This window comes from Mustela nigripes, chromosome 1, assembly GCF_022355385.1.
Source record: "Mustela nigripes isolate SB6536 chromosome 1, MUSNIG.SB6536, whole genome shotgun sequence".
NCBI classification, from domain to species: domain Eukaryota; kingdom Metazoa; phylum Chordata; class Mammalia; order Carnivora; family Mustelidae; genus Mustela; species Mustela nigripes.
The window spans coordinates 256,782,572-256,854,660 of record NC_081557.1 but is presented as its reverse complement, the minus strand read 5'-3'; positions in this window follow the sequence as shown (position 1 = coordinate 256,854,660).

The following is a 72,089-nucleotide window of genomic DNA, read 5'->3' as shown; positions in this document are numbered from 1 at the left end:
TCAACATTATAATGCATACATCTATTTCATGAGGCAAAACTTTTAATTCTTTTTTTTTTCTTTCTTTTCTTTTTTTTAAATATCTTATTTGACAGAAAGAGATCAGAAGTAGGCAGAGCAGCAGGCAGAGAGAGAGAGGGAAGCTGGCTCCCCACTGAGCAGAGAGCCCAATGTGGGGATGTATCGCAGGACCCTGAGATCATGACCTGAGCCGAAGGCAGAGGCAGCCAGGTGCCCCAAAACTTCCAATTCTTGACAGCAATTGAGCATTTGTTTTATCATAATTTTCTAGAACACAAATTCAGTCTCTAGCCAGTTGGGGGTATTGACATTAATGCTCATAATTTAGTTTATGGATTTAATTAACTTCAACTCCTTGGAAGGAAATTACTGATTGTGTAGTTATCTGTTTCCTATACATAGAAGGTCCCAAGTCAAGCACCAAAAATTATCATTCCTAGAGCATATTTTCAAGGAAACACTTCCCATAATTACTGTGAAATAGTAAATAATCAGGCTTCAGAAAAACCAGAGTATCCTTAGGCCACAAGAAAGAGAAAGTCTTTGAAGTTAGTTAAACAAAACTGAGAAATAGATCTTATTTTTTAAAATTTTTTTAAATTTTTTTATTTTTTAAAGATTTTATTTATTTATATGACAGAGATCACAAGTAGACAGAGAGGCAGGCAGAGAGAGAGAGAGGAAGAGAAGCAAGCTCCCTACTGAGCAGAGAGCCTGATGTGGGTCTCAGTCCCAGGACCCTGGGATCATGACCTGAGCCGAAGGCAGAAGCTTTAATAGACTGAACCACCCAGGCACCCTGATAGATCTTATTCTTAAAATATATCTATATATATTTTAAGGTGTCCAGTTCTCTATTATCCTTTGACCTCATCAGTATTTAAAAACTTTTATATGTTCCATCATGATACATAATTGTGTTTCTGCATCTGCTGTGTTTGAATAGGTGACCTGGTATATAGATTGGAGGAGGAATGAAGGAAAAGACAGAGGATCTGGGCCCTATGTGGTTTTCACTCTTTCTGTGGCCTAGATAATGCATAGCTCAGGTACCCACTGCGGCTTTCCTTTTCTTCATTTAACATTTATACTAATTCCCTTCATTTAAACAGCAGTGATACTAATGAGTTCAATGATATCAATATGTACATGAATATAAATACAAATACTAGGGGTGCCTTGGTGGTTCAGTTGGTTGAGTGTCTGGCTTTGGCTCAGGTCATGATCCTAGGTCCCAGGACCAAGCCCCCCTGCTGGATTCCTACTCAGCGGGGAGTCTGCTTCTCCTTCTACCCCCCTCCCCATTAATGCTCTCCCTCACTCTCTTGCTTTCTCTCAAATGAGTAAATAAAATCTTTAAAAAATTATAAAAAGAAATACGAGCTACAGTTTAGGGATCTCTGTTTTCTGGACAGAATTTTAAGTATATTAGACATAATACCTTGCTTAATTTTCACTGCATCTTTATGAGGTAGGCGCCATTATTATCCATATTTTATTACTGAGGAAATGGAGGGTTTTGGAGAACTAAGGCATGTGTCCCAGGCATATGCCAATACCATCTTTAGAGAATATATTTCTACTTGAATATTCAGGAAGATAGACTTATTTTATTCTAAACTTTTCCCTCCCTTTGCTTTGTGTATCATCAAAATTTCTTTCTAGTATGTTGGAGCAGGGCTTCATGGGAGCACAGGACATTTGAGAATGCGCTCAAGAGAGAACTATTCAGATTCTTCCTGGTTGGGAATTTCCCCAATCTGTGAAATGGGTGAAAAAAGATAATAACATTCTTTTAAATTAGTAGAAGAAGGTGTGGTGTCTATAGTCATTTTCCTACCAAAGCATATAGAAGTAGTTAAATTGGTTCGCATACACGCATACAGACATGTGAATCTTTTAAATATTTCCCCCCTTGTTTTAACTCTTTTTGTGCTCTAAATTGACAACTGAAACATGATTTTCACTTTTCCCTTGCCTCCTCCCTTCATTGATATTTGTAAAGCCCCAGATTTTAAGCAATTTGTAAGCACCAGTTCTTAGTTTTGCAAACATGCCAGGATAATTCCAGATGTTAACCATGACAAACCAAGTGAAAAATATATAGGGAATGTATGGACTATCTTTGGAAGATCTTCTGTAAGTCTCAAATTATTCCTAAATATAAAGTTCATTTAAAGAAAAGAATGCTTCTTACTAAGACCAAGCATATTAGGCAATCTGTCAGAGGGCTTTCCTTTCATAAGAAACATTTTTTTGGTGACCTTCATGTTCCTGGTCCCATGGACACTGCTTGTTATCTTGGCCTGCTGTTCAGTTATCAACATGGCATTTCCCTCCCTCCATCATCCGGGGGGTACTCTTTACCTCTCTATTAAAACAGAACCATTATTTTCTGCCTACTATGTCCTTTTTTTTGTTATGTCTCCAGCCAACCATTTTTGGAATAGCTTATGGTACAAGAGAGTTACATTTTTGGGTATTTGTTTAAAAAATTTCTTTATTCAACCTGACCACTTAACTAATAATTTTGGAAGAAATTTTAGGACAAAATAACTTCTGAAAAAAATCTACACCCACCTTCTTCCTGTATTTTTGCTTGTCACTTTGTTTATCCCTCCTTCTCATCCTCATCATCATCACGAGGGGCATTTAGGATATCTTTATCTCCAGAGCTCAGAAACTTCATGTTTATGTGCCTTGGTGGATGTCACTTTTCATTAGTTATGGTGATAACTATTGTATGTCTTGCAGTTTAAAGAAATGTTATCTTGGTTTTTTGAAAAAATTCCTCCTTTCCATTTTCTTTTTACCTTTTTCTCTAGAACTTGTTTTGGGCAGCCGTTGGTCTCCTTAGATGAATTGTTTAATTGTTTTTCTCTATTTTTTCCTATTGTACTGTTTTTTGAAAGCTTTCTGAGTTTTGTTTTCCAAAACCTGAACTGGAGGTTTGTCATATTTATGTATTCAAAAGTTCTTTCTTTTTCTCTGTCCTTTAAAAAAAAAACAGCACCCTGTTGTTTTCTTCACTGACCAGTATCTTTAAGAATATGAATCATATACACTTTTCAAAGTTGACTTTTATACCCCTGCATTATACCTATTTCTTTGCATTGGCTTGTTTTTATGTTTTATTGTCATTGTTGTTTATTTCTAACATTTATGGTGAAGGTTTTCCTCATGTGTTGGGAGATCTTCGACCATCTGTTTATATTTAAGATCAAAACACTTAAAACCCAGAAGATCTGGTATTTAGGCAGAATTTGTTGGCTATTGGACTTCACTGTTGAGTGTTCAAGCAGAACCACCAATTTGTTGGGGATGTCCAAATTTCACTATCTGTATACCTTTTTTTTGGGGGGGGGGCTGATTGTTTCCCCAGGAAAGAGTCTCCAGTTAGAAGCTGGAGCATTACAACCAGGCTCCCGGAGTCCTGGACAATGGAGGAGAAATCATAAATTTATATGTGTAATACTGTTTTCAGTATTAAATTGCTGTCCTACTCTCAGTTGTTACTGATGTGTCCATCCTGTGTCCAGAGTCTGATTCATTTAAGACCTCTAAATATACCAAAGTTGAGAGAAGTCTTGTGAATGGTTTGGGTTGGAAAGGAAATTAGGAGGTCTAACTGCTCCTTGAAATTGATTTTTAAATACTCCTATTTTTAGTCTCACCATGATTTCCACATTCTGAAATAGCTGGTGCTGGCAATCTTAAAGCCTTGCTGGGATTCTGCTACATAAATGGCTGCTTCATGGCTCCTTTCCTGCCTGGGTTTCAACTTCATCTTTTCTAGGTTTTCAGTTTCTCCTGCTTTAATAACTATTTACCTCTCATCCACTTGGTTTTCATGCTCCAAAAACTTGTTGACATCTGTTGGCTACCTGTTTCTCTTCCTCCTGAGTCCTGGGGTTATTCCTTCCTCCTTCTTCTTCCTCCTCCTCCTTTTTCTCTTCCTTTTCCTTCTTCTTTTTCCTTCTTCTTCTTCCTCTCCTTCTTCTTCCCTGTCCTCTTCCTCTTCTTTTTCCCTTTCTGTATTTTAGTGAGCTTACAGGAGAGAGCAGAGAGTGATGCATGCATGTAACATACACTATTTAGCACACATCCTCCTTCATTTTTTATCTAGAAACTTCACAAGTTTAGCTCCAACAGAATCTGTGGTAATGACAAAGTGTTGACAAATTAATTAACGTGGGGCTTGTTCATAGTTTTTTGACTGTCTGAATCATGAAGAGGAGGCAACCAGTACCAAGCTATTTTATTTATGTAAATAAATATTTTACTGAAAAATGCCAAGACTTAGTTTGTCTCCAATTTGAAAGGAAAAATATTTATTTCAAATTGCTTGGTCTTTCGGAAAAGGCTTGCCTGTACTGGAAATGAATTTGATTAGGCTAAGTGTGTGATTTGTACTGACATTTCTGAGATGCTCAGATTCTTGAATGTGAACTATTCAGCAGGGGTGTGAGGCTAACACATTTCAGCCAATTAGTTTGTTTACAAAAAGTCTATGGATTAAAAATAATTTTGGATAGTTCTAGTGCCAGATGACTTAAGTTCTCATTGTCTTGAATCTTAAACTCAGAAGCATACTGTAATAAAAAATTTCAAATTACCCCTGGAACTTCCACAAGAAGTCTTATAGAAATGGGAATGAAAACACACAGTGGTTTTGGAGGCCCTCTGGCATCAGATTATGGCCTAGTACTCAGTTAGAAATGACTGTCCATATGGAGTATACATTCAAGGAAAATGGGTGGAGTCCAGAACAGCGATGGCATTGGTAATTCTAGGCAGGGCCATCAAACTTGCTTCCATCTTTTAAAGCACTGTAGGTAAGTACTATTATATGCAAAGGGCCAAAACACCTTCATATCTTTGAAAGGCGTTCTCTTTCTCTCTTTCTCTCTCTCTCTCTCTTTTTTTTTTTTTTTTGGTCCTTCTCTTCCTATGTCAGGTGGGACTTGGTCATGCAGGCATCCCTATGTTTTCCAAGCCACACAGAGGATAAGTCATCCTGAGTTTCTTCTTTAAGGCATACCACACTTCAGGTTTCTATTGTGATTGGAGAAAACAATAAAGAAGTGGGTAAAGAAGGCTTCATTCATTTGTAATAAAACAAAAATGGTAGGGAGTTTCCCATCGTCAAACTGACATTTGAAATAATACTTTCTAAGTCAACCAAGTTGTTTATATATGCTCTAGGGTTGTATTATACTCCATTCTGCAAATCTGGCTTTGGAAGAATATTAGCTTATAATGCTTTCTAAAGATTAGTCTTGTATCATATATCCCAGTTAGAGTATTTTAATGAGATTCCAATGTATATCTTTTGGCAAAGTTAGTAGTGTATTTCACAAATGAAAAATATAGAAATATTATTTTATTTTCTTTATCCTCAGTAGACCTCGGATATTACATGTGTCAACAAGACTCTTTAGATGACAGTATTTAAGCCTAGGAGTAGGTATAAATAATTCCTCTGTGGCCATATGTAGCTCAAATCACCATTACTAGATTTTGCCTGTGTTAATAGAGTATACAGGTTTTTAAACATTTTAACATTTTAGTTTGATCCTGACAAAAGCATATTCTCTCATTTCACTTTAGGACTACTAAGAATCATCACACGGGATCTGTCTCCAGCAAACTAAAAATATAAAGGAAAAGAATTTCAGGTAAGAAAAATATTTAAAATATATGCTACTTGGGTATACATTTTTAAATGACACTCATTAAAATTTTCTCTGAAAATTGCTGGTTTTATGGCTAAATACATGAAAGATATCAGTCAATCTTTCCTTATTAATTCTGTATTGATGCAGTGTATTTTAGATTTGGTGGTATTCTTTATGTCAATTTGAATTTATAGTAATTTTTCATCAATGCATTATATTACAGCTTGGGCACTCTGGTGACCTCACTGATGGATCAAACCAGAATATTTAGATGGAAAGAGTAGTCAAGGAAGTACAGTCATTACTAATGTCATTCAGTTTGGGGATAAATGTCCTTTATATGGTTCAAGAGAATCTCAGGCCAAAACCTTTTTTGAAAGTGCTATTGTTTATTTTTCTCTGGGGCACAAAATCAATGTGCTATTTCTCCATTTCAGACTGCTACATTAAAATGTCATGGCATATGTGTTTAAAATGTAAAATCTATAAAAAAGAAAAAAATCCACTTAATGTTGATGATATTTTACTTTTACCCTTTCTTCATGGTATAAAAATTTGTCCTTTTTCTTTTATTCATGACTAAGTTTATATGTAATTTATTTACAGATGCATATGGAGAATGCCCTCCTTTCTACTTGGGTGGGGAGTGGACAGAGTAATTCTTTAGCAGGCAGTCTTGTTTGTAGATTCTTAAAGTTGATTTTTCTTCCTCTACTTCCTGTGAGAAACTGCTTGATTTTATGCTTGATTGTTTGGTTGTTAGATTTTCAGATGTTTGAGGATATCTGTGTACAAAAATGTAAGAGGTCTACATGTTATATAATATTGTATGTGTGTGTATATATATATATAGAGAGAGAGAGAGAGAGAGACTGATTCAAATTGATGTATCTAAATAGCCACACTGAAACTAGTATGTATTTTCTGTTCCTTTTTCAACTGGTGCCAGTCAAATAAAATGAGATAATATTTGTCCTTTCCATAAATGTGCCTTCTGATGGCTCATAAACAGTCTATAGCTGCAATGTCTTTCATACCATCCCTGTATTTCTTTCACGTTTGGAAGGCTGAGCTTTTAGTTTAATTTCCTTGAATTTAGTTCATGCATTTAAGAGCACACAATGGATTATTGGGACAACATCATTAAATGTCTGGGCTGGAACAGGTCTAACATCTAAAGCTCAATTTTGGTTAACAAAACTTGTGAGGGTTCAGGTCTTTTCTTAGATATCCAAAATTGGTCACAAACATTTGGTAGATTTTTGTTTGAAAATATATGTCTGTAGGTTTAAAAGTTCTTTAACTCAAATTTTGATTTTTAGGCTAGCTATTCTTATGACATCATCTTCTAGGGATCCATCGCTATATTTATAAATATAATATACAATTTGAGAGTTTAAAAATATACTTTGGTGCTAAGTTTTCTTTAATAAATTTTCTGAGTCCCAGGAGGATTTTAATACAGAGTGGCTCTAGGATAAGTGAACCTGGGGTTGGCCATGGTAGTGGTACCAACTCTTACAATTTGTCCATTATATCCATGAGCTGATCAACAGTAGTTGTCTATAAAGAGGTCATCTGAACTTCCTGTTGTCCTAGCTCAGGGAGATCAGTCCTATCTCAATGACTCAGAAGGACTTAGAATACAATAATTCTGTATTACCAATTTGCTTGTTTGTTCAACACCATGGAGATAGGTATAAAATGTCCCATATTGTTTTCAGACTATTAAGCCCTTTGTAATTGTTAAATAGCTCTTCAATGTTCCTAATAAAATGAACAGTGGCTAAAGTTGAAGAGGTTTTTTTTTTTTTTTAAATGACAGTGTAGAGCAACATAATCAGTTCAAATGAAATCACTGGCTGACTGCTAAGGTGAGAGAAAAAGAGGAAGAAATAAGTTTTTAAGATGAGCTCAGCATGGAAAGCTCAACAGCGATTCCAATATAGGTTAAAAATACAGAGAAGATTAAAAAATATCTGTGGGTGAGGGTGGGTTTCTCTAAGTGCTGAAATACAAAATAGAATTGTACAGGAAATGGAAAAGAGGGGAGATTGAAAGGAATAGATATAAGCTAGCCATCAAGAAATGCAGGCATACAATAAGAGAGTCAAGAAAGCAAAATGAAATAATGTAGCTAAGGGACTCAAAGGAAATAAGAAAAGTTTCTATAAATACATCCAAGAGAAAGAACAAAACACAGAGAAAAACACTGTAAAGCAAAAATGTTAAGCATGCAGACTCAAGAAATGACCACAAGCCTATCACATCTTTTATACTTCTTAGTTGTTGGCAAAATCTAGATGAGGAAAAAAAAAAAGAATAAAGAAAGAGAGTTTTTAAAAAATTTATTTTGCATGTTTATGAAGATGAAGGAAGTTATTAATGTCAATAATAGCCAAAGCTATTAATAGCTATTGTGAAATAAAATTTTATGATGTACTCCTGTAGGTTAAAACTAAATGTGTTTGATTGTTTTGAAAGAATTGCCTACCTTGTTATAATCTCTGCAAGCTCTCAGTAAAAACTTTTTAAGAAGAGAAAGGTGATACAATCTCATCTAAATTTAGAATTATGAGAATGAATCAGGGAATATGTCCATGATTAATTAGAATTTTCATCCCAGAGTATATGAAGCACTTGCAACCATCAGTGAGGTATGTTCTATGTAACAATTATAATTTTAAGTTTTGTTTTATCCCAAAACTTGTTAGGGATTTTTAGGTTTTCAGAGTTTGTTTTGGGGTTGGGATGTAAAAATTTATTTTGAAAACATTGTTTTTCTCATGGGGGAGATGATACTAATAAGTCAAAATACTTTTGTCCAGGAATATATACCAAAAAATATACTGCAATTGAATGCAACATTAAACTAAGGGATTTTCCTTTTTGTACCATGTTACTTCTAAATGTGTTGAATTATTTTCAAGGTTCACAGAGGAAAGGGTTCTTTGGGGGTGGAGGGGTCCTCTATATCTACCTGGGTATGTTTCTCTCCATCCCTGAGTAAGTCTTTATGCCCCACTATCCTTATATATGTCCACTAGAGGGTTTATTCTTTCATTTTAGAGTCAGCTTTTTTTCCTGTGTTACATAGTTAAATCAGTAGAATATAGCATTTATAAAAGCCTTAAAATATCTCTTTGTATGGTATATGTTGTCAGTTTCTTAGAGGGCTTATTGGTAATGGTACATTAATAAACTGAATCTGTAGGTTTTCCTGCTGTCTGGAGATGCCTTTTCTATTACTAGATACAGAAAGAGAGATAAGACCAACACAGATGGGGTTAATAATTATATCAGAAATATATCTAGTTGCAACACAGGTAGCTTCAAACCAGATAATTTAGAAATAGTTTGGATAATTACTAATTAGGTCTACTGACAGCGGAATTTGAATTATTCATGAAAACCTGAAAGCAGAGGATAATTCATTCCTGAATACCTCTAAAACTAATTGGAAAGTTGTTTATTCTATTTTTCACTTGGTGATGTGCTGATAATTATTTCATACTTTACTTTTGAAAATTTTATTTTAGAAATATCTTCAAGTGACAAATAGAACAGATTGGTAAGAATGATCTTGTGCCTCAAAAATGATCTCAAAATATTATATAGAAACCCATTTTTAGTTAATTATTAAGCTCAAATCCATGAACTTTCTGAATTCCCTTCACAATATACTAGGTATAATTCTTTGGCAAGGGTTTTCCACATTTTTTTTTGTAATTTATTTTATAATATTGATTTTTACTGTTTAAAATATTGCTATTAGTTTATTTGATATGTAATATATATACAGTGCTTCTTAGATTCATTTTCATTTTTTGCAAGTAGAAGGATATTCAATATTAGCTTTCAGAATGAAGCCTTATATTTATAGATTATGTGATTTTATTTCATTATTAACCATAATTCGCTTGAGTAAATCTTTAAGAATAGAAAGACACAATTTTAGTAACTCAGAGTTTTCAGATGACCGAGCCATTCAAACATTTATTGATTTAAACATTCAGCCATCTTGTGTTTGAACAGCTAATATGTGGCATTCTGACTGCAGGGCAATGGAAATACATAGTTTTTTTTTGTTGTTTCATTTTGTGTGTGTGGGGGGTTTTGTTTGTTTGTCTGTTTTTTACAATTCAAAATCTAGTAGGATGTGTGGTAAAGAGGGTAGGTAGGGGCTTTTATCTGGAAGTTCTGTTCTGCCTCCCTAGTGTAAAGAAGTCCCTGGGAGAGAGATGGCTAATGAGGTCTGCATTTCCCTAGTACCTTTAGCATCCAGGCATTGCCATAGGACAAGATTTTGCCTATGGAACGTGAAAAAAAAATGATGTTTATTAGTTCCTGTTTGGGATTTGTGAGTATAGTTCCAATTTTTTTTTATCTGCTCATTGAACCTTGAGGATAGCAGGGACATAACAAAAAGAAGCCTACATTCCCAATCACCACATCGAAGAAAGGCACCCAGTTATCAGGAAAACTGTGGTTGGTCTGAGAACCTTCTTGCCCCCATGGCAACCATCCCACTAAAGACTGTGATGACAGTATAGCCATAAGAAGGCACCCCATCAACCTCCACTTCTTAGAAGAAATCGCCAGACACAAAAATCCCTCCACGCCTAACACTGAGCAACCTTTTCTCTTTTGAAATGCCCAGAAACTATTCACTTCTCCCCTCCAGCCAACCTGTCTGCCAAATATATCTGGAGACCAATTAGAGAGTCTCTCCTGCTTCCAAAGATACCATTTTAATAGGACACTTATATTCATCTCTATAGTCCTTAAAATGTACTTTCCTTTCTGACAGCTTTGATCCTCTGATGAAATAAAAATGATGGCACATGGGTTCTCTTGCCCCAATTTATAAATAAACAGCCTTTGTTAATTTTGTCCCAGTCCTAGTTTTGACATGATTTTTAGGAATAAGAAATAAAACTTTATTGATAAAATACTGACATTCTAGGCTGGTTTATCTCAGCAACTAGCATTACCTTCCTGATACAGGATGACAGCAAGCAAATCATAGCATTAATAATGTGTCAATTCAAGTACAAAAGGCCTATGACAAGAAGGGGAGGAAGCTGTGGGAATATATTGGAGTGTCACCTAACATAGTTTTGGGTGTTGGGGGAAAACAGCAGCCAGAAGAGGAAACTTACAGGAAGCAAGATTTCTACTGGGTATGAAAGACAAGTAAGAGTTAGCCAACCCAAGTGGAGATGATGGGGGAAAACCCGAGAGAGAGTAGAAGCAGCACCCAAAAAGGCACAGAGATGAGCAAAGGCACAGGGCATGTGCTCAACAGTAATGGGGATGAAATAAAAGGAAGATACCATGATGGGCCTTTTATATGATGTTATTTTGAATTTTTAAGTTGTCAATCTAATAACCAATAATGGCAAGTTTATTTAGGGGTGTAGGCAGGCCAGCAGGCAAAGACAACAGTTAAGTGTCTATGGCAAGGGTCCAGGTGGGAGACAAGGAGAGCCTAAGGAATCACCACTTCAGCATGGATAGATGAAAATGGCTGCAGTTGGGAGCTCTTGATGAGATAAAACTGAAAAGGCTTAATGCTTGAAGGACTAAAGGAATGGGTGGAGACATGAATTAGGAATTAGTAAATATATACATTAAAGGCACAGGGCATACCTAGGAGGGGAGAAAAGATGCATTATTTAGTTTCAGATATCTCCATGGGGAGAACTCAAGACAGGGGGCTTGGGTGGAGACGTACATTTTAAGGTAGTCAGGAAACACATAGTAACTGAAGTTAGAGAAGCAAATAAAGACCACCTGGGAAGAGGGTTAAAAGAGTAGATAGTGAAGAGGATTGAAGCCCCAACTGTTCAGGAGCTGCTAAGAAAAAGATCTCTGCATTAGGATGGGGAAGCTGGGGCCGAGGTAAAGGAGAGGGAGCGCTGAGGAAGTCTGTGAGGAGGTTATTTTGAGCAAAGAACTGAGGAGGTGAAATAAAGGAGAACTAATGGGAAGAACAGAGATCCCTGTCCCTTCACCACACGCAGGTTCTTTGGAAGGTTGGAAGCAGAGGCGCAGTGCGGCCATTTGAGGTCTAAATGGGAAACGAGGCTTAGTTTCTGAAGGTGTTATGCCTGGGAAGGAAGAGAGGACTAGACAGTAGGTGGAGGGAGACTTAGAGAAGACTTAGCTTAGTTTGGTTTCTATTTTTTTTTTTTTTTAAGATTTTTTTATTTATTTGTTTGACAGAGAGAGAGTGAACGAGTGAGCAGAGGAAGCCACAGGCAGAGGGAGATGGAGGGGGAGAAGCAGGTTTCTTGGTGAGCCGAGAGCCCGGGGGCTTGACATGGGGCTTGATCCCAGGACCCTGGGATCATGACCTGAGCCAAAGGCAACTGCTTAACCAACGGAGCCACCCAGGCACCCCTTAGTTTTGTTTTTAAGTAAAATTAGAGAGCAAAGTACTTCTTTGAAATGCTTGGGGGGAAATACGTGCAGAGAGGGAGGGATTGATGGTGTGTGGTTGATGGAAAATGCTCATAATTTTGTTGATGGCAAATAGGAAGCTATAGCTCCAGCTACATTTCTCTCCCTGAAGAAGAGAATAAAATAAGGATTAAATATCAGATGACTTGAAGAATCACCCTAGGAAGCAACAGGATGATTCATATGTTTTATAAGCTTAATATCAATATTTCTCTTTAATTACATTGATTCCCTTAAGTCTTTCAGACCTTTCTACATGGATTTTCTAATCCTGCCTCAATAGGAAAGGTTGCTTCCTTGAATTTCTATGATCATAATATTGGATCTACACAGAGCAGTGTGTTTTGCTGCAGTTTGGAATATTTGACTTTTTTGGACAGTAGTATTTCAGTAAAATTTTTGAGACATGAGCAAAATGAGAAGCCATATTTTTTAGCTTTAGTATGTAGTGGGTTATAGAGTTAAGTATATTATATTGCTTTATAATATATTCTTTTTTTTAAAGATTTTACTTATTTATTTGATAGAGAAAGAGAAAGAGAGAGAGAGAGAGACAGCACACAAGCAGGGACAGCTCAGGCAGAGGGAGAGAGAGAAGCAGGCTTCCTACTGAGCAGGGAGCCTCATTGGGATTTGATCCCAGGACCCTGGGATCATGACCTGAAGCAAATATAGTTGCTTAACCAACTGAGCAACCTAGGCACCCTACCTTATAATATATTCTTTTTTTTTTTTTAAAGATTTTATTTATTTATTTGACAGAGATCACAAGTAGGCAGAGAGGCAGGCAGAGAGGAAGGGAAGCAGGCTCTCTGCTGAGCAGAGAGCTCCAACGTGGGGCTCAATCCCAGGACCCTGAAAGCATGACCTGAGCTGAAGGCAGAGGCTTAACCCACCAAGGCACCCAGGTGCCCCTATAATATATTCTTATAAAAACTCTTATAAAAATAATCTTTTATACATTTGTAGACAGTTTTTTGAAACTTTAATACCTTGATGCCTTCATTCTGTTTCTCATTTATCCTTCTTAACATTTTGAAGATTTTGGCTATAAAAAGTCCCTATTATTACTTGTCTCTTTACATTTTCTGTGATAGATATGCTTTTATTAGAAGTTCTAATTAGAAGTTTCTCTCCATATTTTCATTCCATTCTGTTTTCCCATAATCTTCAAAATCCACTTTAAGTTTTTTTACTCTGTACGCTTCAGTAACATTTTGGGCTAATGGTATTTCTTTCCTTCTTAGGATTGTATAGTTTTTATTATGTGTAACAAGTATTTTGGCCTTTAACTGAATTCTGTCTTATTTCATGTGTAAGTTCCGTCTTCCCTGTAACCTGTCAAGAAATTTGAAGTTTTCCTTATCTTTCTTCTGGTGACATAACCAGTAATGCTTCCATTACTAACTGTTCCTCCTCTATTTGATGGCTTCTCAGCCTCATGGCCCCAATCTCCCCCAAGCCTGAAACTTCAAAGCCAGCAACAGCAGATCTCGTGTTCATGTCACATCTCTCTGCCTTCCTTTCTGTTGTCATATCTCTGTCTCACTATAATTGGGAAAGGTCCCTTGATTTTAAGAATATACGTGTTTAGTTTGGGCCTAGCTGGTTAATCTGCCCATCTTAAGGTCCTTACCTTAAGCATATCAGTAAAGTTCTTTTTGCATGAATAGGTCCTCATGATTCATTTTGGGGGTGATTATTCCTATCTGATTATTCAGATAAGAAGTTTGTCTGAGAGACAGAGATTGAACCTTCATTTAGTCAACTAATATTTATTGAATATTTAATACATGACAAGCACTAACATAGGAACTTGATCAAAACAGACCAATATCTCTAATTTTACTGATTATTCATTCTAGTGCCACACATTAAAAATAGGATCAAATCTCACCTCAGTGGCAACCCTGGGCTTTCCAGTTTTGTACTGATAAATTTTCAGTTTTGTTTAAATGACTTTGGGTAAGGTTTTGTCAATTGGACCTAAAATGACCCTGCCTAATACAAGCACTAATAGACTAAAAACAATATTTATTGTGTGTAAGATAGTATTAATTGTACCTAGCTAAAATTTAAGAATATCCATCAAATTTCAAATTCAGAAGATTACTCAATCATTTATCCTTTGGCCATTCAAAAAATATTTACTGTGTAACCACTGATGCCAGGATGAAATTGGTACACATCTAACTAATTTCACACAGCTTACAATGTGTCAGATATTGAGCTACTGAACAGATATTGAACTATTGAACACACACATACATAGAAATAGATATAAGATTTCAAATCATGATATTGCCATGAGAAATTTTCATGAATAGGGCGCCTGGGTGGCTCAGTGGGTTAAAGACTCTGCCTTTGGCTCAGGTCGTGGTCCCAGGGTCCTGGGATGGAGCCCCGCATCGGGCTCTCTGCTCAGCAGGGAGCCTGCTTCCTTCTCTCTCTCTCTGTGCGTCTCTGCCTACTTGTGATCTCTCTCTGTCAAATAAATAAATAAAATCTAAAAAAAAAAGCTTTTTTATGAATGAAAAGAATAGCATGCCACAGAATGCCATGAGAGAGATTACCATAGGTTGGCTTTCAACTGAGTAAGAGCAGGTTGAAGGAGTCCACTTGACGATAATTTTTATTTGTAAATGAAATGTAAACTTCAGAGGTGTTTCAGGGGTAAGGCATGCAGTTAAGGATCTCCAAATTCGCATCAAAAATAAAATCAGATTCAGTCCCTATCATTCTATGGCTTTTATCTTTCAAAATTTAAAAATGATAACACACCAACTCTCATATTAAAGGTAGATTTCTGTGTTTCATAAAATGTGAGTGAAAGTAGTTATTTTTTTGTCAAGTTGTTTTATCCTTTTACTTTAAGAATTCTGTACTCAAGTTTTTCTATTTTAAAGATTTTATTTATTTGACAGAGAGAGACACACACAGAGAGAAAGAGAGAGAGAGACAGAGACAGACAGAGAGAACACAGCCAGGGGGAGAGAGGGAGGAAGATGCAGGCTTCCCACTGAGCAGGGAGCCCAACCCCAACATGGGGCTCAATCCCAGGATGCTCAGATCATGACCTGAGCCAAAGGCAGACACTTAAGGACTGAGCCACCCAGGCGCCCCACAAGTTTATCTATTTTAGACATAGATATATAACTTGTAGAACAATGTTAATAAGTCAAAGATGATCAAACCAAAAATACCTATAGACAGCATTTTCAATGACTAGATGAATTGGAATGACTTAATGATTTATTAGGACAAGACAGTAGAACCAACACTAGAGTAAGAAACTAGGAAACCCAAGTTCTAATCTCCTTTCTGCTTATGATTCATTTCACTTACCTGGGTTTCAGCATTTCATCTATAATCTAGAACTTATTTTCTTTCTAAGTTTTCTTGCAACTTAAATATTTTTTATGCCATTAATTCATGAAAGTATTCAAATATATGAAGGAGAGATGTTCTCTTACTGTTGAGTGAGTTTTTGGTGTTTTGGAAAAAGACAATGCTAGAATTGCACTATAACTACTAGCTGGTCTTTCCTTATCATGTGGATTGAGCCAGGAAGGATGCTGGTAGCAATGGAATACCAAGAAATTTACATTCCAGGACCTTTAAAACAAAGAGTCTTCCTTATCTCAAGTGCTTTGAACTGTGCCTCAGTCAGGGTTTATAAGGTCATTCTTACATTCTGAAGCTAAATTGAAACTCTGAATTTTTCCTAGGCATTTACTTTTTATCATTCAAATAGCACTTCCCTTGGGCTGTTTAGCATTATACCTTTGGATATTTTTTACCTTTGTTACTTGACAGCAAATTCTGAGGTCAAAAATATCTGTGTCTTATATATATTCATGTCTTCTGAAACACCACTGAAAAATACCTCGTATTTTATGGGCATTGATAAATATTTTTTGAAAATAGAGATTAAAAAAAAATGCAGATCTTAAAATGAGTTCCCTTCTCCCATTGAGGGGCACCTGGCTGGATCTTGGGTGTCATCAGTTTGAGCCCCAAGTTAGTGCAGAGATTACTAAAAACAAGAATAATAAATTTAAGAAAAAATGAGTTGCCCTGGGTGGGGGTGGTGGTGGAAATCAAGCGATAAAATTCAAGAGCATTACATGTCAAAAGAACCTTTTATCTGTAAATACTTAAAACATCCTCCAAATCTCAGTACTATGGAACAGTGGCAGGAAAAATACTCGGAAAGCATCAGTACTATATTCTTCTTTTGTTTTTGTTTTCATTTTATTAACATATAATGTATCATTTGCCCCAGGGGTACAGGTCTGTGAATCCTCAGGCTTATATACTTCATAGCACTCGCCATAGCACATACTCTCCCCAATGTCCATAATCTAAACACCCTCTCCATAATCCCCTCCCTCGGAAACCCATAGTTTGTTTTGTGAGATTAAGAGTCTGTTATGGCTTGTCTCCCTCCCGATCCCATCTTGTTTCATTTTTTACTTCCCTACTCCCCAACCCCCCCAATTTGCCTCTCAAATTCCTCATATTAAGGAGATCATATGATAATTGTCTTTCTCTGACTTACTTCACTCAGCATAATACCCTCTAGTTCCACCCATGTTGTTGCAAATGGCAAAATTTCATTTCTTTTGATGGCTGCATAGTATTCCATTGTGTATATATACCACATCTTCTTGATCCATTCATCTGTTGATGGACATCTAGGTTCTTTCAAATGTTTGGCTATTGTGGACATTGCTGCTATAAACATTCAGGTGCACGTGCCCCTCTGGATCACTATGTTTGTATCTTTAGGGTAAATACCCTGTAGTGTGATTGCTGGGTCATAGGGTAGTTCTATTTTCAACTTTTTGAGGAACCTCCATGCTGTTTTCCAGAGTGGCTACATCATCTTGCATTCCCACCAACAGTGTAGGAGGGTTCCCCTTTCTCCGCATCCTCACCAGCATCTGTCATTTCCTGACTTGTTAATTTTAGCTATTCTAGGTATCTTATGGTTTTGGGTGCAATTGTAAATGGGATTGACTCCTTAATTTCTCTTCTGTCTTGTTGTTGGTATAGAAATACAACTGATTTCTGTGTATTTATTTTATATCCTGACACTTTTCTGAATTCCTATACAAGTTCTAGCAGATTTGGAGTGGAGTCCTTTGGGTTTTCCACATAAATTATATCATCTGCAATGAGTGATAGTTGAATTCTTTGCCAATTTGGGTGCCTTTAATTTCTTTTTGTTGTCTGGTTGCTGAGGCTGAGTTTTTGTTTGCCCTGGAAGCTTTTTATTTCTCCTTCTATTGTTTTCAGTTATAGCATAGCTGGATATAGTATTCTTGGCTGCATATTTTTCTTATTTAGTGCTCTAAATATATCATGCCAGTCCTTTCTGACCTGCTAGGTCTTCGGGGATAATCTGCTGTCAATCTAATATTTCTACCATTGTGTGTCAAGACTTCTTGTTCCAAATTGCTTTCAGGATTTTCTCTTTGTCACTAAGATTTGTAAGTTTTACTATTAGATGTTGAGGTGTGGATCTATTTTTACTGATTTTGAGGGGGGTTCTCTGTGCCTCCTGGATTTTGATGCTTGTTCCCTTTGCCATATTAGGGAAATTCTCTACTCTAATTCACTCCAATATACCTTCTGCCCCCCTCTTTCTTGTTCTTCTTTTTCTGGAATCCCAATTATTCTAATATTGTTTCATCTTATGGTATCACTTATCTCTTGAATTCTCTCCTTATGGTCCAGTAGTTCTTTGTTTCTCTTCTGCTCAGCTTCTTTATTCTCCATCATTTGGTCCTCTATATAACTAATTCTCTTTTCTGCCTCATTTATCCTAGCAGTACGAACCTCCCTTTTTTATTGCACCTCATTAATAGCTTTTTTTATTTCAACTTGGTTAGATTTTAGTTCTTTTATTTCTCCAGAAAGGGCTTTTAGTTCTCCAGATGGGGGTTTTCTAATATCTTCCATGTCTTTTTTGAGTCCAGCTAGCACCTTGAGAATCATCATTCTGAACTCCAGATTTGACATATTATCAATGTCTGTATTGATTAGGTCCCTACACTTCTTGTTCTTTCTGCCTCTTGTTCTTTTTTTTTCTTTCTTTTCTTTTTTTTTTTTTTTGTGGTCAGATTTTCCGCCTTGTCATTCTATCCAAATAAGAATATATGAATGAGAGAATAAAATAGTAAAAAGGTGACAAAGGCCCCAGAAAAATGTATGCTAAGGAAATGAGAAAAAAGACCCCAAATCAAGGGGAGAAGAAAGGGGGTAAAAATAAATTTAAAAAAATTTTATATATATATTTATTCATTTATTAGACTGGTGAATAGAACAGAGCCACCCACTTAATTTTGGGTCTATTTTAATCTCTTATAAGAAACTACCTCCAAAATTTTAAAGAGAGCAAAACTTAAATATATACACAAAAAAATCAGGTTAAACACAATGAAGGGATGGAATATGGCTGTAAAGATGAAAATTAAAAAAAAATTCTAAAAAAAGAATTGATAAGATAAGTTGGTTGGAAAAATAAAGAAAAAAAAAAAGTGGAGAGAATTTGCTCAGTCTGGAGACTAGAACAAAGCCCTGTGCTAGAATTAGGGTATCCTTTGATCTATTAGAATAAATTATATCCCAAAATGTTTTAGGAAAAAAAAACCCCTATATGCATACAAAAAATAAAGTTAGATACAATGTAGGACAAAACATGACTATAATAATGAAGGTTTAAAAAGTTTTTTTTTTTTTTTTTTTTAGAAAGGTATTGTTAAGATAAACTAGTTCAAAAATGTTAAAAGAGGAAATCAGAAAAGTTAAAAAAATTAGTATAATAATAAAAATCAAATCAAAAAAATTTAATTAATTTTGCAAGACTAAAGAATCATGGGGAGAAAGCCATGAATTCCATGCTTTGCTTTCCCCTAGCTCTGGAATTCCACTGTTCTCCTTGTTAAGTGAGCTTGGTCTTGGCTGGATGTTCTGCTGATCATATGGGGGAGGGGCTTCTTGTCATGATTCTCAAATGTCTTTGCCTGAGGCAGAACTGCACTGCCCTTGCTGGGGCCAGGCTAAGTAAACTTCTCAGGTTTGCTTTTGGGAGCTTTTGTTCCCTGAATAGTTTCTGTAGAGCTCTGGAGGATGGGAATGAAAATGGTGGCCTCCCAATCTCTGGCCTGGAGGAGATGAAAGCTCAGGGCCCCATTCCTTAGTGTGCCCTTGGAGAAAGGCCCAATCACTCCCGTCTCCCTGGTCTTCAGCCGTGCTCAGAACTCAACTTGGCCTTTGACTGAGTGTTTCTGTCTCTGGCACAGAGCACCATTTGGAGTCTTCCAACCCAGCAGATCCCTGCTGTACTGCTCTTCCAGTGGAGGAAGGTGGGTCTCCCCACATCTGCCACTGTGGGGTCCCTGTTGAAAGAGCAGCAGTCTGACAGTGCTGTGGATCACAGTTTAAGGTAACTCCGAACTGAGAGCTCACTCCTTGGCTCTTTCTCTGTAGTCAGCTTGCCCGCTCTGATACCTGTGAGCTCTGCTACACTCAGACACCCCCCATCCTTCTGTGGCCCCGCAGGAACTGAGACCACACTGTCCCCATGAGGACTCCACACCAACTTAGCCTTTGGAATGATGTCTCTCAGTGGAGCAGACTTCTAAAAGTTCTGATTTTGTGCTCCGTTGCTCCACCATTTGCCAGGAGCTGGCCCCTCCCCCTGAGGTCTATCTTCCCGTTGCTTGGGATTCACTTCTCCACATGTCCTACCTTTCAGAAAGTGGTTGGTTTTCTGTTTCTAGAATTGCTACTCTTCTTCTCTTTGATCTCCCGTTTGGTTTGTAGGTGTTCAGAATGGCTTGATAAGTATTTAGATGAACTCCTGTGATCGATGTCATTTCAGTCTGGTACTCCTACACCATCTTGACTTGCCTCAGTGCTGCATTCTTTCAATTGAGGTCTTAAAAGACTCTACCCTTACTGAAAGATTAATTAAAATTTCTGAGGTGCCTAAATAATCCTACTATTATAACTATACCAATATGTTTGCTCCTTGGTGAGTCAGAACCTACACCAGGTTGAGTTGTAGCACATCGAAAAATAAGGAGATCTGGGGGAATGACTTCCAAAGCTGTGACTCCACAAGGTTGGATGTGTTCCTTTTGTTTAGGATTATGATGAATATTTAGATAGGGGATGAATATTTAGATGGGACTATTTGTTATCATATGTAGAAGCGGGCATAAGACCATGCATGTGCCTTAGGGAAGTGTGCCTGTTCATACATTGCATGTTATGTAAATGAGGCTGAGGGTCCTGAGATGGGGATTTTTATACTATAATGAGCTAAATGTAGTTGTCAGTCATTCTCGAAGTCACTCCATTGTCCATCTGCACAAGTGGAAGTCAAGTGTTCTGCTGAAACTGGTCTGGGTGGTCTGGGCCAGTTGCAAGAGGGACAGTTTCACTTTCCATTCGCATGAGTTAAGAGAAGCTAGAATGACGAGCGTAAGGAAAAATATGGGACAAACATTGACAAGTATAAGCAGGTGGGCAGTAAAGGTCAGGTCTTGGTGTCTCGCTGGTGACTATGTCACATGGTATCTTCTCGGGCTAAAAGCGACAATATCAGACACATAGCTGTGATGCCAGAGAGGAACACGAGTTCAGGTATCCTCTCTTGGATATCCTTGTTATGAGTATTTTGTTGTTTTTTTTTTTTAATTTAAAAAAAAAAATTTTTTTTAAAGATTTTATTTATTAATTTGACAGAGAGAAATCACAAGTAGACGGAGAGGCAGCCAGAGAGAGAGAGAGGGAAGCAGGCTCTCTGCTGAGCAGAGAGCCCGATGCGGGACTCGATCCCAGGACTCTGAGATCATGACCCGAGCCGAAGGCAGTGGCTTAACCCACTGAGCCACCCAGGTGCCCCGTTATGAGTATTTTGAATAGCATTTTCCAGTTGCAGACTGGAAACAGATCACTATGTTCCCAGCTTTCGGCACCACAACCAAATCCTCAGAAGTAGTCTTTAGGAGGGCTGTGGACTCATTTTATCTCATCAGAGCCACTTAAAACAATCTGGATAATATGTAATATCTCTGCATTTGGTGAAGTGTGATGGTTAGTGATGGTCACAACAAAAAGACCCTCTGGTCTCTTGATTATATATCCTGACATAGTAAACATTACATTTCCTTGTCAAGTGTCCGTAGTCTTCTGCTTGCTTGGTAAACATTATCCATTACTCTCTATGCATTATTTTGAATATGGGGTACATTTCTTTTTCAAGGCAGCAGTAACATCTACTCTTAGACTGAGTCTGTCCTTTCTTCTTTAGCTGCAGCATTTGTCAAGAGGGTGACTGAGGTGGAAGTGATAAGTAGGGCCATGACAGCTCACACATGCTCTTCATTTAGACAGGGGGCTCACTCAGCCTTTCTGCTGTTGGAATCTCACACCATCTGTTCAGCCTTGTTTGCTGGATAGCACAAAGTACATGTTCTGTGACCTCTCCTTAGTTATCACACACCTTGAGAGGATTGGCCCAGAGAAAAGACTGTGTGCTTTTCCTCCATGAATATAAATGACTCAGAAGGAGCCATTTCTCTAAACAGAAACTTCTTCTTTTACAGAAATATTTCTTTGCAACTATAGGGGTGAATATAGGTTGTGCTCACCTTTGGTGAGGTGAATGTTTGGGATATATCTCTAACAGATTATTTTCCTTGTCAGTGTCCCAAATGTGAAATTGTTTCTATGAGATTCTGGGGGTGCACTGCCCAGGTTCTCCTTGTGGCCAGATTATGACTTGAAGTTAAAGTTTGTAGCAAAAGAGGTAGGAGTTAAAAGGATGAGCTGTTACATCAACAAAAAAGAGAATTTCAGCCCTGCTATTTACTGTTATTTTAAGCAAATTGCTTAAAGTCTCTGTGCCTTAGTTTCTTCATTTTAAAAAGACCTCCATAGAGATTTCATGAGGATTAGAGTGAGGTAACCAGTGTAAAATGCTTCATATAGTGCCTGGTGTCCCATGAACTCTAAGTAATTAATAGTTGCTCTTATAATTACTATTGCTCTTAAGAAGGACATTTTCAGTGTCTGGGTGCCAAAATTATTCATACAAATTCCTCTTAATTTTTCTGTTTATAAGTTCAGAGAATTTTATCCAAATGCAGAAAATCTTACTTATGCATTTAAAACTCACCTTATTTAATTTCCATATTTGAAAAGCACCTGTATGTACTTGTCTAGATTTTATGCATTGTTTCTTTTTTTTTAAAGCATGTCTTTTTTTTTTTAAAGATTTTTATTTATTCCACAGAGAGAGAGAGATCACAAGTAGGCAGAGAAGCAGGCAGAGAGAGGAGGAAGTAGACAGAGAGAGGGGGAAGCAGGCGCCCTGCTGAGCAGAGATCCAGACGTGGGGCTCGATCCCAGGACCCTGAAATCATGACCCGAGCTGAAGGCAGAGAGAGGCTTAAACCACTGAGCCACCCAGGCGCCCCTGCATTGTTTCTTTAGGGTACTAGTTTAATAGGCATTATTGAGGAATTTCCCAAAAAATAGGTAAAAATTGAGAGGCTAAAATTATTCATTCCAGATTGTTTAGTGTGAAATTCTGAAACTGATAGAACATTTGTGGACACAAAATCTTATAATCAATTAGTAACATGTTTTGAATAATGTCTCTTCATTTTACTCCCTTGCTTCCATCTTCCCTGAACACATTTACTACCAGATGGCTTTAGGATGTTTTTAGGCTATTGAACAGACTGGACCACATTCTGCTCCTGGAGGGCTGTTACCCACATGTAGGTGGTTCATGAAACAGAAGAGTAGAGTAATACATTGTGGCAAAACAATTTTATATTCAAGGCAAAGAATATGTCTTAATTTATTTGCATTCATTAAATTAACATTCTTCTAAGTAGACACATTTCAGTTGAAGGATTAGGCTATGGATCTTGTAAATGTGTTTGTGCCTATCCAACACCCCCCCCCCCCAACTTCTCTAGAAATGATTCCATTTTGATGAAATAGAAGAAAGAATTAGCAGTACTTGCATTCAATGCAAGCATTTCATATGAACTCTGGTGTATCTTTATAGGCAGAAAGCTTAAACATATTGTATACATCAAACTGACTGTCCTCACTGTGTTAAGAAAAAAAAAAGCAATTATTTTAAAAGTCACAGTTCCATGTAAAATATTGCTTCAAGAAGTTCTTTGGCTTTGAAGTGGTGTCTAAACCTTTGCATCTTTATGAGGTCATATTTTTCAGACTGAATTTTAAAATATATCTAATATATGTATGTACACATGTCAAGGCAGAGGGATGCTTTGTATATGAATTTAATTAAGCAATAGGCCACTTTGGGACTTGTTTTATGGAGCCATTTGTTTCATGTGAGTTCAACTGCCCAAGCTACCGTGCAATAATGGTCTCATAAAATTATACTCTGGAGGGTCTTATTTCTACTATAATGTGCTTTTACTTAAAATTTAGTTTAATAGCAACATTTTTCCTTGTATATCAACTGCATACAAGTAATAGCTATCAGAAAACTTAATGGTTAAAGAGCTCATGGTTTTCTACATTTACTATTAGAAATTGTTCATTCAAAAAGAAAAAAATGAGAAAAGGAGAAATGTACATACTATATTAGTAATAATCTTTGGATTTGCTACCTAATTATCTTTTGAAATACTCTCATTTAAATCACTTGGGGCTATTTTGCCCTCAGCATGTTCATTGCATATATGTGCTTGATCTGAGGTTAACCTTCTTTGAAACAATGCACACTTTAGAGCAGTATTTCCTGTTTGTGCCAGAAGATGGGCTCTTTTTTTAGGAAGGACTATGGTAATCAATTGAGACCTAATTCTAGTTTTTAGTAAGCTTGTAGTTTAGTAAGAATCTTTAGTAGGATTTGTCAATAAATGTTTGTAAAGTACCTGCAGTTTACAACAGTGTGTACTGGATATATTTTCAAGCCATGAATTGGTAGACCACAAATGTATAATTCTTTGTTTTCTACAACTGAGCTTAGTCTCTACCTAGAGCAAGCCTCCCTTAGATCCAGGCAACTATGGCCTTTGCCCAGAGGCACTGTACTCCAGAAGACCTTAAATGTCTTATATACAGGTACACATCAATTTAAAAAAAAAATAGGTTTTTCTTTCACTTGGAATTTAACACTCAGTGCTTGTACTCATACTATCCTAAATATCTGCTCTCTTGACTAGTATTATGCCTGCCTCTGGGTAATATTTTTCTTCATTTCTTGCAAAAGCAACTGTGTCAAAATGCTACAAAAGTTGTGGGCTGTGCCACAGATGACATTTTGGGAAATAGGCTTTGCTTCAGAGTGAGGGGAGGATCAGAGCAGGGGAAGGGTTTGGATAAGAGAAAAGATCAACTATTGACCTATCAAATGCTTGTATAAACCCAACAGATTCTTGCAAAATATAGTGTCATTTCTCAGTAGTGCTGAGCATTTATTTTCTTGTTGCTTTTCACATTCTAATTGTGTTTCCCAAGACATTCACAAATAGCAAGTATTGTTACTGATTGTTGCTTTACATTGGTAACTAGATGGAAATTAAATGCAAAATTGTGATGAATTGTACTTTTATAAAATATTTGATAAGAATTAATCACCACTTTTAAAATAAAAAAATTTGGCCTTATTTAATATTTTTTATTTAAAAATTTTATTCCTAACTACTTCTTAATAGTTCTTTTGAAATTACTTAAAAATAATTTGAGGGAAAAATAATTTTAGGGATAACATATGAGGAATATTTTTTATATTCATTTCATTGTGAGTAAAAATATATCCATATTTGTGTACTTTAAATTTAATTACAGTTTATTTTTTAACAATTTAAGTCATTGAGAATGAGTAAAGTTGAAGTTATGGTAGAAATATAAAATAGCACTCAGAAAAATCTAAGAAAGCAAAATTTCTGAAAATTTAAAAGGAAATTTTAAAGTATCCTCAAAGAGGTGGTCTGCTTAAATTTTTAAAACCTGGGAAAAATTAGAGTGAGCAGGTGACTGCCCATTTATTTATTGTAATTTATCATAAAATTTATTAGTAAGTCAAAGAGACAATGGGAAACACTCCTATGTGATCCTAGAAAATGTCCTTAAACTTGCTATGACTCAGTTTTTCTTCTGTGAAATGAGAATAATAAAATGCTTACCTCGTAGGGTTGCTGTCTGGATTGAGTTAACATATATGTAAAGTTCTTAGAACTGTGCCTGACACACAGAGCGTTCTAAAAGTTTTTCAGACGTATTAATACTTTGGGATGGGTAGATGTGATATAAAGAGTTAAAGACCAGATGAAAGGAAACAGTATGTAGGAGATATTCTATTTAGTTAAAAAAAATTTTTTTTCTTTCCCTTCTTCTTCTTCTTCTTCTTCATCTTCGTCTTCATCATCTTCTTCTTCTTTTTTTTTTTTTTTTCTTTAAGTAGCCCATGCCCAACATGGAGCCCAGTGTGGAGCTTGAACTCATGACCCTCAGGTCAAGACTTGACCTGAGATTAAGAGTTAATACTTAGCTGACTCAACCACCCAAGTGTCCCAATATTTATTTTTATTTGCATCTCTTATTTGACTATATTTTGGATTCCATGTATAGGAAGGAGTTACTGGAATGAGAAAGTCAGTACAGGACAATTGGATAATGGTTGGAACAAAACTCTGGGGATGGGTGAGAAAGCATTAATGAAAGAAATACCTTGGGAAAAAAAAAGAAATGTTTTTTCCTCTGACATGATGAAGGTGAAGGTGATGGTGAGGAAGCAGATGAAGTACTTTATTCCCCTCTGTAATGTGAAGTCAGGAGTCAGGTGGAGTCCAGCCCATGTGTTAATGGGAGGAGATAAAGGGAAAGAGAGCTGCCCTGAACCATCTAAAAGGATCAGTGGGTAAAGGCCCGGACTTGTTAGCATCCTCAGTCCATATAAATGCCACATGGACATGGCTGGGCTTTCAGAAGTCTGGTGGTAGAGGAGAGCATGCAGATATTTGGGTTTAAGGGATCATTTCTCAGCATGTTGAACTAGAAACATATTACGATCGAGAAGTTGAGGTTGCTGGAAAGTGATTCGGTAAGTTGACACACAGATTTAGGGAGGACAGTTAAGGAAGTACGGTGCTAGACAGGGCAAAAAATAAGGGCCAAAGGAATCACGATACCTTGACGTCAAAGAACACACATAGTATAGAGTGCACGAGAGAAAGAATCAGCTTGTCAGACAGGGCATGACGAGTTTCTGGTTTCAGAGGTGCAACAATTCTGACAGAGGCTCTCTTCAGGCTTTCTTAGAGAACTGTGTAAAGGAGTCAGGGCATCAGATAGAAACCTTGTCCCCTAAAGTGAAACAAAATAAACACAGCAAATAGTTATTCACCAGCCATACCTATTAATTATAAAAATTAAGCTTTTAAACCAGATGCTTGCTTCTAATGTATGTGAAAGAAAATGAGTAATGGAGGAGGCTTTGCCAAGGCAGCTTGCTCACAGACCTTTCAGGTGAGCAGTGCCACAAGTCCCCAAGAGCGCTGGATATAATTAACGGAAGAGGTGTTCTTCACTTGGATTGAATCACTCATCCAGAAGCTGCGGGAAGTGCTTTCCATCTTGAGAAGGTAATGGTGCTCATTTGCAAACAAGTACTTCAGTGAAATAGGACCAACTTAATGCAGAGCATGAAGTCATGGCGTCTTTTCCTTACAGAATTCTCTGTGCCTCAGTTTGTGAAGTAAGGATAATAATCGTATGCACCTTAGAGGTTGTAATGAGGACTTAATGAGTTAATATTTGTAAAAGCACTTAAGACAGTGCCAAACACATGACAAGACTATATAACTAGTATCCCATAAAGAGGTTTAATAATAATAATCATGATAATAAAGACCATCAGCAAGTATCATTAGCAGGAATACTGGAGTAACTAAAGGTCATACGCACAGTTCTCTGGTCTCTCAGAGTCCCATAATGTTTCACATAACACTTAACTGCCCTGAGGAATATGACTTCAAGTTACCTTAGGTTATTGGAGAACATTTTCTGAGCCCAGAGCCCTGAAGCCTCTAATGCTGGACTCTGCCAGTGGATTAATCTCATTGTCCCTTCTGGCCATGGCTCTACAGTGTGCTCAGTATTTGCTTGGTCAACACTGTCTAAAAGGGTCTGTTCAGCTTGCTGGGCCCTACCGTGCCTTCTCTGCTGAGCTCTTGGTACACTAATAATTACTTCATTCCTTCCCTTTCACACCCTTCCAGTTCCTGCTGCATTTCTCTGCTCATGTTAACATCCCAGTTTTGGGCAGGCATTTTCTATGTAAGCTATCTTCAGTCTCTGATAGCCCAGTCACTCATTAAGAAATTGTAATTTTGTCTCCTCTCTCATCATATCAGTGAATCTGTTCTTTACAAGATCACCAATAATGCCATACTCAATTTATGTTCTTTTATCTAATCCCTCAGCAAAATTGATATAATAGCCCATTTCCTCTTCATCAAAAAAAGCATTAGTTCCTCTTAGTTTCCAGCATACTGTTTTGATTTTCATCCTTTATCTTCAACTTTTTCTCAGTCTCCCTTATAGGATTACTTTTCTACACAAATCCTATGAAGCCCAGAGCTCTCTTCTGTGTCTTTTTCCTTTATATCCTTTCTGAGTAATTTCTTTCTTTCCATGGGTTTTAATGCTTCCTTTGAGTTCATAGTTTTCAAATTTATTTCTCATACCCAAACTACTTTTTGACTCCCCAGACAGTTTGCCAATTTGCAACCGTAGGGTTAAGATAGAAAGGACTTGAGGTGGAGAACTTTCCATTTTGTGGGCTGTGAATAGATCTTCATCTCCCTAATGGTGACTGGCTGTCCTAGGTACTTTCATCATTTCCCTACCACAGAAGAAGGAATATTCAATTTCTTGGTGACAATTTAGGGTTATCTGACATACCAGAGGAGGCAATTAAATATGAATTTTATAACAACCTTTTGTTCTCAGACCTGGGACTGAAAAATTTTCCTGCTGGGACATCTGTCAAAGGAAGAATGGGAGCTGAGTCATATAGAGTTGCCTTACTTTTGAGTTTAGTTACAAAATCTATGCAAGACCATATTGATTTCCTGTCATATTGAGTTCTAGAACCTCTAAATAAAGGTAGCCTGGAGTATTCTAAAATTTGGAGAGATCTTGTGCTTTATTACTTGGGAGGTAATTGCTCGTAGAGGGTCAGATGCCAGTGGAGCTGCCTGAGACAGTGGCTGCTTTAGCAGGGGAGAGTGGTGAAGCAAGCCCTTCTGTATGGAGAGAATCTGGAGGCCATCAAAAGCATCTCAAACTTACTACATCTAACCAGATGCTGCCCAAAATCTTTGTTCTTCTGGTTTTTCCCATTTTGAGAACTACATACCCAAGTATTCAAACCCAAATTCTTCCTCTCACTTGCTACATGCAAATGATTAGTAATTCCTTTGTTCATACTTACAAATTATATTCTGGATTTAGCTTTGCCCTCTATCTCCAACTGCCACCATTCTTGGTCCAAGAAGGCATCCTGTCTCATCCAAACTACGGCAATGGTCTTATTGATGGTCTCTCTTCTTCTGTTGGCTCCATTTTATTCTATATTTTACTCAGTAGACAAAGTAAACATTTTGGAGAAAATGAGAACATGTTACTGCTTTGCTTAAACTTTTTAATGTCTTGCTATTTCCCTTAAAATAAAATTAAAATTCTTCAGCCTGGTCTACAAATCCTGGGGTGATCAGCCTGCACTGGACTCATCGCTGCCATCCTGAGGCCTCTTTCCACTTGCTTGTTGGGCCAGCCTCTCTGAACTTCTTTCAGGTCAAAACATATCAAGCTTTTCCTAACCCCTTTGTTGATATAACTTGTGACCGTATTTAATATTGTCTCATCATTCATTCACACATCTCTTCATGCATTTATTGAACAAATGTTAAGTAAGTTTCCACTGTGGGCCAGGGATAGCGATAAGAGCAGTTAACAAAAGGAAGAAAAAAGATCTGCTCATAAAGATCTTACCTTCTAGTGTTGGGGTGAAAGGAATAAAAAAAATAGATTAATATAGATTATGTCTGCATCTATTGAGAGTATCATATGGTTCTTGTTCTTACTTTTATTGATGTGTTGTATCACATTGACTGATTTGCGGATGTTGAACCAACCTTGCAGCCCTGGAATAAATCCCACTTGGTCATGGTGAATATTTGACAAAGTACAGCATCCCTTCCTGATCAAAACTCTTCAAAGTGTAGGGATAGAGGGCACATACCTCAATATCATCAAAGCCATCTATGAAAAACCCACCGCAAATATCATTCTCAATGGAGAAAAACTGAAAGCTTTTCCGCTAAGGTCAGGAACACGGCAGGGATGTCCATTATCACCACTGCTATTCAACATAGTACTAGAGGTCCTAGCCTCAGCAATCAGACAACAAAAGGAAATTAAAGGCATCCAAATCGGCAAAGAAGAAGCCAAATTATCACTCTTCGTAGATGATATGATACTATATGTGGAAAACCCAAAAGACTCCACTCCAAAACTGCTAGAACTTATACAGGAATTCAGTAAAGTGTCAGGATATAAAATCAATGCACAGAAATCAGTTGCATTTCTCTACACCAACAGCAAGACAGAAGAAAGGGAAATTAAGGAGTCAATCCCATCTACAATTGCACCCAAAACCATAAGATACCTAGGAATAAACCTAACCAAAGAGACACAGAATCTATACTCAGAAAACTATAAAGTACTCATGAAAGAAATTGAGGAAGACACAAAGAAATGGAAAAATGTTCCATGCTCCTGGATTGGAAGAATAAATATTGTGAAAATGTCTATGCTACCTAAAGCAATCTACACATTTAATGCAATTCCTATCAAAGTACCATCCATCTTTTTCAAATAAATGGAACAAATAATTCTAAAATTTATATGGAACCAGAAAAGACCTCGAATAGCTAAAGGGATATTGAAAAAGAAAGCCAACGTTGGTGGCATCACAATCCCGGACTTCAAGCTCTATTACAAAGCTGTCATCATCAAGACAGCATGGTACTGGCACAAAAACAGACCCATAGATCAATGGAACAGAATAGAGAGCCCAGAAATAGACTCTCAACTCTACGGTCAACTAATCTTTGACAAAGCAGGAAAGAATGTCTAATGGAAAAACGACAGCCTCTTCAATAAATGGTGCTGGGAAAATTGGACAGCCACATGCAGAAAAATGAAATTGGACCATTTCCTTACACCACACATGAAAATAGACTCAAAATGGATGAAGGACCTCAATGTGCGAAAGGAATCCATCAAAATCCTTGCGGAGAACACAGGCAGCAACCTCTTCGACCTCAGCCGCAGCAACATCTTCCTAGGAACAACGCCAAAGGCAAGGGAAGCAAGGGCAAAAATGAACTATTGGGATTTCATCAAGATCAAAAGCTTTTGCACAGCAAAGCAAACAGTTAACAAAATCAAAAGACAACTGACAGAATGGGAGAAGATATTTGCAAATGACATATCAGATAAAGGACTAGTGTCCAGAATCTATAAAGAACTTAGCAAACTCAACACCCAAAGAACAAATAATCCAATCAAGAAATGGGCAGAGGACATGAACAGACATTTCTGCAAAGAAGACATCCAGATGGCCAACAGACACATGAAAAAGTGCTCCATATCACTCGGCATCAGGGAAATACAAATCAAAACCACAATGAGATATCACCTCACACCAGTCAGAATGGCTAAAATCAACAAGTCAGGAAATGACAGATGCTGGCGAGGATGCGGAGAAAGGGGAACCCTCCTACACTGTTGGTGGGAATGCAAGCTGGTGCAACCTCTCTGGAAAACAGCATGGAGGTTCCTCAAAATGTTGAAAATAGAACTGCCCTATGACCCAGCAATTGCACTATTGGGTATTTACCCTAAAGATACAAACGTAGTGATCCAAAGGGGCACGTGTACTCGAATGTTTATAGCAGCAATGTCCACAATAGCCAAACTATGGAAAGAACCTAGATGTCCATCAACAGATGAATGGATCAAGAAGATGTGGTATATATAGACAATGGAATACTATGCAGCCATCAAAAGAAATGAAATCTTGCCATTTGCGACAACATGGATGGAACTAGAGCGTATCATGCTTAGCGAAATGAGTCAAGCAGAGAAAGACAACTATCATATGATCTCCCTGATATGAGGAAGTGGTGATGCAACATGGGGGCTTAAGTGGGTAGGAGAAGAATCAATGAAACAAGATGGGATTGGGAGGGATACAAACCATAAGTGACTCTTAATCTCACAAAACAAACTGAGGGTTGCTGGGGGGAGGGGGTTTGGGAGAAGGGGGGTGGGGTTATGGACATTGGGGAGGGTATGTGTTTTGGTGAGTGCTGTGAAGTGTGTAAACCCGGTGATTCACAGACCTGTACCCCTGGGGATAAAAATATATGTTTATAAAAAATAAAAAATTATATTAAAAAAAAAGAGAACAAATACTTATATAAAAAAATATATATATATAGATTATGTCTGGTGTTGGTAAGTGCTATGGAGAGCAATAAGCCTGGCTACAGGAGTAGGAAATGCTATGGTAGGGGAGGTTTCTATTTATAGGGTGGAGTGGTTCCATTTCTCTGACAAGGCTATATTTCAACATACACTCAAAAACAGCGGCAGAGGGGACCGTGAGGATATCTGGAAAAAGAGCATCCAGGCAAAGGGAACGGCAAGTAGAAATGTGTTGGGTTCTCTGCTCAGCAGGGAGCCTGCTTCCTCCTCTCTCTCTGCCTTCCTTTGTGCCTACTTGTGATCTCTGTCAAATAAATAAATAAAATCTTAAAAAAAAAAAAAAAGGAAGAGGTGATCCCAGGACTCTGGGATGGAACCCTCTCTCCAGCGCTCTGCTCAGCGGGGAGTCTGCTTCTCTCTCTCCCTCTCCCTGTGTTCTCTCTCTCTCAAATAAAAAAATAAAATCTTTAAAAAAAGATTTTTACCATCCACCTCCAAAATTGTAGGAGGTAGATGATAAAACAAACAAACAATCAAACAAACATGCTATTCCAGAGATTTGAAGCCATTCTTGAATATCTGGAACAACTTAAGAGGGTGATAAAGGTAATTCATACATACACAGTTAAGCAGCTGGTAATTCTAGGAAAAAGTAGAATTACTGAAAAAAAGCTGTACAAGAGAAAAATCTCATCATACTCAAGTATGGTGACCAAAACCTCTATCAACAACTACTCTTTATTGATTTTCAGCTTCTACAATCAATCTATAGCATTTGGAGATCCAACTATAAATATGATGAACTTAAAAAATATAAAAGTAGAGATGACCAAAATTGCACGTTACAAGTCCGAGAAGGACAATTCTGGGGGAATGGGAGTGGACATGCATAGTTTTGTTTTACAAGAGCAATTGTCAAGAGCAATTGTGGTGGTATCTCTCAGGCTTGCCAGTTTTATTCTAGCCAAGATGTCACTGTGAAAAAGAGAAGGCTTCAGGAGGGAATGGTGTTCAGGGTTACACTTCTACGTTACCCTGTCTCTCCATTTCTCATGTTACCTTCGGGTTGCAGCAATTTTATCCTGAGCAGTGAGGAAGTAAAAAAATCTTATTCTCCCCCTACCCACCCCATGCCTCTGGCAGAAGACCATGAATACTCTTCTTTGCTGTTTTTGTGCTTTGGATTTCTGTCTCTCAGAGGTTTGTGAGAACAGATTTTAAAGACTGTTTTCTGTATTTCTAGTTCTGGTACTAGGTGTGCAGAAGTTCCCTTAAACATGTCACCAAAATATCCTTGTGCAATATAGGATCACGATGTAATCTGACTATCACTCCTTTAAAGGGGAAATTAGGTCTGTTCATATTTCATTAAGCAGGTTAGTTGGTTAGGCACTGCCCTGAATCCAGCCAAGATAGATATGTCTGCTTCTATGAATCAATAAACCCCCAAAATAAAATCTCTGAGAGTGAAATTCACAGAATTTAAATAGAGTTCTCACAAGAAAATGTGAACAGTAATCTGTGTTCTGATCTGTGTTACTTGTCCTTGCTGAAATTTCTTTCTGGGTTTACCTGGAATCCTTAGCTTGAAGGATTCAAATATATTAAATGTTTAAAGATTATTCTTTTTAAGGGCTAAGAAAGGACCCAAGGCTGATGCCTCAAAGAACTTTGACAATTTTGATATTTAATCTTTGTGATCTCATGAGTCTCCCATGACAATTCTTCTTGTGTATTCTTTTTTAAAAATTGTTTTTATTGGCATATAATGTATTATTTGCCCCACGGGTACAGGTCTGTGAATCATCAGGCTTACACATTTCACAGCACTCGCCATAGTCTTCTTGTGTATTCTAGTCACCTAGAGAAGTGGTTAGTGGTCTCTTATTTGTTATCAAGGTTCTGTGTGGGATTCTTCCTTTTGTCTTAGCCTGCACTGTGTCTTAGTCCCTTCAGGCTGCTGCAACAAACTATTATAGGCTTGTAAATAACAAATTTATTTTTCACAGTTCTGGAGTATGAGAAGTCCAGGAATAAGGCACCAGCAGATTTGGTGTATGATGAGAACCTGCTTCCTGGTTTGTAGCCTGCTGTCTTCTTACTGCGTCCTCACATCCGAGGACAGAGAGAAAAGGAGAGGGAGAAAAGGAGACAAACATTCATTCTGCAGCATTCTACCCCCCCCCCCCATTCCACAAAATTCATGCTCTCCTCATATGTAAAATACACTAATTCCATCCCCAAAGTGTTAACTAGTCCCAAATTAACTCTAAAGTCCAAAGTCTTATCTAAATATCTCCTAAATCAGATGTAGATGAGTCTAGAGATAGGATTCATTCTGAGGCAAAATTTCTCTCCAGCTGAACTTTTGAAGCCAGATTAGTTATGTGCTTCCAAAACACAATGGTGGAAGAGCCATAAGATGGTTATCCTCACTCCCAAAGGGAGAAATAGGAAGGAAGAAAGGGGTGTTGCTTCTCAAGCAAGTACAATATGTAGCAGGGCAAATACCATCACGTGTTAGGTCTCTTTGGTTTGATGCTGTGCCATCAAACCCATGCGGCAGCATTTCACGTTCTAGATATACAGTGGGGGTGATGGTCACATCCCCCCCATGACTCAGTGGGGTAGCCCTGCCTCTTTGCCCTGGTGGAGCCCTACGTATGCAACTTTCTGCAAGGGCCTTCCCCAGGTGGCTCTGCTGGGCAGAGCTGCCCTTTGAAATCAAGGTGGAGGCAGCCTTGTCTCCTGGGCCTGTGGTGGGAATAGAAGCCCTGATGATCTCTGAATCACCTTTGGGGGATGTTATTATCTTGAAGGATAATGCATATTTACAGTCTTCCTTCATTCTATCCTATTTCTCTGTTTCCTTAATCCCAGCAGGCAGTGTTTCTTTCGGTGTAATCCTAGGTTGTGATTCTATTAAGTCCATGGTTCACATCAACATTAATCTCTCTGTCAAGTAATTGGTCAGCCAAATTTTGGTGTTCTCTTCTGAACATATTTTCTTATCTTTTACACTATGGACAGGATGAGGATTTTCCAAATCTTTGTTTTGATTTCTTTTAACGTAACAATTACTCCTTCAATTCATTTCTCTTTTCTTACACTTAGCTGTGAGCAGTGAGGAGGAACCAGGCCTCTCCATCAACACTTCACTTAGAAAACTCTTCCACTGAATACCCAGTTTCATTGTTCACAAGTTCTATCCACAGAACACTAGAACACAGTTCAGTCATGTTCTTTGTCACTTTATAATAAGGATCACCTTGCCTCTAGTTTCCAATAACCTAAATTCTGTATGAGACTTCACCTTCAGAATCCCCAATAACATCCATATTTGTAGCAAGCACTCTGAAACTCTTTAAGCCTCTACCCATTCCCCAATTCCAAGGCTGCTTCCAGATGTTTAGCTATTTGTTATGACAACACTCCATTCTTGGCACCAAAATCTGTATCAGTGAGAGTTCTTGAAAGAAACAAAATCTATGTATATGTACATAAAGTCCACATATGTATGAGCCAATTTCTTAAAAATATTATTTTTTAAGAAATTGGCTCATGAATAATTATGGAGGCTGAGAAGTCCCAAGATATATAGATGACAGATTAGAGACCTGAGGGACTCAGTAGGATCATTCCAGTCAAAGTCCAAAGGCTTAAGACCCAGGAGAACTGGTGATATAATTCCATTCTGAGTCTGACAACCAGGATAGCAGGTGATAAAACTGATGACACAACAGATGATATAAGTCCTAGTCCAAGGGCAGGAGAAGGTCGATGTCCCAGATCAAGTAGTCAAGCAGAGAGAGAGCAAGAGAGAGACAGACAGACAGAGAGAAACAGAGACAGAGAGACAGAGAACTCTTCCTTCCTCTGCTTTTTAAATTTTATTCAGGCACTCAGCATATGAGAGGAGGCCTAGCCACACTGGGAAAGGTACTCTGCTTTACTCATCCTGTGGATTCAAGCACTAATCTCATTCAGAAACACTTTCACAGATACACCAGGAATAATATTTAACTAAATATCTGGGTACTCTGTGACTCAGTAAGTTGACACATAGAATTCATCATCACAATTATACGTTTTATTAGACCAAATAATTCCCAATATACCATTGACAATGAAGTTCTGTTTTTTAATTTTTTTATTTAGTATTTAATCTTCCAGAACTATTTCTTTTCCTAAATTCTTCCTATGAGGCAGGCCTTGATTGTAGAAAAGGAAGTGTAAAGTCAACCACGTGGACGTCTATACCAATCCTGACGTCTATACCAATCCTAAGCTTCTTTAAAATATGCTTCTTTTGGAAAAGTTGATATTATATCAATAGCTGTAGAAAACCAAGAATGCTTCAACATCCTTGTAAATACATCAACTTAATAATAACTATTAAGCTTTTCCAGGACTATTTTTGGATAGTTGCAACATTCATTACCCTTCCTTTGAAAACATCAAATTCTAAAACAATAGCATAATGGTTTTGTGAAGAGTTATTTTTAAGACTAAATGGTGAAGCCCTTCTCCCTTTGCACATGTTTGTTTATTATTTCTTTATAGCATGTAAATATGTGCCCATATTGAAATACCATACAAATCAAAACTTATTTTTTACTGAAGCAGGAGTGGTAATAAAATCACTACCTCTATGTGTACCAGCAAATAAAAGAGAGTACTTATTGGGTATACATTTGTATTCTAAGTGACATTTTTGTGCCACATCACCAACTGTGTTATGCAAAAATTAGTATTTCACATTTTCATCATTGATTTTGATAAAATAATGGCATTAAGAGTTTACTTAAAATAGTAATTTATAGAAACAAAGTAAAAAATATACCTCCCTCAAGCAAAGCAGTAATGTGCATGTTATAGGTACAGGAAATTTGGAATGTTTTAGATTTCCCCAATTGGCAGAACTCTTAGAAATGGCAGACATTTAGAAAGCAGACATTTTAGAAAGGATTGCAGTTGTGACATGGGTATCCCAATTTTATTATGCCACCTTTCTAAGGGCAGTGGGCTCTTTTCCATCCACTGCTTCCTCTTTGACCTTGGTGTTTGTTGTAAAGGCATTTAGCTACTGCTCTCATGTGATGGCAGAAATACCTGATTTGGCAACTGTATACTTTATGAAATGTGATATGGCATCAATCATCATTAACCCAAATATTCCCATCACATGCAGGGCCTGACCCCATCACATCTGGTTTCCTGTTTGAAAAATCCTTCACTTTGTGGAGGTTTTGCTGATAACAATGCTCAGAATGATCTCTAGGCAATGGAAACTGACAGAAGATGAATTATCTGCCACTCAGGAGTTTGCCCCGACCATGGAAACAATCAAGTACAACTGTCCATTATTATTGTGTTTTCCCCTTGGCTTTCTTTATTTCGTGGATTAGTTTCGAGCTCAGCATCTGCTTTAAAAGCCCACTGAAAATCTCAAGAGCACATGTGAAATAGAGGCCTCCCAGTGAAATTATTCTTGGTTGAAAGCAAATGCAATCTCCTCCTCTTTGTTGTCCCAATAATATTTTGAATTGTGACACATTAATTTTTCCAAAAGAGCACTTAAAGTTACACTTATACTATGCGTGGGCATCTCAACACAAGACGTTTTTTGGTTAACTATTAAATTTCTGGACTGATGATGCATTTGTGGTTAGGAATCACTGGTTTTATTCTCCTGAAAAGTCTCAGGTAATTGATGATGTGGTATCAGTAGCTAATGCTGGTTGCATCTAAGATATGAAATATTTTTATCATTTAGAATTGACCAAAAGTGTGATTTTAATATATCTAATTGTTTGCTCACTAAATGCTGATTCTAGGCGGTTTTACAGAGACGGGAATCTGAACACAGCTTCGTCTTCATCAAGAAGCAGCTTCTCAGCAGGCAGGTAGCAGATAATCCTTCTCTTTGGCAATTCAAGATGTTTCAGATGTTTTTGAAGTAAAGGGGAATGAGTTCAATGTTAGGTAAAAGGATCAAATCAGAAAGCGATTTTTGCAACTTTGTGCATGAGCAAAGAGGACCATTTGAAAATTTAAATCACTAGACAGAGAGTTAAATGGTTGTGGAAAGGCCAAGGGATTTTGAGGAGTTAGGAGAATTGTAAAGGCAAAGATTTCTAATAGATTTATATCTAGATTGCAGTGCTGAACTCAGTTGCCTTTAGGGGCCAGACAGGTAATATCAGTTAAGTGAGTTATGGACAAGCTTTGTTTGCACATTAGAAATGCAGCAATAGAATTATACCTTCACCTAACCATATGAATGAACCTCACAATCTACTCAAAAGAAGGCAGATGTACAAGAATATATTCTGGATGATTCCATTTTCATAAAGTTCAAACAGACAAAGCAAGTCAATGGCATTTGAAGTTATGATAGCAATTCCTTTCTGGGAACAGTGAACAGCAGAAGGCACAAAGGGGCTTCCAGGTGCTGATGATGTTCTCTTTCTTGATCTGGGTGCTGGTTGCATAAATGAATTCAATTTATGAATGGAGCTATATACTGAAATGCTTGTGTCCTTTTATGTATAAGTCTTACATCAATAAAAAGTTTAAAAAATATGTCCCAACAAATATTCAAATTCACAAATTTCTCTCTCTCTCTCTTTTTTTAATCTATAGCCTGAAGTTCTGGTTTCCTTATTTTAGCCTTTAGAAAAGGCATGAGTGCTGGGTGCCCAGGTGGCTCAGTTGGTTAAGTGTCTGCCTTTAGCTCAGGTCATGATCTCAGGATCTTGGGATGGATCCAGAGTTGGGTTCCCTGCTCAGTGCAGTCTGCTTCTCCCTTTCCCTCTGCCCTTACCCCCACTTGCGCTTGTTTTCTCTCAAGTAAGTAAAATCTTTAAAAAAATAAAAAAGAAAAAAAAAAGAAGAGGCACGAGTACTTAGAGTTGTTTTCTTCCCCCAAAGAAAAATAATTTGGTACATTGTGACAGTAAATGGTGACTGGTACTGGGCCTTGGTATGAAGAGAAATAATAAAGTGAGGTGAGGCCATGAGAACTGGGAGCTTGCCTTTCTTTATAAGACATCTGCTTTTGTATTTCAGCAGATTTGGGCCATGTGGGTTATGTGTGCTGAGGGCTACCAGGTGTTCAAATTTTTAAATTAAGCCAGGAATCTTGATTTTATTTCAAAACTCCATATTTTCAGTTTTGCTTCTTTTTTTTTTCTCCAAATTTTCAGTTTTTGAGTAATCTTTTTAAGTACTACGACACTAGAAGAAGCATAGCCACAGGTCAGATTTGACCTGCAGTTTGATCCTTTGGTGTAGGAGGGTTGATTGACTTCTGGATTATCTCTGTTGATGTTGACAAAATTTAAGAAAGGAACAAAAAGATGAATGGGGGCAGAAAGGAACATATGTATACTTTTTGTTTAATTGAATTTTGTGTGTGATTTATGACAGTGCTAATGGTAGTTTCTTCATTTTTTCACCTTTGGGGGTCTAGAAAATGGGGTTTGAGTTACATGTTCTAGCATCTCAAATTTGAAGAGTGGTGGGTTCTATGGCTTTCTTCATTTTCCAGACTGCTTTGAACATGTTTTCTCTTTGATTCTCCCAAATGTTCATATATATTGGTTGCTTACTGTGTTCTAGGCACTGTGCTAAACATTCCGAATCCATGTTCTCATTTAATGCTCAGATACTGTGATTGTCCACAGTTTGCTGGGGAGGAAACTGAAGCTTGCCTACATTTCCAGCAAGTTAGTGATGATTAGGATTTGAACCAGGGTTGTAGAGCTTGAACCCTTAACTACTAATCTATCACTGATCACTAATCTTATCATTGTACCTAGACATATGCAAATCAAAGACTTCAAGCCTGTATTATACCTGACAAGACTGAGTCATAGAATCTTAACCGACTTGGCAGAACTAGGGTTGCTATTTAGTGAAAGAGGTTTGCTACAAGCCTTTTGTTCTTGTTCCTGTCCCCCCACCACTCCCTCCCACCCCACCACTCCCCCCCATAACCCCCACCCCTCGCCAAAGTCACCCAGGGAGGGAATTTCATTTTAGCAGATTTCTCTAACAGTGGATTCTTTCCTGTCACTTATAGCAGTATAATTATCCTTTATTTGTGAGTATAATCTAAATAAAATCAACTTAATCTTAGATGATAAGGTGTAGCCCAAACAAGAAGTATACTGATGTCTGATATGCGTACTGAATTAATATTCTTGATGCTTAGGATAACAAGAATGGTGCATCTCCTCTCAACTACTGAATTAGAAAGCCAGGCATTTGTCCAAATATGCAAATGTTTAGCCTTGTGTAGGTAAAGCCTTTGGATGACTGATACAATTTTCACTTTGAATTATATTCTTTGGTGCTACACAGTGGCAGAGTGTTAGGCAAATATGACTTTTAAAAGTATTATTTCAATCTTGACCAATAGCAGCCCCCAGATGAGTGGGGGAAATGTATATTTAATGGCTTGACTTATTCTTATATTGTACTTATTTAAATTTTAATTGGTCCCTTTGAATTTTCTAGTTTTCCTTACTGAACAGTGAGTGATTAAGTTTCACAATTCTGTTTACTAGATGGAATTTAAGTGATCTTAACAATCAAAACAAAAATTAGTTTTGTTTGTTCCTCCTCTTCCTATTCAGTCTGGTCAAGAAGTCATAAAATATTTAACGCAACATTTCAAATCTGAGAGTTGTAGAATTGTCTCTTGAAATAGGCTGGAATGTATCAAACAAAGCATTTTATTTGTAGTTTTGCTTCCTAAATGTTTACAATAAAAATAGGAAGACAGCTTTATTGTATTTTTGCTAAATTCATTAGGACTTCTCTTCAGTCTGTTAATTGTGCCCTCCTGTTGTGTGGTCCTAATGAAAAGAATCCATTTTTAACCAGCACCCTCCATTGTGGTCCTGACGTTTCCATGGAAATGAAATAGCTTGTTCTGACATTGTTTGCTGTACATATTTACAGCACATTAGGTAACACCTGGGCATTGAAATCTTGCAGTATAATAGGCTTTTATTTTTAAAGAATACCAGCAATACCACATTCCCATCACATTAGTTTCTTGCCATTTTGGTGGATGAACACGTGAATAATAATTACTAACACTGGTCTTAGGTTGGCAGTTCGATGAGATTTTTCATCAATATATATTACATTATATTATACCTAATATACGTATATAACAAGTAAATGCACTAGAATCTTCACAACATAGAGGCAGAAAAGCTTATCTTAGTCTATTTTTGTTAAATCCTAAAAATACATTCTTCTCCTTAGCAGGTGTCTCAAATACGTATGTGTAGTTGTATCTGTATTCAACATTTGTGCATGCCTACCAGGTATCAGATGCTACAATGATAGCCAGTGCTACAAAGATGAATAAGATATATTTCCCTGACCTCAGAGAGCTTAAATTCTAGAATGTTAAATGACAAATCTGATTAATAATAATGTATAGTAAATATCTTCCAACTTGGGTAAGCCCCAGAGCTAAAAGGCTCTATCACATTTAGAGTCAGATAAAAGGTATAAAGATAAAATGTCGGTGAACACCTTTCTTTTTTAAATACAGTTTCTTAGGTGATTTCATGCCATGGCTTTGGATGGATACATTTGGAGGATCAGAGAAGCCATAATCCCTGCCATCTACACATTCATGCTTATCTCTCCGGGCTACTTGGCAATACACACATAACTTTCCATTATCTTTCCCTTGCATACCACACAAGAATTTCCAAACAATTATTTAATCTCTCAAATTTATATTCAGTTCCCACATTGTGGCAGGTATTTTTATCTATTTTAGGACAATTGTCTGACTCTCAGAAATCTCAATTCTTTTTTTTTTTTTTAAGATTGATTTATTTATTTGACAGACAGAGATCACAAGTAGGCAGAGAGGCAGGCAGAGAGAGAGGGGGAAGCAGTTTCCCTCCTGAGCAGAGAGCCTGATGCAGGGCTCCATCCCAGGACCTTGAGATCATGACCCGAGCAGAAGGTGGAGGCTTAACCCACTGAGCCACAGAGGTGCCCACAAATCTCATTTCTTAAATCAAAATTTTAAATATCTTTATTCTTTACATATTTTCCTCCTGCATCAGAAACGAAGTAACTTTCTTATTCAAGGCTAATATTCTGCACCCATGGTCTTGACTCTATTATCTCTAACCTCTTTTAGGCCCCAAAGTCCCTTTGGCTGTGGTAAGATTGTTTCTTATATGGTCCCAGTAGCACTTACAGCAGGATATAGAGCAATTCCAAAGGATTCCCTCTGCTTCGGGTAAGATTATGATTCCACAGCTTTGACACTGGCCAAATCAGGATTTTAGGAAGCCCCAGAATTCCACATGCTTTTAACCCACTGAGCCACCCAGGTGCCCCTCCACATGCTTTTAGTAAGACTGTCACTTTCTATACCCATCACTAACCACAACATTTCTCTTAGTGTTACCTAGTGTTGATGAGACCAGTCCCAAGAATCAAGCTGATTCCTCACATTCCCTAAAAAACCATCAAGATTAATTTTATCATGCCCTTCTTTTTTTTTTTTTAATATTTTATTTATTTATTTGACACAGAGAGACAGAGAGATAACAAGTAGGCAGAGAGGCAGGCAGAGAGAGAGAGAGAGAGAGAGAGAGAGAGGAGGAGGAAGCAGGCTCCCTGCTAAGCAGAGAGCCCGATGCGGGGCTCAATCCCAGGACGCTGGGAACATGACCTGAGCTGAAGTCAGAGGCTTTCACCCACTGAGCCACTCAGGAGCCTCTATCATGCCCTTGGGCACAAATTCATGTCCAGGACTCCCGGGACAGCCATCATGATTTTAGCTTCACATGGCTCAGTTTGATCCCTAATCTAAATCCTCTCCCTCCCTTCCCAGTGTGTCTATGCTCTTCCACTGTGCTCTCTACAAAATGCCCTCTATCTTTTGCTCTAGGTCCTTCTTCACCTTTTATGCCAAATGAAGTCAAATATCCTCTTAGAAAATAGCTCTCTGCTGACATCTTTTTCTTCCATATTCTCCCGGGACCAGAGGTAGATTGGATGTCTTCCATGTTTCCTATTGTCTCTTCCAAACCCCTGTCTGTCCCTTTTTGGTCAAAACTCCCAGTTTGTTTGAAGCAAATGTCTATGACGTCCTCTATGCTTCTTAAGCACTCATCCTCAAAAGTCCCACTTATGTCTTCTCATAAGAGAACTGCTGTTTTATTAATTCGTTCATGATGTCTGTTATTTTTCTTAGTATCTTGAACATCGACATACGCATTCTAACACCCTAGACCCTCCGTTTCCTGGCTGCATTGTCCTAATGATTATGTCCTCTACTTATCCTTAAGGCATACTCTGAGCTCTTCATTATGAAAAACTACAGTTTCCACAAATTCTTGATTTCAAGGATTCTACTCTCTCACTGCTAATATTTCTGGCTCACTTATTCCATTATGACTGCTACAATTCTTCTACCCTGTTGAGTACCTCTAAGGCATACCACCTTTTAATCTACCTATAACTTCACAAATCTTCACTTTTCTTTTTATCTGGATTGCATTGCACTACCATTTTTATCACCTTGATACTCACTTGAATTCATTTCAGCTCTGTTGTCTCTCTTTTTTTCCCACATTGCCTGGTAGAAAAAAAACACCTTTTAGGTATACATGCACCATTGCAGCCAAAGGCAGCTGGAAGAGAAACATAAATATACTCACTGCTTTCATTTTAAAATCATAATCGCAAGCTTCATGTGTTTCCTCAGGACTGCCTGGCTATCCTACTCCATTTTAAAATCAGTTCACCTTCTCATTCTTTCAAAAGATTATTGCACATCTTTTCCCCTTTCCTTAGGGTTTCAATATCCCTTTCACCTTCTCATTCTGAGTTGATGACTCTCTTTTTATAGCACGAAGAAAATGGAAATAATCACAATGCTCACATTTTTTTTTCACATGAAACCTGCCCACTCCACGCATCTGGACATATAATTGTTGCTTATCTACCTTTTGCCATGGATGAACTCTACATTTGTGCATTGGATTCCAGTCCTTTTGACTTACTAAAATTAATCCCACAATTTTGTCGTTTCCTTTTTTTGGTTTGTTTTAAGTGGTATTGCTGCATAACAGACCACTTCAAAACTTAGTGTCTTCAAACAAGCATCTTGTTATCTCTCATAGGTCCTGCGGATCAGGCATTTAGTAAGTAATCAGCTGGGTGGTTCTGCCCAAGGATCTCTCATGTGATGGTAGTCAGAGCATGGCTAGAACTAGCACAGATAGAGGAGTGTCGGGGCCGCTAGGGATTGACCAAGTATTTTTTTCAGTTCAGATAGTCTCAAAACTATGACTCGTGATGTCTCTGCCTGGGTTGCTTTGAATTTCCTTACAGTGCAGTAGCTTTAGGGTAATTAAAACATTTACATAGCAGTTTAAGGCTACAGTGGGAGTGTTTCACTATTCTTTTCTGTCCTAGCCTCAGGACAACAATATGCTTCACACAGCCACTATCTGCTGATCCTTTTTTTTTTTTAAATTTTTTATTTTTTATAAACATATATTTTTATCCCCAGGGGTACAGGTCTGTGAATCACCAGGTTTACACACTTCACAGCACTCACCAAAGCACACACCCTCCCCAATGTCCATAATCCCACCTCCTTCTCCCAACCGCCCTCCCCACAGCAACCCTCAGTTTGTTTTGTGAGATTAAGAGGCACTTATGGTTTGTCTCCCTCCCAATCCCATCTTGTTTCGTTGATTCTTCTCCTACCCACTTAAGCCCCCATGTTGCATCACCACTTCCTCATATCAGGGAGATCATATGATAGTTGTCTTTCTCTCCTTGACTCATTTCGCTAAGCATGATATGCTCTAGTTCCATCCATGTTGTCGCAAATGGCAAGATTTCATTTCTTTTGATGGCTGCATAGTATTCCATTGTGTATATACACCACATCTTCTTGATCCATTCATCTGTTGATGGACATCTAGGTTCTTTCCATAGTTTGGCTATTGTGGACATTGCTGCTATAAACATTCGGGTGCACGTGCCCCTTTGGATCACTACGTTTGTATCTTTAGGGTAAATACCCAATAGTGCAATTGCTGGGTCATAGGGCAGTTCTATTTTCAACATTTTGAGGAACCTCCATGCTATTTTCCAGAGTGGCTGCACCAGCTTGCATTCCCACCAACAGTGGAGAAGGGTTCCCCTTTCTTTTGATTATAAGACCGTCACAGACTACACAGATCTGGGAGAAGGGGCAGAAGTCCACTTCTTGATAAGAGGAGTGTTAAGGTCCCATCACAGAATAGCATGTGGAGGCGATATATTGCTGTAGTCATTTTCGGAAAATAAATCTGCCTCATAGGTTAGGGAATATTTTATTTGCTAATGAAGTATTACCATCCACATGCAAATGTACTGCAAAAGCATCCATTAAAAAGAAAAAAAAACCCCTCTATCTCCATGTGCCTGGCCCCCTGCCTGTATATCTTTACGCTCTTTTGTTGCAAATACTTCAGAACAGTTTTCCATTTTTCATCTTCTTATTTATTCCTTCAATGGAATCAGATTTCATTTCTGCCTCCACTAAAATACTCTTGGCAAAGTCATCCACTTTTGGAGGCCAGTGGTTAACTCTCATTTGACTTCATTCCTTCATTGTATTTGATATAATTCGTGATTCCCTATTGTTGGAATACTTTTCTTGTATGATTTTCCAAGCTCCACTGTGTCTGAGTTTTCCTCCCACTTTTCTGGTGATTCCCAGTCCTCTCCTGTGCTTCCCTGATCTATTCACATTGGAGTGTACCGAGATTCATTCCTCAACCCTCACCTAGTTCCCTTCTGTATCTGTGCCCTAGATCATCTCCTCCAGTCCCCTGGCTTTAAATGACATCTCTTGGTGATGACCTCCCAAATTTCAGTATTAGTTTTAAGCACTGTCTGTACTCTGGACTCATACGTCTGATTGCCTTCTTCACCTACACACTTTGGTCATCAAATGGGTATATGAAATTTAACTATGTCCAAAATACAATTCTATCACCACCCCACCCAAATATGCTAATTTCTCAGATTTCCCCATTGTATAAAATGGCACGATCGCCAATATCTGGGAATCATTCTTGAGTCCTTCCTTGTCCTCATCCTTAACAGCCTGTTCACCTAAATTCCTTCCAGTTACATCCAGACTTTGCAAAATCCTCACTTTGTCCACCCCTGTCATCCTAGCAAATACGTGTTAAGCGGACAGTAGTTCTATATATGGGGTCGACAACAAATTGTGTTTATCCCACTTCCTGCCCCCCAATAACAAACGTTATCTTTAAAAAACATAATTAAAATGATTTTTTTTTTGCTCCTGATCCTTAAATGGCTTCTTCAGTATTCAAAATAAATGCACTGTCCTCATTATAACCTCTGTCTTTGTTCCTCTCTGTGCTGGTCCCCATCCACCTCTCCTCCTCATTTCCTGTCCCTCTCACGCTGCTTTCACCTTTCTAACCTCTGTGGCCTTCTTGGGCTTTGACCCTAGCAGACTCCTTTCCTTCTGAACCTTTGAAATTTATTTTTTTTTCTGCCTTAACATTCCTATACATTTCCAGTCTTCTTTAATTGCCTTCACCGTTTTCTGTTTCACCTCAATTTGGGACAGTGTTTTCAACTTTCCAGCATACAGGAACCCCTTTATTGCATCAACCTACTTAATGCACATCACATTGTAAATGGTTATATTTTTACTGTTTGTTGGTTGAAAAAACCCACATATGTCCATGCACTCGTAGATCCCACTGCTGTGTGCCTGTTACAGGTCTTTTAGAAATTGAGATATGAGAAACATAGCTAGTGTTTGGAGAAAACATGTTAAAATAATTGAAACATGCTACTTCCCTTGGCTGCTTACAGGGTTTCCCAAAAATCAAAAAAAAGGAAAATGGAAATACTACTCTCTATATAAATGACTTAGTACATATTGTCTCCAATGAAAATGTTGGTAAAATCTGGGTGCAAAGAACTATGCTTAAGGTTAGGTCAGCTGTCCTAGCATCCCCCAGCCTCTTTAATGGGATTGTTAAAACTAGTCATCTTCGACTATCTATATGGAGAAAACAAGGTGAAAATAGAACAACTGGTAGGACCTGTTAATGGGCAGATCTTAAGTTGGCTCATCCACATAACTGCATAAAATAAAGGAGTAGAAAAACAAAGGCGTGGCTGGGCATAACTAGAGGAGGCTGGTTTTGGCCAAGTTTGATTATCGCATGAATGGAGGAGTCAATAATTTAAAAAGAAAAAGCTTAATATAGGTTTGTGACTTCTTTTTTTAAATTTTAAAAAAATTTTTAATTAAAATGTAATGTATTGTTGGCCCCAGGGGTACAAGTCTGTGAATTGCCAGGTTTACACACTTCCCAGCACTTAGGCGTGTGACTTCTTAACATGGAAACACTGCTCACAAATATCTGTCCTTCAAGAAATGTCCCAGGTAATAAATAAATAAGTAGCTTAACAAATGTGGCTGCCATGTTTTCTGGTCAATACAATACTCTTCTTTCTAGCTTCTTTCCATTAGCAACGGCTTTATGACTCTTGTTCTAGCCAATGAATTACGAGTGGCTGTCAGCTAGGTGGAGCTCACTGGAATGCTTTTCAATTCCTGATAAAATACGACATATTTACCAGGCATGCCGCTTTACCTCCGGTCCTTTCACTGTCTCCTTCCTGAAATGCAGATGTAGTATCTGAAGTTTCTCAGTCATCTTGCAGTTATGAGGCTCTGAACCAATAGGCTAACGATGGAAGAGCAGAAAAATTGGAAGCTTTTGGTTTCTTGTTGAAAAGAGGAACCAGTGCCAGCCACTATTAGTCTCCAGACTTCGAATAATATAAGAGTAATGAATCTGTATTGGCTTAAACTACTGTTTGTTGGATTTTCTGCTATTTGGAGAACAAACTCCAAGGGATGCAATCCTCCTACCCTGTAGTAGGTGGAGCAAAGTTGGAAAGGGAAGGGAGTAGAACCTGGTAAGATTTACTCTGCTCCTACAGAAACTCTGGCCCGCCGTTTGCAAACAAGTTGTGATCTTATTTTTCCAAACCAAATTCTTAAGAACGCAAATAACCCCAGTATCTTTGTTTTTTCCTTCCTATAACATAGTACCATGCCGTGCAGGACATTATTTCTTTCTCTTTTTTCTTCCTGTCCAGAACCCTATTGATAATAGGTTCTGCACGCAAGGTGTTATAATAGGGATAGAAAGAGAATAGTGAGAGCTCCTGCCTGAGAGAATTTCACAGCTTAGTAGCAGAGACCAACGAGAACATGCATAGCTGTGACATGTTGTTATATATGCATAAATAGGGAAATAGTGGAGAAGAAAGGAACCATATCTAATGGGCAAGTGAGAAGGGTTATAATGATTTCCAGATTTTTTTTGCAATAAATTACCAGGTTAAGAAAATTTCTTTTGTAATATATGTATAAGAGATTAGACTATTTTTAGTGTTATGTGTCTTCATGAGTTGGATAAACTGCTAAAAAACCTCAATGGTAGAGGGGCACCTGGGTGGCTCAGTGGGTTAGGCCTTTGCCTTTGGCTCAGGTCATGATCTCAGGGTCTTGGGATCGAGCCCCGCATCGGGCTCTCTGCTCAGTTGAGAGCCTGCTTCTCTCTCTCACTCTCTCTTTCTCTCTCTGCCTGCCTCCCTGCCTATTTGTGATCTCTCTCTGTCAAATAGATAAATAAAATCTTTAAAAAACAAACAAACAAACAAACAAAAAAAACCTCAGTGGTAGAATAAATCTATTTGACAGAAGAAGTGATATTCATGGATCTTGTTAATATATATATTTTCTGAAGCATTCCAATTTTTTCTATGTGTGTGTGTATGTGTTATGAAATTCATGTCAGGCTGTATCATATAGTGTGTGTTTCTCTGTAACCTGCATGTTTACTATTTCTCATAAATATAATTTCATGACAAAACATAGATATCTGCCTATTATCATTCATAATGAGTATAGACGATTTCATAATATGAATGTATGACAATTTATTTAAAATATTAATTTATCATACATTTAGGTTGTTTAAAGTTATTTGAATTCAACATGCTTGTACCTAAAAAAGTATCTTTTTACCCAATTATTTCGCTAGGGCTTGAAAGAAAAGAATTTGCAGCAGTCCTGTACCAATTTACTTTCTCCTGGAGATGTCCAGGCACGAAGAATGACTGCTTTAAAGCTTCTGGCAAACATGCTAATCACCTCCTGGCAAACATGCTAATGACCTCTGGTAAACAAGCAAATGACCTGATAAACTCACTCATGATATTTACTAGCAGAAGGATAATGGCAACTTCTTGTCAATGAAAAGGTTTTTAGCAGGGAAAAAAAACCAAAAAACAAAAATACAAAACTATTCTGTTGAAACTGCTTATTGTGAATAATCCTGCAACTTATAAATTTATGGGGGTTGGCTAGCTAAGGAAGGTCCCATAAGCTGTAATTAATGTAAGAAAGCCCCAATGGCTTCCTCTGTGTGAGTGATGTGTATGCACACATTGCTCAAATGCTTTATCTGTTAACCTGGAGCCAAACAATGTCCTGTAGTAGGAGAAGAAGTCCTTTTTTTTTTTTTTTTTTTTTTTTAAATTGGAAGCTGTATCTGAGGTTTCAGAGTCCTCCTCCAAGGAGAAATTTCTCTCCTGTATCATTTAAATCATTGATGAAGCAGTTTGATTTGGCAATATGATCTTTGTATCACCACAGATAAATTCCAGAATTGTCATTTCTGGGTAGAGGAGAATACATTATTTTAGAAACTGTGGAACATATAACTGGTCTATTGAATAGTCTAACCTAGGTATGGTCAAATTACCGGTTCTGTGCTCTCTCAGATTTCCTTTTTTCATTCTTTGGGGGCATCTTGGACAGTTCCCTCAGCTTTCTTGTTACACTCAAGTATATATAAGAAAGTCTAGTCAGTTCAAGTCCAGTATAAAAGTCCAATTGCATATCCAATTTCTTGCATATCTCCTCTCCTCTAGTTACCCCCAGGCTAGGCTTGGGGAACTTGGAGTAGAGATGAAACAGTCTTCTCCTAAGACATCTATTTCACCTGTTTTCCCTCTTATGGTTCTTTCTTCTTCAGCTAGTAGAATGGGGAGGTATGATAAAAAGCAAAAAAGAGAGAAAGTGTTTTTTTACTTAAAAATTTCTGTTGAGGTCATTTCTTGGATCTCCTGTTTGTTACTTCTCATGTGACAGGCATTCCATAGGCTGTCTCTCTTGTGGTGTTTGTGTGATTCTAGAAGGGGATCTCCTCAGTGCTCAGTTCTTTGACATGCGAAGTCTGCCCCATTGATATCTCTATCAAACACACCTCACGTCTTCCCTCTGGTCGTCAACACAGCCTTTTGCTTCCAGGTTTCCCTTGCTTGATTGTGTCCCTTCAAGACTTTCAGACAAAATAATGTTTCATTTTGTTGCTTTCTGTAATGTCCACTTTCTCTAAGACAAAACTGGTTGGAGTACGGATTACTCTATTACTCTATTCCTCTTCTGTTCTACCTTCTCTCTCTACTTCTGTTTCCACTTCCATTCAAATATTCCTATATGCAGATCACTCAATATGCTGTATGACAAGATCCCCAGCTAATGAATGAGATGTCAGTCTCTTTAATTGATTCTCTCAGAGATTCATGATTTGGCTTTAGGGGAAGAGCTAGGCATATCTCTCTCTTATATTAAATACTCAGTACTTCCCTGGTGTGCTGTGTTTATCAACAGGAAGAAAGTGAGGCTTATATGAAAGATAATTATTTGTTTACTTCTCAATAAATACCAAAAAAGTACCTGACCCACCAATGCTTTTTGATATTTATTGCCCTTGATTTTGTGCCCCAGACCTCAATTCTTCAGATATCCAGAAAAATCTCATTTAATGTCCTTATTCATATGAATAAATTATCTTCCTGAAAGTTACTACTTTTTGACATCTATCTTTCTGAGAATTTCTCACCAATAATGTGTATTATTATTTATTTTTTGCTCATCAGGTAGTTCCAGAACTTCCCTTATTGATGTTTTAGTCAGAATTTCTTCAGTTAGAGTTTTTAAAAATGTGTTTATTGGCCATTTGTGTTTCTTATGTAAATAGCATATTCATGGAGTTTAACCCATTTTTCTTTTTTTTCCTAAAGATTTTATGCATTTATTTGATACAGAGAGAGATTGCGTGAGAGGAAGTACAAGCAGGCAGAGCAGCAGGGTGAGGAAGAGAAGCAGGATCCCTGCTGAGTAGGGAGTCCCAGGACTGTGGGATCAAGACCTGAGCAGAAGGTAGCTGTTTAACCAACTAAACCGCCCAGGTACACCTAGCCCATTTTTCTAGTGGATTATTCATTCAATACTCTAGTGGAATATTCATTTGAATACTGATTTGTGGAAGTTCTATTTAGATTGAAGATCCTGAATATTTTATTGCTGTGTAGGTTGTGGATTTTCTTTCAAAGTTTGGTTTTTGTTTTTTCAATTTATTAATGATAATTTTTCCTGTAACATATTTTTAGTTTTTATATAGTCAAACTATCAAACTCTATGCTTTATCCTTTGAAATAGCTAATTAAAAGTAACTTCTCATTCTAATATATTTATGGTTTCTTTTTGTTATTTAGATATTTAAGCCATTTTGAATTCATTTTGGGAATAAAGTGTGATATGAGAATCTACCATGATTTTTTTTTTTCTTTTTAAGTTTTTATTTTAATTCTAATTAGTTAACACACAGTGTTCTATTAGTTTCAGGAGTAAAATACAGTGATTCAGCAATCCCATACATCACCTGGTGCTCATCACAACAAGTGCCCTCTTTAGTCCCCGTCACCTGTTTAACCCATCCCCTCACCCACCTCCTCTCTGGTGACCAACAGTTTGTTCTCTGTAATTAAGTCTGTTTCTTGATTTGTTTCTCTCTCTCTTTTTTCCCCTTTGTTCATTTGTTTTGATTGCTAAATTCCACATATGAGTGAAATCATATAATATTTGTCTTTCTCTGACTTATTTTGCTTAGCATAATACTTTCTGGCTCCATCCATTGCATTGTAGATGCCAAGATTTCAATCTTTTTTTTTTTTTTTTATGGCTGAATGCTGTTCCATTCTATATAAATACCACATCTTCCTTGTCCATTCATCAGTCAATGGATACTTGGGCTGTTTCCATAATTTGGCCAATGTAGCTAATGCTGCTATTAAACATTGCTGAGTCCCTTTGACTTAGTATTTTTGTATTCTTTCGGTAAATACCTACTAGTGTGATTGCTGGATTGTAGGGTAGTTCGAATTTTAACTTTTGAGGAATCTCCATGCTGTTTTCCATAGTGGCTGCACCAGTTTGCATTCCCACCAACAGTGCACAAGTATTCCTTTTTCTCCACATCTTTCCCAACATCTGTTGTTTCTTGTATTGCTCATTTTAGCCATTCTGACAGGTGTCAGGTGCCACTACATTTTTCAGTGTTCTCAATAACCTCTGTTTCTTTAAATTCACTGGCATGAGGAATTATTTTCTTCACTGGCATGAGGAATTATTTTATACATTTGCTTGTGTCATTTATTTATTTATTTATCTACTTACTCACCCATTTATTTATTCAGGTTTTAATATATCATATGATATGTCTTCTTACATTATTTTTACTTTCAAAAATTTTATATTAACTATCCTCAAACATTTACATTTCATGATGAGTGGTACACCTTTTCCAATTTTCTCATTCCAAAAAAGTTTCTTTCTTTCCTTTCTTCCTGTCTCCCACCTATCCTTCCCCTCTTCCACAATTATGAACACCATCTGTCTGTTTTACTGATGTGTACAAATAATTAGTTCTGGAGACATGTTTCTTAATCTGTTAATTTCTAATCTTTAATCGATAATCTTCCTCTAATATTTTTATTATTATTACATTTTTCTTTTTTTAACATATTGAATTGAATGCCCAGTTCAATTGTTTTTATTCTTTTTTTCTTTAATTATAAAGCATACAGCACTAGCTTTGGCTATAACCTTAAGATTTGGTATATAATCTTCTATCATTACTAATTTCCAAATATCTGTAATTTTGGTTTCATTTTCTTTTTACCAAAGCATATGAAAAATTTTCTAACTGCCTAGTCTTTTAAAAAACTATTCATCTGATATGAATATCAATTTGCAGTCAGAGTATGGCTTGTAATATGGGTCCTTGTCAGGGATTTTATTTTCTTCAACACCAGTTCTATTGTTATTTTTTTCCTCCAGTATAGGTGGTTTATGCCTTTTTATTATATTTTTAAACCTCATTGCAATTTTTAAAAAAATTATTCGTCTTCCATTTTCTTTTAATATTATTGCCTTTCCAACTGAGCAAGTTCCTTTCTCATGATTTTCTCTCTGATGTATAGTAGGTACATTTTGAAAAATTAGAAATTCAGTTCAGGAATTTTCTTCTTGTATATGGAGCTACTTCAAAGGGTGTGTCTTTCCTGTAGGTCTTCTCACTGCTCTTCAGAGATATAGAGAATAAGTGACAAGTTATATGGTTAGTTCAGGGCTTGGGTTCCATGGCGATGGAAAGATGAGACAACTAAGAAATATTTTTGTACTCTCCCTCAGCTCATCTGTTTCACTTAGGAAATTATGGTGTTCCATGGATTGTAGAAGGATTTCTTTAATCAGATACACATGTTTTAAAATTAAAAAAAAAAATAGTCCTTTCTAAATTTTGACATTAGTTGCTTGGCAGTATTAATTTAAGTTATTGCAAAAATCTGTCTTTTTTTGCATTGAAGCAGAAGTATAAAATACTATTCCTAGGAAAAAGATTGACAATTTTCATAGTTATTATTATCATCATTATTATTTTCTGCAAAAGACTACTCATGTTTGCATTTTAGCACCTTGCAAAGTGCTCTGTATAAACCATGTCCTTAATAAATATTTAATAAATAAATAATCCCTAATTGCAGAGAAATAAAGAAAAAAGCAAATGATATTTTAAATTGTTTTGGTGAGCTTAGATTTTAATATCTCAAGATTATACTGCATGTGAATTAAGAAATTAAGCAGATGGTCTAGAAGTAAAATATACTTAGGAGTTTGTTTCTTCATATACTAGGACTAGCCAAGAATATAAAATTTCCAGTGGCATAAATGATTTTACTTGTTCCTAATTTAAGGGATTTTTTTTTTGTGTGTGTGTGTGCTGCCTATGAAATTTTTAGACTCTGCCTGCAATATCTATCACTTCTTTCTGCCTTTCTCTGTGTCATGGACATGTTTTTAGTTTGGTCATAAATAGCAACAAAGTTGAAAGAACAATTAAATGAAGCAGATTTTTTTTTTTTTTTTTTCCACAAACGCTTCATTTTCTCTTAGTACTTCCACGGAAAGTTTTGTCCCTTGCTCCTAAAGGACTGAACAGCGGTTGATCTCTGTGGCGCTAATGCTTCAAACTAAGGACCATGGAAATCGGGGACCAACTCCCAAGCTGAAGCAACAGTTGGAAAAAACCCAAAGACAGAAAAGAGTGGAATCACTTGATAATTCAGATAAAGCTAATGGCCCATGAAAGTAGAAGGCGTTGGAGATCTTAAGTACTTGGTCTATTTATTCCTTAGTCTGATCTGGACTTAAGGCTGAGCAACTCCTTAGTCAAGTAACACTTCTCTTATTGTCCTAAGAAAACATTATGCACCATACACTGTGCTGGGAACTATGAAGGTGTGAAATACAAACATTATATTTGACAAGGAGACTCACTCAGTGAGTTGAAGAGTGAAGATTTGTTATCATGAAATTCTAATAAAGTATTGGAAATGCGAGCAGAAGAATGAAACCATCATGTGGTACCCTGAATTTTGCCTACCCCATCCATAGGTGGTACTTTCAAAGCTTCTGCTGAGTTGTTGAGTTTGTGGAGTCGAGACTGGAGTTTGAGCAAAGGGGTTATAAGAACTATTTACTGTCTTTTATTCTTATTTTTTCATACCCCGTCAGAGCAAAGGACAGAAAAAAGAGAAATGGGAGAAGTAAAATACGAGATGATGGTTAAGTGACATAGAATAATGACAAATTGAACTTTAAAGTATAGCATTATTTCGTAGTGAATTTTAGCTATTATTTTGCATTTCATGCTAGGCAAATGAACGCTTTCTTTAACCTGTTTTTATGGAAACATAATAAAAGAATAGTATTCCAAGTTTGAGTCCATAGTGGGATAGAGATAAAGGAGAATAAAAGACAGAGTAGAGCACAAAACTCCAGCAAAAAGCAAGTCAGAGACAAGGAAAGGAAACCAAAAGTGACGGGGGATTCATGAACCCCCAAAATTGACAGTTATCTTATCAAAGGCATTGTACTGTCTGTAGCTCATGGAAGGTAAAATATTATCTGGCTCTTAAACTGGGAAGAAAACCACAACTGATATTTAGATAACATAATAGGAAAAGGAAAAATTTGTGTGTTACACATAATAAATCAACTGGGAAAGTAAAATGGACAAATAATTGGGAGTTTCAGTAAATAAAGTCATGAGACCTTAGTATTCAAATGGTGATTTGGATACTAAGAGATGACACAAAATTATACTTTAAGTATGAAAAACATAAAGGCACCTCTAATTTGTACTAAAAATACCACAATTTAGACAAATAAATGAGGTAACAGGTATGAAAATAGAGATGGTCCCATACCTACAATGGTTTGACTTCTGATTTTTTTTTTCTTACTTATAATAGTGAGAAAGTGATATGCACTCAATAGAAACCATACTTCAGAATTTTGATTTCTTCCTGGGCTAGTGATAAGCAGTATGATGCTTTCTCATAATGCTTTCTCAGCAGAAGCTACAGGTGCAAGTCAGCCTCCATGATCATGAAGGTCAACAATCAATAAATTTCCAACCATTCTGTACCCATATAGCCATTCTGTTTTCCACTTTCAGTACAGTATTCAATGAATTACATGAGATATTCAGAACTTAATTCAAAATAGGTCTTGTGTTAGATGATTTTAGCCCAACTGTAGGCTAATACAAGTGTTCAGAGTACGTTTAAGGTAGGCTAAGTTAAGTTATGAGGTTCAGTAGATTAGATGTATTAAATGCATATTTGACTTGGGGTGCCTGGGTGGCTCAGTGGATTAAAGCCGCTGCCTTCGGCTCAGGTCATGATCTCAGTGTCCTGGGATCGAGCCCCGCATCGGGCCCTCTGCTCAGCAGGGAGCCTGCTTCCGCCTCTGTCTCTGCCTGCCTCTCTGCCTACTTGTGATCTCTCTCTCTGTCAAATAAAATAAATAAAATCTTAAAAAAAATGCATATTTGACTTATAATATAGTTTTAAATTACAATGGATTTATCAGGGCATAACCCCATAGTTAAGTCAGGAAGATCTTTATAATGACGTTTAGAGTTGATTTCTGGGCATTTAATATCAGTTGCTGCCTAGGGAATATGATTTGAAGAATGTTAGAGTAGTTCTTGTCGTCCCATCATGGATGACTCAAATTCTTGTTAGATATTAAAAGTTATTATCAGTTCTCATAAGTGACATCTCTCTTCTCTGTCTTTAGAGGCAATTGAGAAACAGATGGAGTTAGAGATAGAGAACAGATTAGGTCTTATAGATGTAATTGCAGCCCACTATGTGCTAGATCGATCTGATACTACTCCCAGTTTTCTTATTCCAGGCCTTCGAGGAATAGACACCGTTGCCTACTTACCTAGGGATAAGAGGACAGAAGGTGAATGAAATATCTTTTGTTTAGGGTTTGTGATGGATTAGTTCAACCAGTCCACCAAGTGTCACATTCTATCCCCATACAGAGGAATAGGGGAGAAACACTAAGTCAGCAGTATTTAGATAAGATCTTTCCTCATGGAAAACAAAAGGGTATCAAATAAATCCCCCAGCTTCAATCCCAACTACTTTGTCCCTTTTGAACTCTATAAACTCTTGGAGGAAGAAAACATGCAGTTATTATATAACTTGATCATACATTGGTGTCAATTACTTTATCAGTTCTCTTCCAGTATGGTCTCTAATGACACCCTGCAAGCATCTGCAGCCTTCGTAGTGCACCTGTCCCAGGAGCCAGACACCATTCCCTGCTGCCTGGTTCTAAAACAATGGTCTTGTTCTTGCTCCATGGACTCCACCTTCTGACCTGCTGCATTCAATTTTCCTGACTCCACTCCTGTCATGGTGCCACACATACGGGTAGGAGAGAACTTCTCATCTGGTTTATTTAACAGCTAAGAAAAGCTTTGATAATTGGAGGGTAGAGAGAACATGAGCTCACTGGAGATGGACTTTCTAACATGAAAAAGGCATTGACAGGAAAAATGGGAAAGGAACTGAAAGATGAGATGAGAGAGATTCTGCTGAGAGCTTCTACTTAATTATTTTGCCTCAGGGCCAGTTTTATGACATTAAATTATTTTTATTTGAAATCCAGATAGATGAGAACCCCATAGAAAAAATTAAGAAGTGCAGTGATAAGGACCACGTGAATATGCTTCATTCTAGATATCAATTATTGTGAATAATGGACAGTCAACAACTGTGAACAAAATGGTTTAATATAAAAATATGCATACTTAATATAGCCAATCAAAGGAGATAACACTCTCTCTCTCTCTGAGAAGATCCATGAGCCTATTTACCTAACATAGATTTCTGGAATAAGAAGCTTTTCAACTTTTTGTCTTCTAATGTCATTAAAACTATTATGTGTTTGTGCTCTCTGTGATGTTATTAATGACTTGAATGGTAAGACATTGATATAAATAAGTGAATGCAGTTACAGAAAGAAGAGAGATATTGAGGGAATCTGCCAGTTTTTGAAAACATTTGAGCTGAAAATATTCTATATGTTACAGCTCTTTCTCTACCATATACACATACAGACTGTCTTACAGTTGAAAACTCATCTCCTCCTCTTGGTGGTTGGCTGGTATTTTTGTGAAAGCAGCCATTTCATTTCAGCTGGGCATTAGCTCGAGCCATCTGCTGTTAAGGGTTTCCCAGTGGTCTATAACCATGACAGTGTTTGAAGTTGGGCTTCAGGGTATCTTTAAAAACATTTTGCTTCTAATCTCTGTTTGTAGGTACCCTACTTTGCTCTTCATCCATAAGTTGCTTGAATATCCTGTACACATCTCTCCTCCTACTGATTTAACTTAGCAGATCAACGAAGCAGTCTATATTTATTGAGCTCCAATTAAGTGCAAAACACAGAGAGGTGGCTTTGTTGTAAAGTTTCAATGTATGTTGACTGGCTGCACTCTAAATCCTCCTTGTTGGTGATTCTAACTGCCATTATGATACGTAGAACTTTTAGATGCTGCTAATGAACTGTCAAAAACAGGAAGGTTCATCTAGAAGAGATATAGGAAAATTACGGAAAATAATTAAATAATATATAAAGTAATTAAATGCAAGATTTTTTTTCTGGAAAAAAAACAAAAAATTATTTTGATGAGAGAATTATCAAAACTATTATGGTAATTACATGAATTCTAGTTTTCTGAGGATGAGAACAGTGCTTCCAGTTAGGTGCCATAAAGCACTTAATCCTTTGCATTTCAAATTTTTCCATATTATTGTAAGGTTACGTGGTTATGATGAGGCTTATGACTTAAGTATGCAAAAAGCACATCATAATTATGGTTTGAGATATGAAGGTAGATAAACATATTTAAATAGTTTACTATTAGGATAAAGTTAAAGTTTGTATGAGTTCACTTTCTGGGGTGTTACAGAGAGATCAGTTATTAAAGATGTCTCAGATTTCATCTATATATCTATATGACATAGAGTTGAGGTCATGGATGTCAGAACCTGACACATGTATCGATAACTGCCTCTTATACTCAATAACCTTGGCAAGGCACTGCAAGTTTCTAAATCTCATCTGTAAAAATGGGGATAATAATACCATGACTTCATTCAATTGTTTTTTTTTAATATTTTTTATTTGTTTATTTTGAAAGAGAGAGAGACAGAGTGAGAGAGAGCATGAGAGGGAGGTCAGAGGGAGAGGCAGACTCCCCATGGAGCTGGGAGCCCGATGTGAGACTCGATCTCAGGGTTCTGGGACCATGACCTGAGCCGAAGGCAGTTGCTTAACCAACTGAGCCACACAGGTGCCCCATTCAATTGTTTTGAAGCTGTTATTAGGCAGTAAAAGTACTTCGTGTCATTCTTGACACATAAATGTTAAGTAGTATACCTATTATTATGATTCTTACCTTTTTTGAAAATTACCATTAAAAACAATCATAGATACATAAGCACACCATGCTCAGTAGTCACAGTGAACAGATTAAAAGTAATAAACACTATTCATTTAAAAATGTCTGATAAACATCAGATGAAGAGTAGATAATACCTGACATATTAATGAGAATAAAAGTGGTGGTGAGGGCCCCCTAGGTGGCTTAGTGAGTTAAGTGTCTGCTTTGAGCTGAGGTCATGATCTTGGAGTATTGGGGTTGAGCTCCTTTTAGGCCCCTTGCTCAGTGGGGAGTTTACTTCTCCCCCCACCATTGTGTGCTTTCTCTCTCAAATAAATAAGTAAAATCCTTAAAAAGAGTGGTGGTGAAAAGAGCAAACTCTGTGTTCTTTGAAAGTTTATTAAAACTTGATGGTCTCAAATTTATTTTATTTTTTAAAGATTTTATTTATTTAATTGACAGAGATCACAAGTAGGCCGAGAAGCAGGCAGAGAGAGAGAGAGAGGCGGAAGCAGGCTCCCTGCTGAGCAGAGAGCCTGATGTGGGGCTCGATCCCAGGACCCTGGGATCATCACCTGAGCCAATGACAGAGGCTTTCACCCACTGAGCCACCCAGGCACCCCTGATTGTCTCAATTTTAACGTGAGACTATAGTTGTAGTCCCTACCTCATAGACATATGACAGTGTGGTGAGTTAACACATGTAGGTCAGTATGGGCAGCGCAGTGTCTGGGACATGGTAGGTGTCAAAACATGCAGCATCACCATCGTCATTCCTGGCATCACTATCACTAGGCTGAATCTTGTGACGATTTAAACTACTTGATAGGATACTCTGTAGAAGTTTTGAAGTGTCCTTCATACGTCTCCTTCTATTTTCTGAACCAGTTGAAGGATAGCCATAAAAGATTACCAAAACAACAGCTTCATAACTAATAAAGCTCAGCTGGAGGATTCTACTTAAACCTGTAGCTGAAATCAGGATTCCTGCTCTTTCTCCAGCTGAATTGATCTCTCCACCCTAAAGGGTAGGTTTCTATCCTTTCTAAGCATAGCCTACTCTGATAGACTCACCACCTGGAGCGGAGCAGAGTATTTATATTCAGAGGTAAGCTAGATGGGAGAGTTCTACACCTGCTCAGAGCCTATTTCTCAATCTCATCCCTAAAAATGAGCCATTCCTCCTCTCTAGTTAAAATGTGAATGAGAGGACATGGATATCTTTCCTTCAATACCTTTCCCTCCTGGGAGGGCAGTGAAAGTTCCTTCCTCCATGAGATGGGGAGATAAAAAGAGGTAAATCCATATGGACCAACACAACGCACTCTAGACACAGCAAGCCTCTCCTAACCCCCACCCCTTTTTCCTGGATCATTAAGTAAGACCTAAATTTCTTGCACTTGAGAATTTACTACCTGGAAAATGGGGTTTTGATGGACAGCACTTCTCTCTCTTGCTGAGATTGTTTGGAGATTAAAGAAGATAACTGCTTTGGAGATGCTCCAAGAGCCTCACATAAAAGGGACCATTATGTTCAGGTATCATGGACTAGATTATGGGTCTTGTAGGATGCTAACAATTTTAATAGCTAGTTTGTTTTTCTTTAGCAGTGATTCCTTCTGATATTTTCCATTTTTAATCAGGCAGAAGTTACCTCCAAATTTCCTTTGTTTGTCAGAACCTTGTTTTCTCAAAAAAAAAAAAAAAAAAACCAAAAAACAAAACAAAACAAAACAAAAAAAACTGAGGCATCTTTCAAGATTAGAAAAATATAGTCTTTAAGATTTCTTGACATTTATTCCAAAATAGCATTGTAGCTGAAATCAAATGGGAACACTTAGAAAGCTAGAATGATAATTGCAAACAAGGGGAGGGAATGAAACAATTTTCACCGCTTTTGTTAAAAAGTTTATACTTGTCATACTATGCTACATCTTATTTCTGAAATGCATTGAAAGTTGTTGCTGGTTTGATCTCAGATAGCATGGCTGCCAATTCCTTCCCCAGCTCTCTGCCACTTGGCTTCTTTCCAGTGATGCCATGTGTAGTGTTCCCTCCCCTCCTCCTTTTTCTAAACAGAGAGGAAAACAAGTCCATTCGGTATTAGCCTGCAAGCTGTATAATTGGAATTAAAATTCAAGACACGAGTATCTTTTTAACTCAGAGGGCCAACTGCATTCACAGTTCCTCAAGTTTCCATTTTTAAAAATGTGACTTTATCTTTAAACGTGATAGTCTTAAAGTTTATAAAAGAGTATGGTCTGGGTTGAAGCCAAAATTGGAGTGATTTTTCTTTATCAATTTTTGGCTTATTATTTTATTTTTTCTTAGCTGTCTTAAAAGTGAGATGTTATTGCACTCTTCACTGGTTTCTAATTTGTCAAGTTCCCTTTTTAAAAAATATATGATCAATTTACCAGATGATCTTTATATACTATATTTTATAAAAGTTATTTCCTAGTATGTGAAGCTTAGAGAGGGAACTCAAATTTTCTGTCTTGATGGTATCCACATAAATCTTTCCTCCAGTGAACAGAGCATTGATTACCAGGCTATTAGGAGACAATAGTGTTTCATATTTTTTTCTTCTAACCTTGTCATTTGCTCTTACATGTTAGTGAGAAATCCATCTAATCTATGTGTCAGTAGCTATATCCACATATTATGGGTAGGGCTGTTAGCTACCTGCTGACTTCTAAGGAAAATTAATGTACTTATCACAGGTCCTTCATTCTAAGGAGCTGGAATTGATCTATACATATGTCATTAGTTTTCACCAAATCTTGGGGGGAGAGTTGGCAGATGTCTTTATGTTACAAATGGTTCCTCATACAGCCTCACTCTGTTCACCACCTGGAAAGCTTGCAGTGGCCACAGTGGATCTGTCACCAAGACAGAGGCACTGTCTACAAACCTTTGGGGATGGGGGAGGGCAATGAGCAGAATGGGGACACATTTTCCTGGGTTTTGCAATCCCTTTGTGACATCTGTTCTTATTTAATGAACTGTAACCACTGATGTTCTTTATTGGAAGAATTTCCGAGTTTTAAGAAGGGGAAAAAGAGGTAGATAAAACAGCTTCTAGCTCTTTCCTCCCTCATTTATTATTTGTCTCCCCCTCCCCAAGGGTAAAGGCAAAGTAGAAGAGCAAAGTAAATGGACATTCATTCTTGGATACTGTATAATGTACAATCAGAATTACAATGGTGAAGGTTTAGGTCTGTGAGATGTTGACCCTTTTCTTTATAATGCCTTCTGTATATTGAGTCCAGTGTACATACATGCACTACTCGCAGTGATCTTAAGGGCAGTGAGTCAGAGTCCATAACAATATCCTTGAGCATAAAGATGTCAGAAATTCAGTCTATAGTAGTTGATCTAAGAGCCTGGTGATCCATAAGCATTTTAGCCAAGTAGACGCTTCCTAGACAGTTGCTGGATGCTCCTGCTGGCACTCTCTGAATAAGTTTATGGATGTTTTGGCTCCAAATTTTTGAAAATGAACCCCTCTGGATGCCAGAATTGCTGGTCTGCCCCTGCATGTTACAGGTAGGAGACGGGCTGTCTGTAGACGTAAGTGAATTTGAGAAGCAGCGAAGTGGAAGGAACTCAAGGACTGTACCAGCTTGCTGCTTGGAAAGTCTCCAACACAATGTCAGAACAGCAGGGACTCTCTGTGCACCTGCCCAAGTTGCACTTAAAATTAATGATTATTTGTGAGAACGGACAAGAAGGAAAATGTACTTCGTTCCCAAGTTTGTGGTGCGGGTTAGCTTCATTGGTATCTAATGGCTGACTGCCACGGAGCTGATCTTTTTTCGTACGTTCTGGCTCCTTCCTCAGGATGCCAGAAGCTCTTTGTTTAGCTAGTGCTTTATCTAATTCTGGCACAATCAATTCCACCTCATTCTCTTTCAGCACAATTGGCAGGACTCTATTGTTTATAGGGAAGGTATTTTCCCTCTAATTTAATACCTGGAATCTTTCTATGTTCCTTCCATTTTTAAAAAAAAATGTTTCTTTGTGTCCCTTTCCTATTTTCTTTTTTCTCTCTCTCCTCCTTCAAGCTATGTGAAAATCTATCATGTAACTGAATTCCCAACTCTCATTGTTCTTTACCTTTTAGGTCTATCTTTTTACTTATTTTTCAAAGTTAAAAAAAAAAAAAAAAGAAACCCTCTCATCTCACTGTGTTTCTTTTGCTTTAAAACGCACAGTGAAACAGTGATTTATGCATAAACATACAGTTTGTTCATTGTTTAGTCATAAATATATTATATAATGAGGCTGGTATATAGAACATTTTAGTGATACAAATTAAAGGCCCCATAGTAAGTACAAAGTTATCTATTATAATGTCCCATAAACACATTTTTATTGCAAGTCTAATGGGAGTCCTGCTCATCATTTTTGTTTTCACAATTGTGTTTATCTTTAGTGAGTACTTGCATGATACAGAAGACCAGATAATAATCTATCTCAGTACTCTTTAGAGTTGTTGCCTCCAAAAACCTTGGCTTGCAGTTAAAATTTTGAAAGTATGTCTCCTACAAGTTAGAATGGCTAAAATTAACAACACAAAGAACAACAGTTGTTGGTGAGGATGCAGAGAAAAGGGGAACACTCTTACACTGTTGGTGGGAATGCAAACTGGTACAAATATTCTGGAAAACAGAATGGAGGTTCCTCAAAGATTTGAAGGTAGAATTACCCTTAATCCAGCAATTGCACTACTAGGTATTTATCCAAAGGATACAAAAATACTAATTTGAAAGGATACATGCACCCCAATGTTTATAGCAGCATTATCTATAATAGCCAAATTATGGAAAGAGCCTAAATGTCCATTGATGAATGGATAAAGAATATGTGGTGTGTGTATGTACACACACACACACACATATTTCATTATATATATATATATAGAATATTACTCAGCCATAAAAAGAATGAATTCTTGCATTTGCAATGACATGGATAGAACTAGAAAGTCCCATACTAAGCAAAATAAGTCTGGCAGAGAGAGACAAATATGATTTCACTTATATATGGAATTTAAGAAACAAATGAAATGATCAAAGGGGGGAAAAAGAGAGGCAAACCAAGCTACAGACACTTAACTATGGAACAAACTGATGGTTTCCAGAGGGGAGGTGGGTGGGCAGACAGGCTCAGTAGGTGACTGGGATTAAGGAGTGCACTTGTGATGAGCGAGGGGTGTTTATGTAAGTGTTGAATTATTAAATTATACACCTGAAAGTATTGTACTGTATGTCAATTAACTGTAACTTAAATAAAAAATAAATATATAGCCTATATATATTCTAATTTATAAATCACGTACCTATCTATATTCATTTATACACCTTTATGTATATGATTACTACTGTAACATAAGATACATTGTGAAATATACATATGGGCAAACATTTAAAAATCTACAGTGGAATGAATAGCAAGTTCTGCTGTTTTTTTCTTGCACTTCAGTAGATTATATTCTGCATACCCAGAGGTGCATACTACATGGTTTTGTGATTCTCATATCTGAGTGATCATTAGAAGAGTCTGGAGAAATTTTAAAATTTACACTGCCTATCTCCCTTCCCATATCTACTCAATGAGAATCTCTAAGATTGGAAGGTACTGGTGTATTTATTTGTGAACACTTAGTGATTCTGATGATCTGATGATGGATGGGACTCACTGCCCTAGAACAGATGGTTTTTAGAGTTACAGTTTGGAGCATTGGCATGAAATCCATCTGGATGCAGTGAATAGAATGTTGGGATTCCCAAAGGTCTTTCGACATGAATGAGGTGCGAGGCATTGAATTGGCTAACCCCAAAGATACTGAAGTTCTAACCCCCAGTAGCTATGAATGTGACCTTACTTACAAATAGATCTTTGCCAATGATCTAGTTAAAATGAGATCATCAGTGTGGAACCACCTAATCCAATAGGACCGATATCCTTGTAAAAATGGGAAATTGGGGCACAGAAGTGGACATACAGATAGATGCCATATGAAGACTGTAATTATGCTGCTGCAAACCAAGAACTACCAGAACACATCCTTCTCTGCTACCCTTAGAAGGAACATGCCTTGTTGTCACCTTGACCTTGGATTTCTAGCTTCCAAAATTGTGAGACGATCAATTTTCAGTGTTTGAACTACGCATTTGTGCTACTTTGTTATGATAGCCCAGGGAAACTGGTGCAGAAGGAAAAGAACCATTTGCAGCCAAACCAACCAAAACAGTTCAAACCAAACTAAGCCCCAAACGCCAAACCACCTTGCTCTCCAGTTTTTTTCTCCTCCCTTTTGTGTGTCTTTGCAACATGAAGACATGAGAGAGTGTCTACTTTTAGGATGAATACTTTAAACATAAAATATTCTAATCTAATTGTGCTTAAGGAACAAAGTATAAATTATATCCAATACGAAGGGAAACATGCACAACTTCAAAAACTTAAAAAGAAATAAAAATGAGAAAAGAAGATGAGCAACTATACTAATACAACCACTATAGACATTTGGTATATTTCCATAACTTTTCCCTTTATGTACTCTTTAAAAAAATATATTGAAAAACTCAATAAACATGACGTATTTTATATGGGTGAATAGATTGAAAATGATGTTATCTATATTCATATATTTTACAAAATGTGTATGGACTTTAACTAAACATATCTATCTATGTTCCCTAAGAGTAACAGAAAAGAAAATAAATCCACATGGGCAAAGTGAATGGGAGAAGATGGCAGCAGAAAAGATGTATTAATAAAATAGTGGAAAGGAGAAAACAAAGAACAAATGGTAATTGACTCAACATGTCAGAGAAAAGGGAAATCAGATTGCCTGCACTGGAGGAGTACAGTGCAATGAAGTGAGTCATTTCCTTCTGAGAACATCTTGAAATAACAGGAATTAGAGCCAGCAGGTATATCTAAAATTGGAAGAAGGACTTAAAACAGGAAAAATATAGTTGAAAATTCTTATTCCTTGTGAGCTCCTCATAAAGAAAGTGATTCTCTCTCTCTTTCTTTCTTCTTCTTCTTTTTCTTTTGCAAGGCACTGGTTCTGATGAAATGAAATCTTGGCTTAACTAAAACGATTTATAATCAGGGCAGTTGAATGTCTTAGAAAAGGCCCATAATTTTTTCTAATTCTAGTTCTGCCTGCTTTTAAAGTTCATTTTTTCCCATCATCTGGTAAAACTTATTAATATGCAAATAGTGATTTTGTAATAATTTTTTCTCTTCGATATTAAAGGGATAAATGTAGAGACTAAAATTTCATTTTATCAGAAAGAAATTTTACAAAATATAAAATAACAAAATGATATATTTTTTATAGGATAAGCCATGCTTCAGAACACTGAAGTGTACTTGTTAGAATAATGAATGCAAAGTACAATATGATCTTTTTATGTGAATTAGGTAAAATTAATTCTATCTTAAAAATAACATTACCCCTATTTAGAATAATGCTTTTAGGTAAATAATGAACTATTAAACTAAGGATGCTTATTATGTGCACAGTTTAAATATCTTAAGGCCAGTATTTGCCAATAATTTAATAGAGATAATGCTCAGTTGGTTTTTGTCAGACTTGGTTCAACCTAAAGACAGTCCTTGGGAGAACAGTATTTTGGTCATTATGATTTCAATTATGTGTTAGAATCATTAATTGACAGATCTTGGGTAAACTTTACTTGAGGTAAACTCTTGCGGCTTGTTCTCTCTGATTGTACAGAGATGAAGTTGTAGTAAAACCTATCATATACAAGGATATAGTTAGTATGATATAATGATGGTTAAGTTATAAAGGAGTTTGGATTGGGATTTAAAAATAAATGAATCTAGATGATTTAGTATATCTAAAGTTCAACAACTCCTTAGAGATACTCCATCAGGTCTGATTTTAACAAATATTTTTTTAGCATCAAATATGTACAGTGCTTTTCTAAGAGATTGGGGTGTCTAGGAGTGACCTGCATAACATGTCAGATAGTGAATTAAACCAACTAACATTATGAGCTTACTTTCAAATAATTCAATTCAAAATAAATGGATGATCTTATATTTCCCTGATAGTCTTTTTATTTTTATTTTTTATTTTTTTGAGAGAGAAAGAGAGAAAGAGAACTGTAAGCAGTGGGAAGGGGCAGAGGGAGAGGGGCGGAGGGAGAGGGAGCGAGAATCTCAAGCAGGCTCCACACATAGGACTCAATCTCACAACTCTGAGCTCATGACCTGAATTGACATCAAGAGTTGGAGGCTTAACTGACTGAGTCATCCAGGTGCCTCTATTTCCCTAGTTTTCTTTTCTTTTTTTTTTTTTTTAAAGATTTTATTTATTTATTTATTTGACAGAGAGAGAGATCACAAGTAGGCAGAGAGGCAGGCAGAGAGAGAGAGAGGAGGAAGCAGGCTCCCTGCTGAGCAGAGAGCCCGATGCGGGACTCGATCCCAGGACCCTGAGATCATGACCTGAGCCGAAGGCAGCGGCTTAACCCACTGAGCCACCCAGGCGCCCATATTTCCCTAGTTTTCTTAATGGTCTTTTAGAGCAGAGCTATCTGAAGCTGATGAATTTTCTAATTGTTGAGTATCTGAGTTCCAGATAGGAATTGAAAAAGGCAGAGATGATAAAGTATAGACAGATTCTCCTATGGACTGTATGGGTTTTGTATTCCTTTGGATTGACTAAAATTGTTAGAAATGTTACAAATGACACCGGAATTTGTCTAGAGGAAATATCTGTTACAAAATGTAAGAATCCATCATTTCCTTGGAAATACTATCTCCTCTTCCTTTTTATTTAAAATGATTTTTTTTTCAAAAAATGTCAAGCACAGAGAGTCAATTATCATATGGTTTCACTTATTTGTGGAGCATAACAAATAGCATGGAGGACATGGGGAGTTAGAGAGGAGAAGGGAGTTGGGGGAAATTGGAAGGGGAGGTGAATCATGAGAGACTATGGACTCTGAAAAACAATCTGAGGGGTTTGAAGTGGCGGGGGGGGTGGGAGGTCGGGGTACCAGGTGGTGGGTATTATAAAGGGCACGGATTGCATGGAGCACTGGGTGTGGTGAAAAAATAATGAATAGTGTTATGCTGAAAATAAATAAATTTAATTAAAAAATGATCAGGGATGTCTGCTTGGATTAATTCTATATTGATACACTTCCCTTTTATATTCTGATGTAGAATTTAAGATCTTTTAATGGGTAACTAATTCCTAGCAAAAAGTCATTGATATTTGATACCATTTTTATTTTAAGTTACTTTGTGACCTATACTTTTCCTCCTTTCTTGCTCATCATCTAAATAAAATATGTATATTATTATGTTAAAATTCAATCAGGTTTGCAGTTTTTTAGGAAAACCTCAATTATATAGATTTTATTTAAGAAAGCAAACATTCTATTGTTTTTGTCTAAAAAAAGAATACATTAAAGGGCATACTCTTGATTATTACAGTCTTAAGATATTTTAAGTGGATTATTTGGAAAGCATAATATAAGAAAAATGATTGATCAGACACTAGGACCAAACTTTATATTTGAGTGTAGTTGGTGCATATTTTATAATTTGAATGAACTAAATTTATTGGGGGAAGAATAAATGGTGAAAGGAACTATTTAAACCTTCTCAAAGCCAATTGCCTTGAACTTTTTCACCAAGCATGTCATTTATCATTCATACTGGTTGAGTAGAAGGGCAGGAAATTGTTACATTGGTGCCAGCACTGAGTAAATTTTTCTGAGGAAGAAGATTACGCAATTATTCAGTAAGGAAAATTTAAGATAGCAGATTAATACATATTCAAACAGAATAAGTTTCTAAATATTGCAAATTCATTTAAAAATACTTATGACCATTTGGGGTTGTTCTGCTACGGCTTGAAAATGAACAAAATAGTCATGATCTCTTGCCTTCTATCACATTCTAATAGGAGTAACAGACTATAAAACAAGGAAACAACAACAACAAAATAATGAAGTGCAAATTGTCATCAAGAGCTATTTAGAAAAAAAAGCAAAACAGGGAGGATTTTTTATTCTTCCTTTCTTAAAACAACTTTCACTTTAAGCAAGGGTACGGAAGATAGATCTTTGACAATGGCATTCCAAAACTGGTGGAATGGAACTAGATACGCAAAGAAAAGGGGGAAGTATTTTCAACAGAAGGAGCATCCTGTTCAAAGACTCCAACCCTGGAAAGAGCTTGGTGTGTTTTGGCCATAGGAAGAAGAAACACGCAGCTGTAGTTGAAAGAGAAATGTGACATTCTAGGGGCTTGAAAACTGAGAACGAGTTAGTGGTTAGAACAGAAAGGTCCTACGGGCCAAAAAGAAGGCTTTGGGTTTTATTCTAAGTGCAAAGGAAAAGCCTTGAAGGGAAGTAACATTATCCAATATTAGTTTTTAAGAAATTCTTTCTGCTCTTTGGAAAACAAATTTGAGGGGAATAAGAATGGAAGTATGGATTTAACTGAGAGTCATTTGCTAAACCTTGGCCAGAGACTGTGGTAATCTGAACTAGGGAGGTTTGATTGGAAACGAAGAAAAGGAGGATGAAATTGAGACGTTTTAGAATCAGAATCATAAGTAGGAGTCATTGATGTGTTTGGTGTGAGGCAAATAGGATGAAGTGAAAAAGGGGAACCAATGATGATTTAAGCTTCAGACTTGTCAAATTAAAGTTTGATGTGAATTTCTAAATTGCAAAAATATTGAGGGGCAGGTTTTAAGAAAGGAAGAATAAAAAAAAAGTCTATTTGGAACATGTTATGTTTGAGATATATGAAACCTTTGAATAGAAAGTCAAGGAAGATGCATACACATTCGGATCCCAGTAGATGGGTTTGTCTCAAACTCATGTGAATGAATGAATTTGCTTAAGGAAGACTATAACAGGAGAATATAAAAAAGTCTAGGATCAAGGACTTTCCATCATTTCAGATTGTGAAGATGAGCCGGAGATAACAGAAGGGCTGAACCACAGTAGGCAATGCAGGAGAAGAACCCTTGGAGAGAGTTGTGTCATGAAAGCCAAGAGAAGAGATTATTCCAAGAAGGAAGTGGTGGCCATCTTTCATGAGAAGGCTGCAGGCAGAACAAGGGAGATAAAGAATATTTGGTTACATGAAAGTGACTTTGACAAGAGCTGTTTTGGTGCCATGTATTTTTGCCATTCCACCAAGTCAGCTTTAGTCATCTCCCTACTAAAAATGATAGCAAATAGTATCCTCAAGTGAGCATATGGGATTGCCATGGGAAGCTACAGATTTCTGTGAAAGAGAAATAAACTTGATTTTATTTAAATATAGCCATTTTTTTTTCAGAAATTTGGATGGAAACAACTTATGAAATTTTAACTCAGTTGTTCTGAATTCATAGGCCTTTTTCTAACTAGTTTGCTAAAATATTTGAGATTGTTACTAATACCATGTTGATCCCATTTTTAGATATAGGGATGGCAAAGAGTCAAGATATAGTCAATGCTTGGTTGGGTTATTGTTTTGTTTGTATCTATTTACTTGGTTGTAAAGAGAAGTAAAATTTATCTCAAGTGGCCTAAATGAAGATAGCTTTAGTGAGCAAATTATTTGCAGGAAACACATATTAATAGCAAGATACATGAAGACCTACAACAATGGGAAGTTTTTGCTACCCCTAGAACTCATGGGACAAGAAGAGGAAAGGGTGTTATTGGCACCCAGAGAGCTGGTATTGCGGATGAAGACAGCTCAGTGGAAATGACAGTCCTAGAATGCCAAATTATTGCCAGGGACATTGCAATGAAAAGGAAGGGGAGTTGGGAAAGAAATAATCTCTTCTGCCTCTTATCTCATCCTCTGATTTCCCAACTGTGTCATCTTTTTGACCAAATGTAAGCATAGACAACTGTCATGGTGATATAGTCTGGGGAGTTCAGCCACTTAGAATTTAGCTCAAAAGAGAAAAAATTAGAAAAAGAAGGTGAGGTGGCTTCCAGTCTCTGGTCCGTGTGTGAAGTCTGTGGAAGTCATCACTTGATCCTAACAATAAGTAAAGTGCAGAACAAAATGAAAATTAACAACTCTTCTTAGATCCATCAGAGAATTGAGGTCACAAGGCAAACAAACCATTGCTCTCCAAATTGGAAAGCAGACAGATACGGAGAATAACAAGTTACCAGAGCAGAGACCCATGAGCAGAAACGTCTGTGGGAACCTCTGTTGGGGTGAGAAAACCGAAACTGTAACTGACAAATTGCAGGAGGCTCAGTACAGACAAACTGGAGAGTTAAAATTTAGGTGGGCAAGTCTTGGGAGGGAACACCTAGGATTTTGCTAGTTTTACTTCCAGGATGTCTGCCACATTATAACAATGAAGGTTGGAGAAAAATCCTCTTGGGCTTCCAGAAGAGGTAGGGGGAAAGTATCTGAAATATGTCAGAGCATTCTTTTCTTAACAAAGCCAACATTCAGGAGAAACTATTTTACCAGAGCCTGACTTATTAGGTTTAATCAAAGCCTAGCTGACCTGGGGAAGGGAAATATTCAACTCTAGCTCCTCTGGCCATCCTCTTCCATGTTAAGGGTAGGTGAACACTGAGACGTACTTGTGAACTACAGTCCGGTGCAGGCTTATTACTAGATTGAGACCTAATCAAAGGACGATAGATTGCTTCCCCTCCCCCACACCTCACCACCGTGTTGCTAGAGGCCTGTTTACCACAATGCCTTTCACCCAGTACGTTGTGTCCAGTTTTCAAAAATAAATCAAAAGGCATTTTAAAAGGCAAAAATCATACTTTGAAGAGACAAAGCAAGCATCTGATCCAAACTCCAGTAGGAAAGGAATGTTAGAATGACCAGACCAGGAGTTTAAAACAACTACGATTTATCGACTAACAGCTCTAGTGGAAAAAGTAGGCAATAAGCAAGAGCAGATGGATAATATAAAAAGATAGATGGAAGGTGCCTGGGTGGCTCAGTTGGTTAAGCTATTGCCTTCGGTTCAGGTCATGATCCCAGACGCCCGGGATCCTGTCCCGCATTGGGCTCCCAG